Here is a 72,089-nt window from a genome sequence, read left to right on the forward strand (position 1 = left end):
TATTAATTTTTTTAATAGATTTGCAACTGCAGAAAATGTTCAAATGGTTGTAAAAATGGTTTAATTTTTTTTTTCTTTGAGATGGAGTCTCACTCTGTCACCCAGGCTGGAATGCAGTGGCGCGATCTCAGCTCACTGCAAACTCCACCTCCCTGTTTCAAGCAATTCCTCTGCCTCAGCCTCCCAAGTACTGAGATTACAGGTGCACACCACCACGCCCAACTAATTTTGTTTTTGTTTCTGTTTTTGAGACAAAGTCTCGCTCTGTCACCCAGGCTGGAGTGCAAGGGCAGGATCTCGGCTCACTGCAACCTCCACCTCCCAGATTCAAGCGATTCCTCTGCCTCAGCCTCCCAAGTAGCTGAGACTATAGGCATGTGCCACTACACCTAGCTAATTTTTGTATTTTTAGTAGAGACAGGATTTCACCATGTTGGCCAGGCTGGTCTCAAACTCCTGACCTTGTGATCCCCCTGCCTTGGCCTCCCAAGATGCTGAGATTACAGATGTGAGCCACCACACCTGGCCGGTTTAATTATTTTTATCACCTATTTTAAGAATAAAGTTCTCCTCTGGTGACTATAAAGAATTTGAAGAAATCATCATTCAAAGAAAAGTCTTGATCAAGAGTTCAGTGTAGCTATTTCAACATAAAACCTGAAATAGAAAAATATGTGTCTCTAGAAGCAAGCTCAAGTTTCTCGTGTTAAAACTTGAAAAGGTTTTATTTGGAAGTTTTATACAAATTCCATGTGTAATATCTTTCTTAGTACTTTGTATTTTACTTTTCTTGTAATTATGTATCATAAAGAAAAGATAGTAATTTTTACCAAGCCCCATATTGAAGCTCCCCAATGTACTTCAGAGTGCCATGCAAATATTGTACTAGAATTTCTTTTTTTTTTTTTTTTTTTTTTTTGAGATGCCCAGGCTGGAGTGCAATGGCGTGATCTCGGTTCACTGCAACCCCTGCCTCCTGGGTTCAAGCAATTCTCCTGCCTCAGCCTCCCAAGTAGTTGGGTTTACAGGTGTGCACTACCATGCCCAGCTAATTTTGTATTTTTAATGGAGACAGGGTTTCACCATATTTGTCAGTCTGGTCTTGAACTCCTGACCTCAAGTGACCCACCTGCCTTGGCCTCCCAAAGTGCTGAGATTACAGGTCTATCTGTTGAGCCACCGTGCCCAGACTGCACTGGAATTTTCTGTGTGTGCTGTGTTGTGGAAAGCTCTCTAAAGCCCTGCTTTAAAGAGGATAGCAGACTCTATTGATGGCCTAGACAGCAAGCATCCACCAACTTCCTCTTTGTTAATCGAACTCACACCTGATTCAGATATTGGGAGGGTCTGTGCTTCAGAGAAAGCCAAGTTTGTCTTCAGCCCCAAGCCACGCCAACTGTGCAGTTTCACTCTCTTTGCCAATGATAGAATTTAAAATAGACGGTGATATGTTTCTAGTCAATTAGCCATGTGAGGGAAAAATTTAGAGGGAAAATTCTAGTCATTTAGCCATGTGAAGGCAGACAGAGGGGCTTCTGGAAAGTTTTCTTCCTCTTAAATAGTGACACAAGAGAGGGACATTCTTCCAGCCCTTGGACACTGTCAAATGAGTCTGTGATGGCTCGTGCTGCTGCAGCCATACTATGACCATTATGAATTAACCATGAGGACAACCCCATATGTTGAGAGTGGCAGAGCAGAACGGCAGAAATGACACGGGACCCTGATGATCACAGAGGTATTCAGTTAAGAAGCTCTGGATTTCCCCTACCTCCAGAATTCTTGTTGGGTGAGATAATGAATTTCTTTTTTGGCTAAGTTGTTTTTGTCTAGGTTTTCTGTTTTTTTTTTTTTTTTGAGACGGAGTCTCGCTCTGTCGCCCAGGCTGGAGTGCAGTGGCCGGATCTCAGCTCACTGCAAGCTCCGCCTCCCAGGTTCATGCCATTCTCCTGCCTCAGCCTCCCGAGTAGCTGGGACTACAGGCGCCCGCCACCTCGCCTGGCTAGTTTTTTGTTTTTTTTAGTAGAGAAGGGGTTTCACCGTGTTAGCCAGGATGGTCTCGATCTCCTGACCTCGTGATCCACCCTTCTTGGCATCCCAAAGTGCTGGGATTACAGGCTTGAGCTACCGCGCCCAGCCTGGTTTTCTATTCTTTGCATTTAAAAGTATCCTCACTAATGATATACAGTTTAATGATCACACTTCGCATTGCCAAATTGCCCTCCAGATGACAGCCTCAAGTTATACTGCCCTGGTAGGATATGAGAATGCCTGTCTCCCCTTACCAGCGTTAGAGTTGTTGCAACTCTTTGCGAAATTTATAGACAACATTTAGTTTAAGATTTATAGCACCTGCCCAACTACTTGGGAGAAAGGACGTCAGCCTCCTGGATACACCCACGGGCCTCCGCCTTAATCACAGTTGGTCTGTCCGTTGAGCCAAGCAGTCCTGTCAAAACATCTGCTTTCTAATGCTTAATTCTGGCCATAGAGTGTGCTTTAAAGTATTATGTCTGCATTTAAAGGGAACACATTCTGTCATTTAAACCTCTCATTGACTGCCACTATATTTGTGGTTACAACCTCATGTACAATGAAAATCAGTAGAAAGTAATCAACTAATGTATACCCTCCATCACCACAAAACAGGATTCAGGACATGCTACCCCAAAATATGGCATGGGGTATATTGAATATCTTAAGCTGAAGGAATTTGAGAAATAGCATGTGCAAGACAGAGCTTCTGACCTTCCCCTGAAGTAGGTCATAAGCCCCTCATGGGAGAGGTGACCCCCAAGACCCAGAGAGAAGAAGCAGTGTTGCCTCTGAAGACGCAGGGATGCTGGTAGGAATGTGGACAAGCAGGCCTTACTAAGGTAACCAGGCCATAACATTTCATTCAGACCTCCTTTGTCTTGTTATATTCTCCACCACTCTTCGCTCTTCCTCAAACCTGCAGAGAAACACCTGGGTTTAACTGCTCCTTTCGCTCCTGATGAAGGCTCCTGTGTGACCGAATACTTAGATCACATAAATGTTTGTGCTCTTCTCTGTCTTTATTACCAGGGCCCCAGCCAATAAACTTAGGATGAGTACAAGGAAAAGATATTTTTCTTCTCCTGCACACAACGACTTGCTCAGATCAGAGAGGGTGTGGTGTGTGGGTGTTAATGTGTGGTTTGTGAATGTTGTGTGTGTGGTATAGGAGTGTGTGCTGTATGGCTGTGTGGTGTGTGGGCGTGTGGGGTGTGAGTGTGAGTCTGTGTGTGGGTGTTAATGTGTGGTTTGTGAATGTGTTGTGTGTGTAGTGTGGGAGTGTGTGCTGTGTGGGTGTGTGGTGTGTGAGCGTGTGATTGTATGAGTGTGTAGTGTGTGTGAGTGTGTGGTGGGTGAGCATGTAGTGTGTGAGTGGGTGATGTGTCTGAGTGTGTGGTTATGTGTGTGTGTGGTGTGTGAGCATGTGGTGTATGTGTGAGTGTGTGGTGTGAGCGGTGTGTGTGTCTGAATGTGTGGGTGTGTGAGCATGTGGTATGTGAGAGTGTGCGGCATGTGTGAGAGTCTGAGTGTGTGGTGTGTGTGGTATGTGTTAATGTGCGGTTTGTGAATGTGTGGTGTGTGAGTGTATTAATGTGTGGTATGTGAATGTGTGGTGTAAGTGTGTATGGTGTGTGTGTGAGTCTGTGTGTGGTGTATGAGTGTGTGTGATGTGTAAGTGTGTAGTGTGTGAGTCTGTGAGTGTGCGGGTATGTGGATGTGTGGTGTGTGGGAAACAGAGAGAGGGCGAGCCAGGGAGAGACTCAGAGACAGAGAAGTCTACACACACAGACACACGGGGCCTTTCCTGGGAGAATAGTGGTCTGCCCCATCCCAGCCCTACATGAGACCCTATTTGGCAAGCAGGTGGGATCATAGTGGACTTGACATCACTTGCTCAGGGTGAAGGCAGAAGAGGCATAAAATAAGGCCTCTGTAGACTTGACTTTCAGTGCTGTCACTGAATCCAATGTATTCATTCAAATAGGCTTAACATCAACTCTGTTTAATAAAAATGAATTCTATTTGTTGAGCACTTACTGTGTGCCTGTGGCTGTGTTAAATACTCTAACTCATTTATTTCCCAGAACAACCTTATTAGGAAGAGGAAGATATTATTGTCTCCATCTTAAAGAAACAAAATTAAGGCACAAAAACCACAACCAACATGAGGCTATGTGGATGTGACCTCAGATCTAGTTGACCCAAAATCCTATTGTGTTACCCACTGCATTACATCCCCTTTAGGGGAGTGCAGGCAACTACAAGATTGGATTGTATAAAGGCTAAAAAGGTAATAGGATTAAATAGCTCATTTGTAACTTGACAAATAATTGTATTTGCAACTTCAGTTTTGCTAAATCATATGGAACAAAAATATTACAGGCTTATTCTAACCATCACTAGGTCTTTGAATTTGTTTGTTTTTATTGTTTAACTGTAAAACAGATAATAAAAGGCAATATGTGTTCAGGACATAAATTTTGAAAAGTACAAGGAATAAAAGGAAATAAAATAAAAATCACATAGTCCTATCACAGAAAAAAGAATTACTACTAACATTTGATGATAACCCCATAAAATATTGAAAAATTGCTCTCTATTAGTATTGTAATAATTTTTCTTAAAAGACAAGTTCCACCTAACATGGCTATGATGGTGAAAGAAGCTGTCAATAGCCATATTTGTCAAATAGCTTACCATCTCACCACTTCATACTCTGTTCTGGTCCTAAATGTTTTTAGAACTAACACTACATTATTACAGAAAACTGCCTGATGTATTCGATGTGCATTATTATTAGGAGAGGTAAGAATCTGGGGTACCTTATTAAAAATAATATAATTGGGCAAAAAAAAACCAGATAATAATTGGGCACAAATCAAATTGCCCAATAGAAAAACTGGCAGAAAGCCATGAACTTACGATTCATAAAGAAACATAAATACTTAGTAAATAGTAAACATACTCAATAAACATGAAAATATGCCCAATCTCACTACTGATCAAAGCAACAGAGTATTATAGATATGACAATTTTCGTGCCTATCAAATGGTCAAAGGTTTACAAATAACTCGATGTTGGAGAAGGTCTTGGAAGATAGGATCCCCCTATCCCTACCTGATGGAAGAGAAACTGATGCAATCATTTTGGAAGCATCACACATGGCAAGAGGCTTAACCCATGCATTTCTAGAACCCTTCTTTAAAAGAGGACTCTTCTCTAAGAGAGGACTAGTCAGAGGTGATCAGGGATATATGCGCATGGCCATTCATAGCATAATTTACAATACTGAAAAACTGAAAACGGCTTAAAAGTCCATGAGATAGGGAAACACACAAATTACGGAACATCTGCACAATATAGAATTAAGCTATCATGAAAATTTTTGAAAGCAATTTAATGCCATAAAGTGGTATTTACAGGAAGGGGAGGAAGCAGAATATATAACTAAAACTACACTAAGGTACAATTCTCATACACACACAGGCAAAAAAGAAAATGTGAGGGAAATACATTAAGAAACTAACAGTTGTTACCTTTGAATGATTAATCCACGTATAAAGTTCACTTAATTTTTTTTCTAAAATTTTCTACAAATAAAGAATACATTATCAGAAAACATTTTTAAAATTTCTAATGGTAACTAGGCTCAGGCAAACCCAACACAACTTAAACCCCCTAACCCTAAGATATCCTTGGAGGAGTCTCAGTCCTCAACCATCCCTTTCTCAGTTCATAATTATCATGGCAATTGCTAATATTTGTTGAGCAATAATATGAGCCAGGCATTATGCTAAGTACTTTAAATGCAATATTGCATTTAATTCTTCTAGAAGTCCAGTAAAGTAGGCACTAGAATTGCCCCTGCTTTACAGTAAATGAGACAATGACTTTGAGACGGAAGCGATTCACTGAAGGCCATTCAGAGATTAAAGCACAAACCAGGTTTGACTCTTGCAAATGAAGGCGGCTCCAGAACAAAAACTCACAATTTTATGTCTCTAGGCTCTCCTCCTTAAATTAAAACAATTATTAATATCCAAACTAGTTTTCCATGTTCTGGGCTCTTTGAAAGGAAATGACTGTTTAGAGCTAAGAAATAGCTATAGTAAATAGTGAGAGAAAATGTGCTGTCACTTTAAAGAGCACAGTCACCAAGTCTGGCTTTGTAGGTGTGAGACCTGCGCAGTTGCACAGGGCCTGTGCTTAAAAGGGCTCCATGCTTGATTTAATGCTTTGCTGTCACTGTCGTATAATTCTTAATAATTTTTGAACAAGGAGTTCACATTTTCATTTTGCACAGAGCCCTGCAAATTATGACACCAGTCCTGCTAGTCACACGTGAGTAACTAAGCCTCAAACCTCATTTAAAAAGACAGAGTGTTTGCGGTTTGGAGTTGTGTTCGTTGCTTTTTATGACCTACCTGGGCCTGAAGCCTAGGGAGAAGGTATTTTCCCTTGCTTAAATGAATCTTCCACTTGAAAACACGCGATGAGGCCGGGCGCGGTGGCTCAAGCCTGTAATCCCAGCACTTTGGGAGGCCGAGACGGGCGGATCACGAGGTCAGGAGATCCAGACCATCCTGGCTAACACTGTGAAACCCCGTCTCTACTAAAAAATACAAAAAACTAGCCAGGCGACGTGGCGGGCGCCTGTAGTCCCAGCTACTCGGGAGGCTGAGGCAGGGGAATGGCGTGAACCCGGGAGGCGGAGCTTGCAGTGAGCTGAGATCCGGCCACTGCACTCCAGCCCAGGCGACAGAGCGAGACTCCGTCTCAAAAAAAAAAAAAAAAAGAAAACACGCGATGGTATTAAAGGAAGCTGGGCACCTCCTCCTCCTCCTCAACATCTCCAGTGACCTCCATTTTAAGCAGTGCTCTCTGGTACACATCCCTATATTGTGGGATCTGGCCCATCAGGCCCTGGTGTGTTTGACTGGGTCTGGATTAACAGCCAGAGTGTGGCTTGTCTTCAGGGTAAGAGGCCGGTGGCTGATGCGATAAAGGCTTTGCATATTTAGAACACCAAGGATTCTCCAGACAAAAATTTAAAGTTCCTTAGTGCATACTCTTCTATAAGAAAACTACCTGATGTATTCGATGTGCATTATTATTCTATAATTGTCAGGGAGGATAGATAGAGTTGTGTAAGCTGTATGGCCCTACTCTTTTCAACAAGGTTGTGGTTCAGACAGCAGTTTGGTATGAGAAAAGCACATTCCTGATAAACTAACTTCAGCACATTGGGGAATATTTTGGACTGCCAAGCCTTGCTTCAGGGAAAACAATGAACTCTCACCCATTTTCCCTCTTAGAATTGCACAAGACTCTCTATGACTAACTCCTCTGTGTACTTTCACTTCAGAAATGGGGTCTGGCAGAGGATGAAGTTAGGGACCCCAGGAGCGAGTGCTTCTGGCAAACCCCTGGGTTTCCTGAGGGTGAGGCACAGCCATTGTACCTGTGAGAAGCCCAGGGTCTGGCAGAAGACCAAGCAGAAGCCATGTGGGAGAGCACAGATGCTGCTGGGGAAACAAAATAAGAAGGTGCGTAAGAGACTGCAAAACAACCAGGATTTAGCTGTTTCATCAGCCCCTCTGGCCAAACCAAAAAGGTTTCTTTGGCTACCTTGTTCCATAACAAACACGTGGATTTCCTCAAACGTGTGGCCTACTGAAATCATACAGAGTAACTGTAGAGGACTCTGTTGATTGTCTACCCATCGCCCATTCTCACCTCCTTCCTACAAGGACCCTGCTTTTGTTCAGATAGGTTCCCTCTTCAGAATAACCCGCACTCAGAATTGGCTTTGATTAGACTAAGCTCATCAAAGTAATCCCATGGTCCATGCTAGTCATTGATTGAGGATGTCACGCACTCCAATTCTGGAGAAAGAAAAACCTTGCTGGAAGTTTCCAGGAAAGTCCTACCTTGCTTTTAAGAGATAACAATGGAGAAATCAGACTCTGTCAACCTGGTAGGGATGAATTAGGAGGCATACTCCCTCAATTGCTACCAACCACCAGCCAGAAGCCAAAGTCAGCTCCCAGAAGGGCACAGAAAGAACTGCAGAAAAACAGAGCCAAAACCTAGATGGAACCAAGCCTGAAGCCCACCCCGTTTGGGTTTCTCATTATACAAGCCAATGCAACTCTTTATGATTTAAGCTTGCTTGAGTTGGCCTTTCTATTACATGCCAGTGGAACCACAAAACGATTCTTCACAGCAGAGTCAACCTGGGATTCTTAAGAATCGGGCTCTAGGCACCAGCCTATTTGCTGTATAAATTGCTTTGTGCAAGTCCCAATTTACCCAAACCTCAGTCTTCTCATCCAGTAAGACTGGCCATTGTAATACCTCTATTGTTTACTTTGGGGGAATATCACAAGCAGTGAAAAAATAAAAGATATGAAAGGCTTTTGAAACAAGTAACTGTTATACACATGTGAGATACTGTTACTATTAAATTTAAAATTGTCCAAGAAATCTACTTGTTTTCCTGGATACATACATAAATAACACTGCCTTACTTTGAGTTTCCATATTTTCATTCTCCTTTCCCGTCCCCAGCCACACTTAGCACCTCACAGATGTGTAGAAGGCTGTGACAGAGCTTTCTAAAATCATTTTTCTCTCTATTCAGCTGATTCCCAAAATACCAAGCAAAAAGATTCAGTAAATTTTGTAAAGCATCTCCTTGAAGCCCCTCCCATTATGTGCTCGACACAGGAATCTGAGATGTGGTACTGAAAAGGCTTTTTGAGGCCAGAAAGAAATTTGTCTTATCCCGGAACAGACAGAACATGGGGGTACATTTATCCTCCTAACAGGTAAATGAAATTGTCAAAGGCCTGTAATGGATTGGCAAAATTTTAAATGGAAACTGTGTGTGTTTTCAGAAATGCACTAACTTGTGATCATTCATTGCAGAGGGAAATTAAACTCAAGTGAGAAAAAGGAAAATCTAGCCTATGAAAAACACATAAATGCAAAGCAAGGAGCATTGAGAATCTGGGAGACCAACTGGTCAATTAAGTACCATGTAAAGATTTCCAATTTTTTTGTAGTAAATTATTTATTTAGCTCTTCCATACCATCAATATATTTTACAAGTTTAATACCCAAATTATAGCCAGCCCACCCATTTATGGCCCCATAAATGAGTCCTGACTTACCAATGTGAATTCTTGTTCCTAGCAGTGTCAGATTTAGATTGGATTTGGATCTATTGCTTTTATCCTTATCAGACATTTCGAGGCTGATATTTTATTGCTATATTTAAAATGGAAAGTGCTTTAAAATAGACTTGGGAGGGAGCACAACTGATTCCTGCCCCGATATGTCATTTCCCGACTTAACATCCTACTATAACCTAGGTTAAAGGGTTGGAAGTCCACACAGAGTCCTTCTCCATCGAAAATTTCCCCCCACACAGAGAATTTTCTTGGAGGAAAGTGAGTGATTATAAAAAGAAAGACTTTAATCTTAAGTAAGAGTAGCTGGGGCTTTCAGTAGTAAAACTGACAGGCAATTTCCATGCCTACATACTTTGTAAGTCAAATGAATAATAAAGAATATAAATGAAACACATCTCACCATTTCTTAAGTTTTGAAGTGTATATGGAGCTAAATTGTCAAGCCTTGTTTCTCAAGGTTTGGATTTTGTAAAATACGTAGAACAAACCAATAAATTAACGGCAGAAGAGAAGACTAACAAATCAAACCCGGGAAACAGCTTCCACTTATGTTATAAAAAGTATTATAGCCCTAAGATTGGTAAATCCCACAGAGTCAAATGTAAGATATGATCTATGACACCCAAAATTATAACAATATCTGATTGTGGCTTTTAGGCCTTGAAAAAAAAGTCACCAAATAATTTTTTTAACCTTTTTACATTAACTTTTTGTTTATATTTACATTATAACTTTTTTAAATTTTTATAAAAGATTGTTTAATAGACTATAAAATAACAAACCTTAACTTGCAGTTCATAGGAACCAGCCAAGCTCCATGGAAGACGGAACGGAAGAGCTCAGCCTCCACACTCGCCCTGGGAACAGAAGCCAAGGGCAGGCCACTCCTTGGAGCTCACTGTTCTCATATGAAAAACGGGCTTATCTCCCGGAAATATACCAGGGGCGGAGTGCTTCGGAGAAGCATGGTATTTGGTTTATCAGTCTGTTTTCACACTACTGATAAAGACATACCCAAGACTGGGCAATTTACAAAAGAAAGAGGTTTAATTGGACTTACAGCTCTGTGTAGCTGGGGAAGCCTCACAATCATGGCGGAACACAGGGACTACAGCAAGCAAAGAAACAGAACTTGCGCAGGGGAGCTTTTCTTTTTAAAATTGTCAGATCTCGTGAGACTTATTCACTATCACGAGAATAGCGCAGGAAAGACTTGCCTCAGTGATTCAATTACCTCCCACTGGGTCCCACCCACAATATGTGGGAATTCAAGGTGAGATTTGGGTGGAGACACAGCCAAACTGTATTACTTGGTTTTAAGAGAAATTATTAAGAAAAAAGAAATATCTTATCAAGGTACTCAGAGTTGTTAATGTAACCAGTTCAGCTTTACAGTTCCAGCCCCCCACCTTCCGCCTGGCTCCAGCACCACACCTGTATCACACCTGCACACCTCCCCCTAGGCCAGCTATAGAATTTGTGGGGCCTGGGGCCCCTTGTTCAAAAAGCAGGGGGAAATACCGTTACAGATACTAAATTATAAAGATTTTTCCTTTCTTCCCTAGTTGTAATGGTGTGTTCTTATTTGCTATGTGATGTGATGTTGTACTAAAGAAAAATTTTAAATTAAAATTATTAGCATGAATTTTGCCTTTTTTTTTTTTTAAGATGAAGTCTTACTCTTGTTGCCCAGGCTGGAATGCAGGGCCGATCTCAGCTCACTGCAACCTCCGCCTCCTGGGTTGAAGCAATTCTCCTGCCTCAGCCTCCCGAGTAGCTGGGAATACAGGGCTCCCACCACCAAGCTCAGCTAATTTTTGTACTTTTAGTAGAAATGAGGTTTCGCCATGTTTGCCAGGCAGGTCTCGAACTCCTGACCTCAGGTGATCTGCCCACCTTGGCCTCCCAAAGTGCAGGGATTACAGGTGTAAGCCACCGCTCCCGGCCGCCATTCATTTTTATATTGTGCAATATCAGTTATAAATGCAAATATAGGAACATTTTCTATATTGGTATGCAGAATCACCAAAATTGCACAATTCACATTTTGTACCTCATACATGCATATGTATTTTGTTCTCACCAGAACAGTAAAAATTCTGCACAAAACAAGCTCGGCTAGTCTTCTTTCACTGCTTGATAAGTGCATATTCTATCAACCCTCTACCTTCAGCTTACTGATAAGTAAGGGGAGTCTGAAAGGAAAGGAATCTATGATTTGCCCTATCTTTCCCTTTTCTTTTATGTCATCTTTTTCAGTATAAGTGGTGACTATTACAGGGAAGCTACATGAATAAGAAAGGATGTGATAAGATTCCTTGGTCATTTGTGTTTCTTTTTTCTTTTTTTTTTTTGAGACAGAGTGTCACTCTATTGCCCAGGCTGGAGTGCAATAGCCCAATCTTGGCTCACTGCAACCTCTGCCTCCCAGGTTCAAGTGATTCTCCTGCCTCAGCCTCCCGAGTAGCTGGGATTACAGGCACGCACCACTACATCTAGCTAATTTTTGTATGTTTAGTAGAGACGGGGTTTCGTCATGTCGGCCTGGTCTCAAACTCCTGACCTCAGGTGATCTGCCCGCCTTGGCCTCCCAAAGTGCTGGGATTACAGGCGTGAGCCACTACGCTCAGCTCATCTGTGTTTCTTAGAATTCACTACTTCTTCTGCATTTGAAGTAAATTCTGGAAAGCACGTCTTCTGATGGAAAGCATGGCCTCTTGGGGCTTTCTGCTGCCCCACTTACTCAGTTGCAGGCATCACACACTTCCCGTTTTTTACACTTAGTCTTTTTGAGTTTTATTGAATTCTCATGCATTGTGGGACTGCTGAAATTTTGTGCTCATTAAGCATCATGGGTTCTTTATGCAAATGAGGTGATAAGGAACAGCAAACATGAATATTGCATAGGTCTCCTCTGCTCGTGTATGTGCTCCGTGTCCCATCAGACTTTATGTACAGAACACAAGTTCAAAAATAAGATTAGTAAGAATTTCAAGATGGTGACAGCAGAGCCCTAAACCGAATGTGGGCCCTCTGAGCACCAGACTCTGTGCCACTGCCCAAGTTGCACACCCATGAAAGTCTGCCTTCCACCAAAGCTACCTGGAGGGATGCCCAGTGAGGGAGTTGGTCGCAAACCCCCAATAAGCTCCTCTGTATTCAGATACTTATTACCTGCCTGCCCTGGCCTTGCTTAGGGAAGTCCCCGTAGAGAGCCATTTCTCTCTTCCTCCCTTTTTCTTTCTTCCATTTCCTCCTCTTCATTTCCTCTCCCTCCTCCTCTTCCTCACCCTCTTGCCCAACACATAGCCATCCCAACCTGCCCTAGTTACTTCTAGATTTTGAGGAAATGCAAAATAGCTCCTCCAAGTCAAGAGCAGAAAAACAGACTACATCCCCATTTGCTTAGAACTTCCCCTTTTTCTCTTAAAACAGTATTTATGCTCTATGCAGTGGAGCAAATTTCAGTAAACGCTCACTCTTGCCCAATTTTAAAAGCTAGATGGCAAAGAATAGAGTTTTTATTTATTGTATTATCTGGATATAACTTTAGTGGGGGAGGCAAGTTACTTTTTAAAAAAATTATGGGTTGGAAATTTTTAAATTTTTATGCATAATGCTACTTTATGTGAATAAAGAAAGAGCTCACCTAAAATAAGTCACAAGTTTTGGATAAAACTCATGCATCTCTATATGCATTGCAACTTAACTCTAGAAGGGAAAAAATGAGTAGGCTCTAGAATAATAAGGAAATGGAGGTGAGATGATTAAGACTGCTTAAATGGATTCTGAAACAGACAGATATTTGGAACCTTTTTTCACTCACTGAAAAACGATGCCTGTGGGGGAAAAGATTTTTCCATTTTTTGTTATTTTCCACATTTTCTCTTTCTCTTCCCAGCTAGCATTTCTAAAGTTCCCAGGTTTGTAGAATACTTAATGAAGAAACAAGCCTCTCAGATCTCAGTTTCCTAAAAAAAAAAAAAAGAGAGAGAGAGAAAGAAAGAAGCCTGCAGAGCTGCTCAATCCACGATTTTTTTTCTCATTTTGCATGTGTCTAGAAATATTAATATTTTCACTTCAAATGTAAGATTGGTGACTGTCCAAATTAGGAAAGGGAACAGATAGATGATCTCCTCCATCACTTTTTGAAGCCTCAGAATGGCATCTTAACAGTGAGCACTAACCAAACCATTTCCCTGTGAGATTTAAGATCAAGCGTCACATGTCCAGGTTCCCGCAGATTTAAGCACCAATCATCCAGTGAGTGAATAAAAGACTCCACATCCTTTTCCAAGAGTCCAGCTTTCTTTAGCACTTAACAAGTTCAATATGTTGGATAGAGCACAAGGGCGTCCTTCTACAGAGGTTAGGAAACTCACAGGCCATACTTTACTACATTGATAACTCAGTGGCAGCCAAGAGCACATTCCTCACTTTGTTCATAATCCCCATTAATTAGCCCTTAAATGTGGCCAAATTCCAACTAAAATCATTTTATTCAGCCCTACTTATGTCTTTCCTGGAACTCTAAATGGACATCATTCTTCCCTCCTGTGCTGGGCTGCCAGGCAGCCTTTCTAGAGCTGGTGGACAGCCTGTTGTGGTCTGAAGGTGGTTGTACCTCAGGGGGAAGGAAGCAGGAGGTCCCCACAGGTAGATATTTGATAATCACGGGGCTGCAGGTGCATGCTCTCTTCCTTCACATCCTTTAGGAGTTGAGTTCCTTGGAGTAAAAGTAGCTTCTCAAAATATAACACATGTCCAGAATAGACAAGTCCACAGAGACAGAAAGTAAATTCGTGGTTGCCAGGAAATGGGGGAAGGGGCAAATGGGGGTAACTACTCAATGTGTTATGGGGTGTTCTTTTGGGGTGATAACAATGTTTTGAAATTAAAGGGAGGTGGTCACTGTACTACATTGTGAATACACTGAATTCCACTGAATTACAAACGTTAGAATGGTTGTTATGTTATGTGAACTTCACCTCAATTTTTTACAAAAACACTATTCTCACAGATTTCATTCACCCTTAAGTCAATTCTTTGATGAGACAGAGTTTCAAGGATACATTCTGAGAGAAAATTCATACCACCAAATTAGTCTATAAGAAGAGAGTTTAACAATTAACCAATGAGTCTGTTTAATATTCAAGGTGAAAGAGTGGCCTTTCTTAATTACCTGAATAAACTTCTTCTCATCTTCCCTAAGTAAAGACTGCCAGTCTCTCTCTCTTTAGATGAGGTTATATTCTCACACAGTGAGAGCCACGCACATTAGGATGGAGAGCTCAGAAGTAGTAGCATCATGGTGTGCAGTGAGCCTCTTTGCTCACCACTGCTGTGTGAATGGCTTTTGCTGTTGAGGGGATACCTCCGTTGGCTGGAATGACAGGGTCCAGCATGATGCACACTGCTCCATCCCCCCAGTGGCTGATCCATTTGCTTTGTCCAACTTGAAAGGATCATGCAACAGACATGAGTGATCCCCTCCATCCCTTCAGTGTGAGGTAGGCTCACTAGACCCACAGTGTTCCACTTTTAATGCCAGGTGCTGCATGAAGTAGTAATTAAAGAAACATAGAAGTCACATATGCCAGACCATTACACAATCCAGCCTTGACAGGGGCTTAAATATGCCTATTTAGGAATGTTCCACCCTGTCAAATGCATGCAACACAGAACTGCTAAGGTATGAGCTAATTGATTTGGTCAATGTTTCTAGTATTTTCCAAAATCCTATTTTTAAAAAAACCAAAGCATGTCTATGTTTTAAAAGTGTATATTTAGTTTGAATATTTCATCACACCGATTGTGACAGATGAACAACCCCACCTGACCTGACTCAGTGCCCCAATTGCATGAGATTCTGAGTCTCCATAAACTTACCTTATTTACTAACTCATGACTGCCTAGCTGCTAAGTTCATTCTAAGTTTTAGCTTTGCCCAGTATATAATTAGTGCTGAATTTTTTTTGTTTGTTTTCCAGACAAATATACAGCATACAATAAAATTTAGAAAACCTGCCAGCACTCTTTGTAATATCATAGAGGCAAAGAACCAAAGAGACTATAGAGAGTTTATATACCAAATACCTCATTTTAGAAGTGAAGTCCAGAAAGGTTGAGTTTCCAAAGTTTCACAGTGGGTTAGTTATGGTGTCAGAGTAGAATCCAGCTCTCTGATGCCACTGGATCAAAGCCACTGGATTATTGGTTGGGATCCACCACTTTGACCCTTTTCACTTAAGAAGCTCCAAAGCCAAAGAAGGATGCAATTTCCATGACATATAAATGACGTATACCATGATATCACTTTTTAAACTTATTTTTTCATACAGGGTATAATGAAAAAACAAAACAAAACAGTACGTTAGAAATCTGCATCACGTCTCACACATGCCTCTGCCCTGGAAATAGGCAAACCCAGCAGGCCAGCCCTCGCTGAAACCTTAAAACAAACCAGGCCAATTCTGAGGTCTAGACAGACCCCGGACAGGGTTTCCCGAAGCTTTGAAATGTGACTTTAGAACTGGGTCATTTGGAGGCAATTGAACTCAGAAACCAAACTGACATTCAAAACATTTATTTTGAAAACATTTTTAAAACATCTACTCACCCCTTTAAAACATGATTTTGTGTTTTACCTGAGGCAGATCAACTGGAATTGCAATGATTATGGTTCCGATTCACTAACGCTTCTTAAGTTCTACACCCAGAAATTCACAGCCACCTTCCTAGGTGTTCCTACTCGGCATTCAGGAGAAACTTGCTTTGTTAAAAAAAATTCCAAAAAGTATGTTTAATTTTTACATTGCTTTTGCAGCAATAGAGTGTTATACTTTTAGGCAACGTTTACATGTTCCAGAGGCCTGGAAACAAACAAACAAAAAAAACCTGACTGTATCTTTTATTCAAGATAGCCGAATTATTCGTCCATCCCAAAGCATCATTGGTGCAGAACCTGTCTTGCAACAAGTAGGTACTTAAAATGTTTCTTTTTAGTGAAAAAATGAGTGCTCCCCAGATACCTCTGTTCACAGGTACATAGACTGGGACATCATCTTTTCTATAAAGCAACCAGGAGCCACAATTAAAAAGATGCCAGAAATCTTATCACATTCTAAGTGCTGCATAGTAAGTGGAATTCCCAGTGTGTAAAGCAACTGTCTTATTTCAGACTCATTTTCCTTTGTGGATCCTGCTCTATATCAGGACAATTTTTCCTTTCTAATGAATGAGTGTTGGATTTGAACATTTGGCAAAAGGTATCTGAGACTCAGAACATGCTCCTTATGTCACAGTGAAGGCAAATCTATGGTTCTTAAAGTTTAGATCTCAAGAAAGCACAATTACTATCTCAGCAACGTGTGATTACGAGACCTATAGTTAACTACCTTAAAATATAACTGTAGGAAATAGCATCAGGCTTCAACAGGCTCTGCAACCTCTGAGTTCCTTCTTTTAATCCTTATTAGTCATTTTAATTTCGGCTTTTTAAAAGTCTTCGTCGAGTTGCCCTTCGGGAACAATAAAGTGGCAATTAGGTATGACAAAGGCATGGAATAGACACAATTACTTATTGCCAGAGTAAAAGAAAAAAGATGAGTCTATGAACCTATCAAGTCAATCTGCAAAATGGAATGGGTTGCTGGACTGTATGAAAATGTATCCAAATATTTGCAGAATATATTTTTGGCTACCTCCCTATAGAGATTTTAAACCGTTTTCTTTTATCAGAGAATTTACTACTATTACATTTTGTATTAATTTAATGACTTTGATCAGGCAATCATCATTTATTTGCCTAAATTACCAGTCCCTTAGTACTTCATCAGCAAATGGAAATATTTCATAGAACATGAGGCAAAGCCTCTAATTACTATTAGAGTATAATTTAAAGTAACTTCAACAGGTATTGTAATTTTGACCAATTGAGTTACTAATTTGGAGAATCAATTATCTCTTGGACTCTTTTAATTTCCTGTCTTGTTTAATTGGCAGTGACTGTCCAATTACACATCTGGCATAGTGGTAATATTTGCATCTGCAAATCTTCAGCCAATCATCCAACTAAACCTTGTTGTCAGGTAATAGTTACATGGGTTTGAAGACTTTGATACATTTATGTATCAAATTATTTTTACGATTTGTACCAAATTAGTCATAGATTTTTCTCTTCATGTATCCTTCATCATTCATCTTAAAATTAGAATTTTTAAAGCAATCTTATTCACAGAATTTATCTAGTTTTCCTCCTTTCCCCTAGCTCTAATCAAAAGATTCTCAATCTCAAAAAAAAAAAAAAAAAAAAAAAAAAAATCAAAGAGATGGCAAAAACTGAAAAATTAAATAATATCATCTAATGCTGCAAGATGTAACTGGTACAATTATGTACTATTAGTTGCAATGTAAATTATGTAAACCTTTGGAAAGCAACAGAGTTATATGAGTAATAAAATGTCCATGCACTTTGATTTAGTAATGCCACTTCTAGAGTTTTGTCCAGAGGAAATAATTACATAGAAGAAATAATCCTCTATTCCAAAAATGTTCTCTCCAATGCTGACTTTAACAGTAGCAAACAACAACACAAACAAAAACTGAAACCAGAAAAGTCTAACTGCAGAGAAATATTTAAATCAGCTGTCAGTAAAGTAAAATTTCACGTAACTATTCAATGTGGAAATTATTGACTATGCAGAAGTATGGAAAAAGTCAGTCTATGACAGTAAATGGAATAAGCAAACTACATGTACAATGAGACAACTGCAACAATGTAAAGATGAGTGCCCATATTACCTGTCTGAAGAAAGGGGAGGCTGGCAAATGGAAACAACATAGAATCAAGAATCACCATGGAGGAAGAATCCACAGGGCTGGGCCAGGGTGGACCCCGGTTTGCTGAGGTATGAGGCTTATATAGTTAGGGGGCCCTCTTTAAAGAAAAATAATTTTTTTTCTCTGTCGCCCAGGCTGGAGTGCCCTGGTATGATCACAGCTCACTGCAACCTCCGCCTCTTGGCCTTAAACGATCCTCCCACCTCAGTCTCCTGAGTAGCTGGGACTACAGATGCACACCACCACCCTTGGCTAATTTTTAAAAGTTTTTTAGTAGAGACAAGGTCTCACTATGTTGCCCATACTGGTCCCCAACTCTTGGCCTCAAGCAATCCTTTTGTCTCAGCCTCCCAAAGTGCTGGAATTACAGGCATGATCCACCACATGAGCCTAGGATTGTTTTCAAATTGAAGAACTCTTCTATTAAGTTCTTTTCTGTGCAACTTGTTGTAGACGTGCTCACTAATTACAGTCCTTCTACAGGTTTGTGCCCTGCAAACACAGGATGATAAATTCTATTTTGTATTATTTTCCTTTGAAAAAGTATAGTACATTCACAATTGTATAAATTGTATTTTAGGGTGTATTTCTGATAGGATAGAACTGGTACGTTGACCAGGTGTCAATGAAAAGTGAATCCTCTGCCTCCAATTTCACATACCTGAAAACAGGAAAACTTTCCACAGACTGCCCCACACATACACGTCTCGTTCCCCCTTCATGCCTGCACAGCACGATACACTTCTAGCCTTGTTTCTTTGTGGCATGATGCCACATAAGTCAGCACAGTGGGTGGTAGGAGTATACTGGAAGTCATCCCTTACACTGGGACAACAAACATTAATCAAATATAAACAGAAAGGTCTTCAAATCATATAAATGTGGCCCATTAAACCCAAATAAACACATCCTCAAACTCAATTCAACATCTCCTTAGCCCAATCTCCAAACTGGCATTTGACAAGAAGGGAAGTGTGGCAGAGGAAAAGCTGGAGTCGAAAGAGACATCAGCTAAAATATTTTTTCCAAATTTTACAAAACCTATGGACTTGTGAACACACCCACAGCCTCCCCTGCCCAACCCCCCCACCCCACCCTACTGCCAGAACCCCAGAAAAGGCCGGTGCACTAGAAGGACTCCACAGCTTCAGCGTCATCTGCTTCTTGGTAATTCGTCTCTTAGCAATGATTGGCTGTGATACGTGCACAGAGAAACAGGAAGTCAGTTTTGAACCCCAGTAAGGGGAGAAATTATGGTGCCATTAAGGCAAACAAGAAGATCAAGATGAAAAGGAACAGAGTTAGTTTAGGCTTGTTATAGAATGTTAGGGAAGACTATAAGAGTAAGTCCTATCTTAAATATGTTGAGTTGAAGATACCTGTAGGACCTCCAACAGAGATGTCAAACAGGCAAAATCACTTAAAGGGGTCTGTCTGTGATTCTCTGATTAATCGAAACTATTCCTCTAAGTTCTCAATCTTCATCTGTAGTGTCTGTTTCTTGACCGTTTCTCTAATTCCTGACTTCACCATTCTGTTTTACTGACATAAAATGTGCTTGTACTGATTGTTTTTGAACAATAACCCAAAAACCCTGTAGTCTGAGATTACTGTGGTCGGAGTGCAGGTAAGAACGTGACATAAAGCTTCAGTAAAATTGCAAAGTCCTGCTTTCTATTCCCCGTCTTAAATAATTCACAGTGCCTTCAGTGTTTTAAAAGGGTCCTATGACACAGAACCAGCAGGAATCTCCATTTACTGTTCTCTTTCTACCAATTCTCCTAGCTTGGGATAAAAATAAAAGAGATGATAGATAGTTCACTTATTATCTTGGTATTCATTTAGACTATTTTGTCTGTGGTGCAAACAGAGTAATCAGAGGATGAATCAACAATGAGAATCATTGTGGCTACTGTACGAGACTGTAAATTCATGCTCATTGAGGCTGACGTTGCTTGACAGACTATTTTTCATGTATATTACCTTTGCTATCTATTTGTGTCCTCCTCAATTGATAGTTAATGCATCTTCTGTTATTGTTCCATGTAGCAATTGTGGTTATCTGGTAACAATACAATGATGTAAGAAATTAAATATTAATAGGCAATTTATAAAAGGGCTGAAATTTTACATTCCAATAGATAAAATTGAAAAATGGAACATGTAAAAGGCTATAAGAATTGGAAGGCTGTTTCTCACTGAATGTATAAATCAGAAGCTCTCTGGATCATTTTAGTGTTGTTCAAGCATTAAGAGAAGTTAAAACCAAAATGTCTCCAACTAAAACTGGATAACATCCAGTCATGAAAAGAAGAACATAAGACAATCTTTGTTTTGCCCTTTTGGGAAAAAGACTCAAATGACTGAACTGATTTCAACTAACAAGACAGAATAAATTTGAGTGAAAAAAAAGAAAAAGATCTGCACCAACTCTAAACCAATCACTTATAGCACTTGATAATGCTTATTTTTAAATCTTTTCTCTTCCCTTTTATGTTTTATTTCTGAGGGAGGCATGCATCTCATGCAAGTTCTCAAATTCATCTGGGTCGCTGTAGCAGTTTTACAACAGCAGGGAGAAATCTATTGCCACAAAATTCCAACCCAACTAGATTTAAGGTCCTAATCTCTTCTGCGAAGCCTACTGTCATCGAGTTTACTTTCATTCAGCCAGAACACTGATTGGGCCTCCTGTGTGCCAGCCACAGGCTGGGCAAGGTGATGAGGGCCCAACCTAAGGTGACAGGGAGAAGGGGATAGATGCCAAACGTTCCAGTTACTTTTGCTATGTTATGTTTGCCCCAGAACTTAGTAGCTTAAAAGAATTAACCATCATTTTATCTTATCTCATTATTTCTGTGGTCAGGAATTTGGGGACTGTTCAGCTAGGTGGTCTTTCTAGGCAGGGTCTATCATAGTAGTAGTCAAATGATGGTTGGAGCCAGGTAGTCAGCAGAGGGGCAGAGCAGCTGGGAGCTAGCCAAGCATCTCTCTCTCTCTTCGTGTAGTCCTGCGGCTTCTCTATGTGGTTCCACCACATGTGCTAGTTTGAGCTTCTCTACAACATGGAAGCCTCATGGCTCTGAGGCACAAGTGTTCCAAGGAGCAAGGTGGAGGCTAAGTCGCGTCTTGGAAGTTACATGGTTTCACTTTCACTAAATTCTATTAGTCAAAACAGTCCTAGAAGTCTAGTTTCCAGGGGAAGAAATACAGACCCATCTGTCAATAGGAAAAGTGTCAAAGAATTTGTGGATATATTTTAAAACCAGCGCAGTAAGGAATTCGAATTGACAGGGCTTAGTGATTGATTGGATTTGAGAAGCAAAGGACACAGAGTGGAAGATGACTCAAAAATTGGTGACGTGGGCCAGTGGAAATGTAATTAACCAAGGTATGGAACTCAGGAGGAGGAACAGGTTTGATGAGAACAAGGTAGGTTTAGGACATGTCTGAGCAAAGACGACCAGCAAGGCATTTAGAAAGTTATGTCTGGACCCAGGGAGAAATTTGGGGGACTGAAAGGCTGTGTAGGGAAGCTTAGCCTTGACTCTCCCAGGGAGAGTGTGTAGATCAAGAATAGAAGTCTGTGGACCAAGGGAATTAAATGTTGAGATCATTTGAGTATCCACAACCCCTCCATAGATTATATCTACCCCAAACAGGTGTAAATGTGACTGAGTCCACAGGGCATATCCTTGGTGGTGAGTGGATATTGAGTGGGGCTGGCAGCTGTGGGGCCATCGTGAGGGTGGTAGAAAAAGACTGGATCAGGGTTGTGGGATCCCAAGGTCATGGTCATGTTCTTTCCCAACCGCACCTCCTCCCTGCTGCATGCTTCCTTGTCATAGACACACTCCATTCAGTTCCCACTTACCAGCTGCCCGGCTCTCCAACCCTTGGTTCCCTTTAATTTTGTGAGTTTTCTCCAGCTCAGGCACAAGCCACTGTCCTTCCCCCACCCCCATTTCTCTCCCTTTCTCTTCCCTTCTAAATTCCCAGGCCTCCCCCACCCATGATTATCTCCCTTCTCCTGTGCTAAGGTCTGGACTGAGACTGATTCTCGGCTCTGCCCATCTGACAGATGGAGACAGACTACTTGTCCATACAGCAGTATGGCATTTCCTAAGCCATTCCTACTGGCTTGCACTATCTTTTTAAATTCAAATATCCACTTCTCCTCACTAAAAAAGCAAAAAATAAATAAAAAATAAAAAAATTTTTTAAAAAGCTCTACTAGATTCCTTTTGACTTTTATTATTCTCTTCTCAAATATTTGAGACCTAATCACTTAGACTCCAATTTAATTTGACTTTTCCAGATTTTCATCAAATCACTTGATATTTTCTATCTAATAGTGAACACTGCATTTTTAAAAGCCACATTACCTGGCTCCTTGATCTTAGTGACATTCTAAAGATTCACTTGAAAACACAGAGTTTTCTCAGCACAAATGTGAACTCATTTGATTCTGTTAGTCACCCTACAAAGGAGAGAGGTAAAATGGGTATTATCATTGGTCCCACTTCTACTGATGAAGAAATGGAGGCTATGACAATTCAAGTCACCTGTCCCAAAACATGCTACTGGTAAAGGAAGTAGCCCAAATTTATGTAACACCATGACACACCACACTTCTTCTCAAAGACCTATTACAGATGACATCCATTATAGTGAAACATTTGGAATAACTTTTAGGTAACACTTATTTGTAACGGAAATAGATATTCTGAAGAATCAATACTAAATCAGGATATCAAATAGATGGCATCATAATCTTGGTCCTACTGAAGGTATTCACCTATAGATTTTATTATTATTATTATTTTAAATTTAGGAATATGGACACCTTTATTATAGTAACTTTTTTAGGATGACTGTGTTTTGGGGCATTTCTTTGAAATAGCACCTTATTAATCATAAATGGATTCTTGATTTTTATTTTAATCATGTGCCCAGACATGGAGGGAAAAATGGAGAAACTTCAGATTCCTGTGGCCAACTTTTTATCCGGTTATTAAAAGAACTCCTTTCTTGGCCGGGCGCGGTGGCTCAAGCCTGTAATCCCAGCACTTCGGGAGGCCGAGACGGGCGGATCACGAGGTCAGGAGATCGAGACCATCCTGGCTAACAGGGTGAAACCCCGTCTCTACTAAAAATACAAAAAACTAGCTGGGCGAGGTGGCGGGCGCCTGTAGTCTCAGCTACTCCGGAGGCTGAGGCAGGAGAATGGCGTGAACCCGGGAGGCGGAGCTTGCAGTGAGCTGAGATCCGGCCCCTGCACTCCAGCCCGGGCGACAGAGTAAGACTCCGTCTCAAAAAAAAAAAAAAAAAAAAAAACAAAAAATCCCTTCTTCCTTCTTGTGAGGTATCATAAGTTAGAAAGAGGACTCTCCTGGCTGCGAAGTGAGACAGAAGGATTCAAGCCACTTCGCCTGAGGCCTTTCCTAGTCCTCCCTTCGTTTAAACACACACACTCACAACCTCTTTTGATTTACACTGCTGTAGCCCAACTGTTTGGGAAAGCTGATGTTGTGGAATCCCTAAGTCATCTGTGACCTAGGTCACTAAAGACAGGAGCAATTTAGTAAAAGTATTAATTGAAACTCTCCTGACAAGACCTGCTCCTTCAGATAAAGTTACACATCAAACCCACACAGGCCGCCAGGCTATTCTGAGCAGGCTGAGATTTTCAATATCTCATAAACAGGCCCTTCAATCACTACAATCTAATAAGGCTATAATCATCATTGACACTATAATGATTAAAATGAATAAAACCCATTAAGAAAAGTCATGTTGAGTTATTAAAAGTTTCGCTCTGTGTGATATGTAATCTTTTATCCATTTTTTATGATGAAATCTGTAACCATCTATCCACAAAAGACCATTAATTTACTGCTCTGTGGATGTTACCATGCTCTTTAGTTTAACAGCTTATCATTGATTTCTTGAGGGAGATATTATATTTGGAGAAATACACATGGAACAAAAGCCCGAATGTTGCTGTAAATTTCCCACTGACAGAATGATCAAAGTATTTGGGTCTGGTCTGCCGCATGCTAGGGGCTAGGGAACAAGTTTTCTAGAGCAGAGCAAGCCCTCTGGCTACCAGGCAGCAGATACATGTTTTCAGGCATCACAAATGCTTCTAAGGAAAGGTCATGTGCACCATGGGGGGAGGGGGGAACAATAAAATATCCATTAACCGGAGCCTAGTTAACTGGCTTATTGGCATCTATTAGAAACAAATTGCAAACAAAACTGATCCTATTATAAACTTCTCCTCCTCCCCTGGGTCAAGGGCAGTCTCTGATTGGCTCAGAAGAGGCCCCAACAAATACAGCGTTGTCAGATGGCTCCTTTATTTGCAAGGAGAAGACTGGGTTTCTGCCAGCAGCAGTCTCCAGCCTTGACTAGCAGAGAACTACAGAGTTGGGAGGGATATGTGGCCCCGTACCACAGAAAGAGCACTGGAAAGGTGACTAATGTACTCCGGCCAGCATTCTTTCAACAGAGACTTTTTCCCCTAAGCAAACAGCAATAAAAAAGTCTGAATAGAAGAATGTGGACACAGTGCTGAGCTAAGTGGTGGGGGAGCCCGATTCTTAATGTGTACTTTTTCTTATAACAAACTCTGCTTCAGTATCTTTACTGCTCATCTCCTATTTAATCTTATTAACAGTAAAACCTAAAAAGATTCTGTGAAGCCAAGAAGAGGGTGTTGTCTTTGAAGGCATTCTTCATTTTTCCTGAAATGATTAATAAATCCATTTGCTAGCCTTCTCTGGCTGCCTGTCACGGAACAGAATTGCCAGTGTTTTCCAGCAGGTAAGGACAAGACCCACACCGCAAAACAAAAAATGGTGGGCTTATGTTTTATCAGATTTCCTTATTTTCCAGACTTGCTTCCATCACTGAGGTCCTGCTGGGTTTGGGGGGCTTTTTTTTCCACCTTATCTAAATAACATCAGGTTATAAACGTCATTCATAACATACTGTCTCTTTTACTAAGGGAAGCCTGTTTTTACCAAAATAATCAAATATTCTTTATAATGCTCCCCTTTAAAAGAAAATAGCAAATTCCATTTGTAAGGTTGAAGTATAGTTCAAAGAGCAGCTAACAGACATCGATTTTTATCAATCTTTGGAGAGTTAATTTAAGCCTGCACCATTCCATCATGTAAGACAAAATGGTTGCTAAATGAAATTAAAAGGCAAATTCACCAAGAATAAAAAGGAAATCGTTCTTTATATAACACATCATTAACCTGTGGAAATAACTGCTTCGAGGCATGATTGAGGCTAACAGCTTAGTAAAAATTTGTAAATGATGTAATACTTCTACAGATAAGAATGGCATTAGCGATTCTGATCTCTAACAAGGCTCACATTTCTGTGCACACACTCGTACCGCAATTGGAGTCAGGAGGACACTTCACAGGCCGTTACCATGCTTTTGCGAAGTTGGTGACACATAAACAGGGCGGTATCCCTTGTACATACAATTAACGTTTTCTGCTGTTCTCATACCTTCCTCTCACTTTTAACTATATTGATATCAACTGTGGTTCAATTGGGTGACTTATTTGTCCATTTCCATGAGGCAAGCTTTTATTTCCCCTCACTTTTTGGGAGGAGGGGATCAAGATGAAATGCAGTGTAAATGGTCATTTGACTACGTCTAAAGGCCCTTAAGAGAATCACAAATTTACTTAAGCATTCTGATCAAAAAGGACTGATATCACGAAGAAAATTGTGCATGTGTGTGTATCTGTATATAACATAAAGTAAAAGAAGTAAGCCAGAGTGGGGGATAAGGAAATACGGAAGAAATCACTTCAGTACATCAAAGAAGGCTCCTTTTAGTCTATCTTCAGAGAAGGTGAAATTGACTGTTAAAATACCTATAAAGAATGTAAAGACATTCATGAATTTTAATTTATCATCATGGTATTAAAAATATAGCTCTTTCTAACCACGGAGGCACTGAAGATTTTGTGACATGAAAGTTTTCCTGGTGTTAATTTGAGCCTTTAATTAATTATAACCTTTTAGAAGGGGGCTGTATAACTGCCACCAAAAAAATAAAGGTTATGTAAAGATGATGAAAAAAATAAGACTCATTGCAGATTTTTAGTGAAGCTGCACGTTGGTGAACTGTGGTTCTCAAGTGATGAGTCAGCACTTCTGTGATTCCAGGTGGAAAGAGCAATAAAATCTTGCTGAGTTTAGTTATTGAAATTATATGGTTTCATAAACAGTATAATGTTGTTCTCAGCAGGTAAATGTTATATTTTAGTGACATCTATATTATAACACATACAAATTCTCAAGCTCAAGGTCAACAGAGCCTTCTTCAATATGAGCACCTGGAGCCCAGCACTGAGGCTGGAAATGAATAATTCAAGCTCTGAAGTGCTGAGGGCATGGGAAGAGAAACTGAGATTACAGTAACTTATTAATTAGGAAAAAAGATATTTTCCTGGTAGGCCATTTGGAGGTATAGGAAATGTGCAGGTGTGAGTGAGTGAGAACGTTGTATAGGTGACTAAGCTTTCTAATGAGGTAACAGAACTGAGTGAAGATTTTGCAATAATGAAGAGGCAAGCCTGCTGTAGAAATGAAGTGCTTTGGATTTCAGCTTTAACTGTGTTAAAATACAAGTCAAGTGCTCCTTAATTAGAACCAATATACTCCTGTTCATCTGATCACCTTTAAGCCCAGGTAACCACATTTGTACATCTAAACTCCCTCCTGAACTTATTAACTTAAAAAAAAAAAAAAAGCCTGAAGAGACTAACTTTGTTTGGGTTGTTACTAAATCAGCTTTGTTTCCTTGAAAACCCTGCTCATTAGCTGTAATCCTTCCAGCTGTTTTCCCTTAGAGCCTCTGCAGGTCTACTGCCAAGACTGGTGTGGAGATTTTCGCTTAGATAAATGGCACGTTACTGCTCCTCTTTCAAAATGTCTCTATACCACAGGGTGACTATAGTTAATAACAATGTACTATACACTTGAAAATTAGAAAGAGAATAGATTTTAAGTGTTCTCATCACAAAAAAATAAGTATGTGAGGCCATGGATATGTTCATCGACTTGATTTAGCCATTCCATAATGTATACATATTTTGAATGTCATGTTGCACACCATAAATGCATACAACTTTTGTTTACCAATTAAAATTCATCAATTTAGTTAAATCTCCCTCATGTGTGAACAACTTAGTAATTTACAAAGCACTTTGCTTTGCATCAAATTGTATCGAACCCTCACAGCAAATTCTGTGGTAGACAATCTCTATTTTACAGATGATAAAACTAAGATTCAGAAAAGCTGGTTCATTACTTAAGGTCAAACAGGTAATTGTTGAAGTCCAGGAACACATTTAGGTCTTCTCTCTCCAAATCTGCTTCTCTCCTTACCACACCAAACTTCACACTAGGAATCTCGAGCACTGCGTGATGCTCAGTAAGTAGCCATTGTAAAGTCATAATATAATAGTTTATCATTGCTAAATCTTTTATGGGTTGTGTTTCTTTAGACGTTACAGAAGAAAGTGTTTTAAGAGCCGCTGCTTGTTTGCTCTGGTTATCCCAAGACAAACAGTGTGGGCGATGGGAGCTAACCTGACTGGTGGTCTGCCCAGTAGTTATTCCCTCTGCCTTTCTTTCTTGAGAGAACCCTGATTTTGTTTGGAGACCTCCCTTTCTCTATGTAATTCACAGTAAAAGCCTCAATAGATCAAGCCAAGCAAGGTAATGCTGTCTTCTATCAGTGACTGGTTTAGGAAGGAGCATGCGACACAATTCTGGCCAGTGAAACTCAAGAGAAACTACCAGAGGCCTTCTCAGGAAAGTTTCCTTAGTTTTAAAGAGAAGCACATTAAGAAACACTCCCTCTTCTTTTTTTTTTTTTTTTTTTGAGACAGAGTCTTGCTCTGTTGCCCAGGCTGGAGTGCAGTGGCATGATCTCGGCTCACTGCAACCTCTGCCGGTAGGGTTCAAGTGATTCTCCTGCCTCAGCCTCCCGAGTAGCTGGGATTACGGGCACGCACCACCACACCTGACTAATTTTTGTATTTTTAGTAGAGATGGGGTTTCACCACATTGGCCAGGCTGGTCTTGAACTCCTGACCTTAAGTGATCCGCCCACCTTAGCCTCCCAAAGTGCTGGGATTATAGGCGTGAGCCACCGTGCCCAGCTGACCCTCCCTTTTCTTTTAATGGGTAGCATCATCTCATGACCATGAGAAGAGCTAGCCTCAGGAAGAAGCTGATCCACTGAGAACGACAGAGATTGTGGGAAGCCAGGTCCTTGATGAAAAGCTGATGGATTCATCAACCCTGGAGCCACCATGCCCTGGGACTTCTTGTTACAGAAGAAAGTAAAATTCCCTTATTGTTTAAAAAGGTTGAGTCGGAGTTTCCTGCTACTTACAGCCAAGCATCTAACAGAAAATTTGTCCAGGTGAATAAGTTGGACATGTATCTCAATTTAAGGCCATTTAAAGTTACGCTACAATCAGCTGAAAAGATCTTAAATTGCCTAACAACTGTAGGATACTATTATATCCATTAGGTGCTCCAGCTTTCCTAAAAATATACTTATTTTTATTTTCACAAATAAAAAGCACCCAAAAGACCATATATAAAATCATCTTATATATTAATTATAATACATGATTATAAATCTGGAGATCAGCATAATAAAATGGTTAGAAACCTATTAGTTGAAAGCTTGGATAATATATATAGTCTTGAAAAACCCTTATAATTCCAAATCTTATGATGGAGAAATTCTTATACTGATATATCAAGCTGTATCATCTGTTAACATCACAAAGATGTTTGTGGTCACTCATGGAGTCCCCACAATGACACCTAAGATGAGCCAGGCTCAAAAACATAATTAGGATTTACAGTCACGCTGAGAAAAATGTTCTACTATGTCTTCCTTGTGAAATATAGTAATATAAAAGGATGCAATGTAAACCATATTTTGGGAGAGAATAACAAAGAGGTAAAACAAAAATGGAGTGGTTATACGTCTGAGATCCACATATCCTTATATGTGTGGGAATGCTATCAATGAAGAATACCTTGAATCAGGAATGCGTGTGCTCTCCATTTTATCGTCAACAAGTCTCAGGAAATTTAACTAGTTTGAGATAAAGGTAATTTTCCCTAGCTCCTGTGTATACTAGGTCAATATTTCTCAGGGCCTGTTAGATGTTAAAAGATGTGCTCACCTCCCCCCACTCCCCCCCACCACCCACAATAAAGGGAGGGTCTTGGTGTGGGTTTCCCTAGAAATAGGACCTGACTCAAAGATTGAAGTGCAAATAGTTTACTTAGGAGGTGATCCCGGGAAACCCCAATAAAAGAGTGGGGAAGTGAGGCCAGGAGGGGAAGGGAGCCAGTATGGGGAGTTTTATCAAGTCAGTTTCCACTCTCGGCTGCAGGAACTCAGCCCTGATTTTTGTGATACAGGCACTTTTCAGTCAGTTGGGTCAGAATCAGAGTGAGATGGAGTTAGAAGTGCCAAAGTTCCACTGGAGAGTAAGACCTGTGAAAGAGGAGAAGGGGGAAGCAGGCCTGGACAGGAAGAGCTGTCAGACCATCAGACAGAGCGGGCAAAGTCTCTGCCAGCTCATTGACAGCTCCACAGTGAAGACAGCTTGTAGGAGGAATTCTGCCCTACTGGGAAACTCTGGAAAGCATCAGGGAACATGCTTTAGTTTCATAACGGAGAGGCAACTGGGAAACATATCTGCCACCTGCCTGTCCATCTTTGGTTGAACACTGCTTTTGAGGTGAGGGACGTTAACTATCTTGTTCTTTCAGCTTACCTGTTAACAGGTTGAGTGGACTCCCATCAGACCCCCCACCACCATCAAAAAGCAAAAAAAAGAAGACTTCAGGCAAAGAATTGCAGGTGTTCATAGAAAGCAGCCTTCAAAGTGTACAGGTATGTGCTGAGAGGACATGGATGTGGTGCAGACAGCATCTGCTACATAGAGCGAAACACACTGCATTCCTTATCCTCTGCTTGCTAATTTAGAATACACTTTACCATATTAAAGGCTCCGAGAAGACCTGCCTCAGAAACTTGTACAGGTTGGATTAACCTCAATCAGCACTTCCAACATGCATCTAGCAGAACTAGTGAGCGGCAGGTTTCACACTGGGATAAAGCTGCTCCAAATGGGTCAATAGTGGTCATACAAAGGAGGTCAATGATGATGCCAAGACCTATCTAGTTGGAGTCAATTCCTCCCCTGCTGATGGCCCAACTCATATTTTCATTCCAGGCTATGACATAAGTTGCTGGTTAGCCAATAAATGGTCTACTCCGAGTCAGCGTCCAACCTTGATCTGTGCGTACTTGGGAGTTTGGGGGCAATTGACATTGTTTGCATGAAGGATAACATTGTTTGCGTGAAGGATAATCTGGGACAATTCTTTGGGAATTTTATTTTGGAAACATGTAGAAATATAGGAAATTAACAGGAGGAGTAGAAACTTAAAGGATGCATAAAGAGAAGCCTTGAGGCAGTGTTGGAGTTATGAGGGGAAGGAGAGAAGGGGCTGTGAGGGATCTTGGCAAACTGAAATTATGATTCAGCAAAAGGTATTAATTTTTTTTTTTTTTTTTGAGATGGAATTTCACTCTTGTTGCCCAGGCTGGAGTGCAGTGGTGCAATCTCAGCTCACTGCAACATCAGCCTCCTGGGTTCAAGTGATTCTCCTGCCTCAGCCTCCCAAGTAGCTGGGATTACAGGCATGCGCCACGACGCCCAGTTAATTTTGTATTTTCAGTAGAGACAAGATTTCTCCATGTTGGTCAGGCTGGTCTCAAACTCTTGACTTCAGGTGATCTGCCTACCTCAGCCTCCCGAAGCGCTGGGATTACAGGGGTGAAGCACTGCACCCGGCCAAAAAAGTATGAATTTTTAAAGGATAAAGTAGATTTTAAAAAGCATAAGTGCATTGCCAAGTGCAGTGGCTCATGTCTGTAATCCCAGCACTTTGGAAGGCTGAGGCAGGTGGATCATGAGGTCAGGAGTTCAAGACTAGCCTGGCCAAGATGATGAAATCCCATCTCTCCTAAAAAATAAAAAAATTAGCTGGATGCGGTAGTACCTGCTTGTAGTCCCAGCTACTTAGGAGGCTGAGGCAGGAGAATCGCTTGAGCCCGGGGGGTGGAGGTTGCAGTGAGCCAAGATTGCACCACAGCACTCCAGCCTGGGCGACAGAGTGAGACTCCGTCTAAAAAAAAAAAATTAGAATAAGTGCATTGTAGCTAGTTTCAATCAGAGACAAAGAAGAACAGATACCCAGGTTGCTGAGTCATACCACTGGTGGAACTCCAGAGTAAAGATCCATACACTCCCAGTCCTTGGGCCATTGGGACCACCTTAGATCCAGAAACACCCTCCCGTTCTGGACCGATTTCTGGCCCTGTTTCCACTATGCTCTTGGGATTCTGTGAACATTCCTGTTAATCCTCACATAAACTGTCTTTCCTGAGCTTTCTTGAGTAGATCAGTGTTGCTTGCAACTAAACAAGTTTTGTAAATCAGAGGTCAACGAGGGCCTGCTAACAGGTTCATCTGTCAAGCAATACCTGTGACCAGGAAAGGGGCTTTGACAGACCAGGGAGAAAAGGTAGAAGAGAGAAAGGCATGCTGGGTGATATTTCTGTTGAAAACTCATGAAACAGGATGGGATTTCTATTTCTAGTCTCAGTAGTGGGAAGCTTCCACGCTGGTTTCAGACAAAAGCAAAAGCAGTCAGGTTGACAAAGTGGTTTCTGAAGAAAACTTTATCAACTCTACTAGTTCTTGCCCTAGTTCCCTGTTTTTTCACTCAGCAACCTGAGCTGAGGCTCCTAAAGCAGAGAATGGTATAATTTGGAGAACTAAGACTGGGGAGTAGGGCAGGAAATAAAATGAGTTGGGGGTTGGTGGTGGATGCGGAAGATGACCTTTGCCTAAGTGGAAGTCATCTTCACAGTGTATTTTCCTACACAGTCAGGATTCTCTCTAACAGAAATTTACTTTCAAATGGCATAGTGGGAAGAAGTCAGATATTGGCCTCACATAGACTCAGATTCAAATCCCACCACCACTTTTAATGGGTGACAGGATGGCAAATTACTTAACTTCTGTGAGCCCCAGTCTTGTTATCTGTAAATGAGAAGAGTCATATCTATCTACAGTATTATTTTAATAGCCAAATAAAATGCATGAAACAATCAATTATAAATATGTATTTTCCTAATAGGAAAGGAGGTCACTGGGAAGTCTGCATTGCCTATGCCTCTCGAAATCAGCTTTATTAACCTGTAACCTAGTTTTGATTAGAATGGGATAGAACTGGCCAGGCGCGGTGGCTCAAGCCTGTAATCCCAGCACTTTGGGAGGCCAAGACGGGCGGATCACGAAGTCAGGAGATTGAGACCATCCTGGCTAACACGGTGAAACCCCGTCTCTACTAAAAATACAAAAAACTAGCCGGGTGAGGTGGCGGGCGCCTGTAGTCCCAGCTACTCCGGAGGCTGAGGCAGGAGAATGGTGTAAACCCGGGAGGCGGAGCTTGCAGTGAGCTGAGATCCGGCCACTGCACTCCAGCCCGGGTGACAGAGCAAGACTCCGTCTCAAAAAAAAAAAAAAAAAAGAATGGGATAGAACTTAGGAATTTTATTCAATACATATTCTGTGTGGTAGACATAGTGCATAAAGCTACCTTGAATCTTAGGATTTGCAGATGCCAGAGTCTGAGGGACTTTGGGTATAACTCCCTATCCCTTCTTTTATGGGTGAAGAATCCAGGGTCAAGAGGGGTGACGTGACTTGCCCAGGTCATGCAGCCAGTTACCTGCAGAGCCAAGAGGAAGCTGGTGCTGGAGGAAGCTGGCTTTCCAGACTTCCCATTCAGTGTTCTTCCCATCAGAACTTCAGAACTTTCTGGTTTTCTTAACCTTAGATCAAGTTCTCTATTCACACAAAATATATCAACCCAGAATTTCTTTTGGTTTTCTCCATGGTAAATCTAAAAACACTTTTTCTTATAGACTCAGAGGTGTGACTCTTGGGCATGGCATGCTCTTCCCACTCTTTGAAGTGCTCTTCCCCACTCCCGGCTTCACCATCCCCTTCTCAAGTTTGGGTTAGGGGTCCCTTTTTAACTTACCTCAATTATCACATTCTCACTACAGCACTGTTACTGTCATCTCCTCCTCTTGACTGGCCTCCCTGAAGTCCTAAATCTGGTTCCTCCAAGACACGTTGGTTAAATGAAATTTTTTATTCTTTATTTATTTATTTATTTTTTAGATGGAGTCTCACTCTCTCACCAGGCTGGAGTGCAGTGTTGCAATCTTGGCTCAATGCAACCTCCACATCCCGGGTTCAAGTGATTCTCCTGTCTCAGCCTCCTGAGTAGCTGGGACTACAGGCGCATGCCACCACACCCAGCTAATTTTTGTATTTTTAGTAGAAACGGGGTTTCACCGTGTTAGTCAGGATGGTCTCGATCTCTTGACCTCGTGATCCGCCCACCTCAGCCTCCCAAAGTGTTGGGATTATAGGCGTGAGCCAGCACACCTAGCCAGTTGGATGAATTTTTAAATGTATGTTATGAACGTTGAAATAGAAGTTCATTGGAAAAGGTTAGAATAACCCTAAATGTTGAGGTAAATAAAACTACTCTTTGATATCAGTGATTTCTCTACCAAGAACATGTAGAGTAATACAAGTAGGTCAATACACTGACAACCTCTGGAGAACAATGGTCCAGTCTAGCCAGAGTCCTTAATGTGGGGATGGAGTGAAAGCCCCAGAGCAGGGGAACAGAATAAGTCATTTCTAAGTTCTGTATTTCAACCCTGTCTGTAAAGGTGTAGCAAGGAAGGTAGCTTAGATAATGATGATGGTGATGATGATGATGATTTCAGATGGAGTTTTGCTCTTATTGCCCAGGCTGGAGTGCAATGGCATGGTCTCAGCTCCCTGCAACCTCCGCCTCCCAGGTTCAAGCAATTCTCTTGCCTCAGCCTCCCAAGTAGCTGGGCTTACAGGCATCCGCCACCACACCCAGCTAATTTTTGTTACTTTTAATAATCGGCCTCCCAAAGTGCTGGGATTACAGATATGAGCCAGCACACCCGGCAGATTATTTTTAAAGTTACTTTTAGTTCTAAAATAGTGAAATGCTATATTCTAAGTACATTTAATTAAACTACAACTCTGCTAAAGGCTATGAAACTTCATTGTTGTTCTCAGATCAGATTGCAAAGAAATTACCCATTAATAATATGCTTCATAGCAGACTCTACTCTTACGTGTCAGTCATAAAATCAGAAACCTTTGGAAATCTTAGAGCAAAATACACATCATTTACCCCTCTCTTTTTTAGAATCACTATTAGATTTAAAAACACATAAACATAAAAGGCTCTTATATCAATGTATTCATTTATTCTTTTCAAGTTTACTAAGCTCTTACTCAATGAATAGTGCACCATCTGATTCCCAAGAAGGCCAATAAGAAGTTTATATCTGGTCAATGATACTGACAGGTCCCTGCATCGAGTAAAAAAAATTACTTTTGAGAGTGCAAAAAGCCTGGTGTCATTTACCTTTCTACCATAATTATTTGTGAGTGCTTTCAAAGCTAGAAGGAGAAAGCTAACTATACTGAACCAATATTTTGTTTTCGAGTGTGAAACAAAATCAAATGCAAAAGCATAGCAATCTGAGGTAAGCTGATCCCCTCTCTAGGGATAAAGGGAGAGTTCTCTTTTGAAAATGGTTTGCAAAAAATCATACTAGCAGTACAGCTATTAAGAGAAAAGACCTTGAAAGATGCCCTCTTACCAGAGGACTGTTTATAAGATTCATAAGTGCATGTGCTCAAGTATGAGAAACGCCTTTAAGTTTCCCTTTATTATTTTCAAGAATATTCCTAAATTGGGTAGGAAAGCAAGAATCAAAGCCAGGAAATTCTCTTTTAATTTTTAGACACAGAGTGCAGTGGCATGATCATAGCTCACTGCAGCCTCCAACTCCTGGGCTTAAGTGATCCACCAGCCTCAGCCTCCTGAGTAGGTGGAACAACAGATGCGCAGCACCATGCCCAACTAATTTTTTTTTAAAATATTTTTTGAGACAGGAGTTTCACTATATTGCCCAGGCTAGTCTCAAATTCTTGGCCTCAAGGGATCCTTAGCTTCAGCCTCAATTACAGGAATGAGCCACTGTGCCTGGCTAAAGCAGGGAAACTCTAAAAACATATGCTTAATGGGTGAAATCTTAGACTATCAAGCAGCCTGAGAAACAGGAGATTTTCTAGATACTATTGAACCATGAGGCAGTTAATAAGTGAAGAAATGTCTTTGGAGTTGAGAAAACGAAGATTGTGCAGCAACATCCTCATTTCTCTAGGGCAGAGCTGGGGAATTGACTAAATTAAAACTCAGGAAAGATCTACTTAATATAGATGTAGCTATCGATGATTCATCAGTAATTGGTTGAAACCAGTCACTGTCCTCCATAATAATATTAAAAGATGACCTACCCCTGATAACTCAGATGTAGTGGAAGTTAAACCAGGGAAACTTGGTAAGCATGAGACAAATGGAAGCACTGACAATTCCAACTAATTTAGCATATTGAACATCCTATGCGATTTTTACTATTTTTACATGTGCATTGTACATCAGATTGAAAATCAAACTGAAAAATATTCATTATGTTTGCACTGTGTGTGCGTGTGTGTGTGTGTGTGTATGTGTGTGTGAAAGAAAGAGAGTTCTGGAGTGGAAAGATGAAAAAGTGGAAGCACTTACTTAAAGACTTACACCACAGATTTAAAGGAATTTAAAAGAATGCACAATATTGAGCTAAGGCAATCAAACACAAAAGATATGCTAAAATTTCATTTATATGATTTACAACAGGACAAAGTAAACCATGATGTTAAGAGTTGGGACAGTGGTTAGCCTTGGGAAGGGGTTGTTGACTGTAAGGAAGGCAGCACATGGAGCTTTTAGGTGCTGTTGATAATCATCTTCTTAATGTGCTGCTTTCATAAATGTGCTCAGTTTATAAAAATTCATCAAGCTGTACCCTTGTGATATGGGCACTTTTCAGAAAGTTGGGTCAGAAGCAGATTGAGATGGAGTTAGAAGTGCAAAAGTCTCTCTGGAGAGTAACACCTGTGAAAAAGGAGAAGGGGGAAACAGGCCTGGGCAGGAGGAGTTGTCAGACCTTTGTAAAGAGTGGGCAAAGTCTCTGCCAGATCATTAACAGCTCCACAGTCAAGACAGCTCATAGGAGGAATTCTGCGGTAGGTGGAGATGACCTGGCCCTTGTAATAAAGTCTTGCTCAGTTATTGGCTGGGGCTGCCTTGACAAGGTGTGTCCTCAGCTCAAAAGCTGAAGTGGACCCAAAGTAGTCAACAGTGAGAGGCTCTCAAGTACCCTTACTCCTTGTAGCTGGGCAATTAGTTCTTTCTTAAAAGGGATTTGGGCACCATATAGTGCAAGAGACTGAATTGTGGATATCTCAAAGTACAAAGATTAGCTGGGAGTGGTGGCATGCACCTGTAGTCCCATCTACTCGGGAGGCTGAAGCAGGGGAATCGCTTGAACCCGAGAGGTGGAGGTTGCAGTGAGCTGAGATCGCACCACTGCACTCCAGCCTGGTGACAGAGGGAGACTCCATCTCAAATAAATAAATAAATATTAATAACGTAATATGTAAGTAGATGATATTATGCTTTAAAAGTTTACTTTTAAGAAAACAGAATGCACCATCCACTCCAGGTGTTCTCAAAATCTGCTTGCACAGAACCCCAGGGTTATACACATTAAATCAAAGCATTCCACTAATGAAAAATGGAAAGATGATGATTTTTTTTCCCACTTTCACAGAACAAAGAGCTAAGATAATGATAAGCTTTTCTTACTAAGCTTTTATCTCATAAATTCTTCTTAAATCTTTGACACACACTACTGAATGTCTGTATAAAAATAAGATGAGGCCAGGTGCGGTGGCTCATGCCTGTAATCACAGCACTTTGGGAGGCCAAGGTGGGCGGATCATGAGGTCAAGAGATGGAGATCATCTTGGCCAACATGGTGAAACCTCATCTCTACTAAAAATACCAAAATTAGCTCGGCATGGTGGTGCTCACCTGCAGTCCCAGCTACTCAGGAGGCCAAGGCAGGAGAATCACTTGAACCCAGGAGGCGGAGGTTGCAGTGAGCCGAGATCGCACCACTGCACTCCAGCCTGGTGACAAAGCGAGACTCCATCTCAAAAAAAGAAAAGAATAAGATGATATCTAACCTAGGACAAAATTACATATTTTGTCATATCAGCATTTCATGAGATTCCACAAAGGACACCATGACATCCAGGTGTCCCACCACAGGAACAAGATTGAGGATCAACAAAGCTAGTTGGAAATAATGGATGCCAGAACTCTAAGGAACCCACAGAAGATCAGTTTTCAAATCATGAGCCACTGGGGAGCAAATGAGCCAACCTCAAAATTGACAAGCAGTTATGGTGCTATGTGTCTCCCGTGTTTACTGGACACTGTGTTGCATGGGGCTCCTCATCTTGGTAAGTCCTCTGCTTGTTCCCTTAAATTCAGTTTGAATGTACCTGTATGCTTAGTCTGTTTCTGCCGACATGTGTTTCACTAGTCTGCCAATCTTAGTATCAGAGACATCCAGGCCTAGATCTTAATCATGCCCTCTGGATTCCAACACACACACACACACACACACACACACACACACACACACACTCCTTTCCAACTATCCTCTCTGAACTTTGCCACTCATAACCTCTTATCCCTCACATCATACTCTCTGTTTGACCCACCAACCTGGCCTGTTTCCCAGACCAAGGGCCTCTAGGCTTGCCCTGTCTTGCAGCCACTCTGGTGGTAAAATATGTTAGGTATGAGAGCATTTTTTAGAAGTTCATAATAGAGCCAAGGATGTGTAGCAGAATATATATATATAAATTCTCCTGAGAATAGGAAGAAATAGCAATCATTTGAGGGTCATATAATCAGAAATGCAAATATATGAAAGTGTATGAAATATATGAAAAAATACATGAAACAATGGTCTTTAAGACATTGGAGATAAGTCAATGGAGAACAGTGAACCCTGAAAGATGGGCAATGTACAAGACGAGCCTTTCAATTACCTTAGTCTACTACCTGCAGAGAGTTTCCAGGCTGTGGCATAGGGAGGGGAAACCCAGGAAACGCCCAAAAATCTCCCCGGGCTGGGGAGAGCCTGGAATACAGGGAGATCAAGGTGGCTAAAGAACACAGGGCAGAGTGCCAGAGAAGAAAAAAACTGCACAGAGAACTTCACAGATTTGCGGAGGAACTGCCCCCAAGTTTTCAGCAAAGTACTGATTAGTGCATGTAGGTGAGGAAATCACCTGAGGCCAGGAAAAGAAGCACCTGAGAGGATACGAGGAAACAATCTCCAGAAATCATTTGGGGCCAGGAATCGTTTCTGTTCCACCAGCCAGAGTGAAGAACCTCATAATTCAAAGGACATTTGGTAGAGTTCTCAAAAGAAGTTTTCCTCAGTAGTGGGACAAGGTCAGTGGTGAGGCAAAAGCTCTGGTCTTGCCTTAAAAAAAATTAAAAACAAGACCTGAAAGAATCAGACTGTTCCAAGTGACTTAACTCCCTCCCAGAACAAAGCTGAAGAACATGTATAGGAATACAAAAATATCTAGCACCCAATAAGATAAAATTCATAATGCCTGGCATCCAAATAAAAATTACTAGACACACAAAGAAGCAGGAAAATATGACCCATAATGAAGAGAAAGATCAACCAATTGAAACTGACCCAGAAATGACACAGTTGATAGAATTAGTAAACAAGGAGTTAAAAAGTTATCATAATTGAATTACATATGTTCAAGAAACTAGAAGAAAGACTGTGCATGAAAGACTAATATGTTTGAAAGATTTTTTTTTAAGCTGCAAACCAGGATGTCTGAATAAAGTCTGTACTTAATAGTACTATACCAATGCTAATTTCTTAATTTTGATAAATACATCATGATAATATAAGAAGTTAACTTTTAAGTAAATTGGGTACAGAGTGGGAACTGGGAACACTCATTACTATCTTTTCAGCTCTTTGTATTTTTGTAAATTTAAAATCATTTCAAGATAAATTTTGTAAAGTGACAAAACAAAGCATCATGTGCCAAGAAAAGAATATCTAAATCAAATTTCTAGAAATAAAAACTGCAGTATCTGACATGAAAAATATGCTGAATGGGATTAACAGTAATTGCTGAAGAAAGAGTTAATGAACTTAAAGACACAGCAGTCTTTAAAATAAAATACCAAGATTTGAGCTGGGAGCAGTGGTTCACGCCAGTAACCTCAGCACTTTGAGAGGCTGAGGTGGGTGGATCACCTGAGATCAGGAGTTCGAGACCAGCCTGACATGGTGAAAACCTGTCTCTACTAAAAATACAAAAATTAACTCGGCATGGTGGTAGGCACCCAGGTACTCGGGAGGCTGAGGCAGGAGAATCGCTTGAACCCAGGAGGCAGAGGTTGCAGTGAGCCGAGATCGTGCCATTGCATTCTAGCCTGGGTGATAAGAGCAAGACTTCATCTCAAATTAAAAAAAAAAAAAAAAAAAAAAAAAATTAGAAATAAAATACCAAGATTTTAAAAACTAAAAGAAAAGAGCATCAGTGAATTTTATGACATCTTCAAGAGCCTAATATACATGTAACTGGAGTTTCTGAAGAAAGGAGGGCTGAAAAAATATTTGAAGAAGTGATCAAATTTTTTTTCAAATTTCATTACCCACAGATCCAAGAAGTTCAATGAACCCAAAGCACAAGAAACGTGAAAAACACTACACTAAGTCATATCACAATCAAATTGCATAAAATCAGTGATAAAGTAAAATACTAAAATAAAGAGAAAAATGTTAAACTTATTCAGAAAATATGGGTAAATATACAGGACATTTACTAAGAACCTACTATGAGCCAGGTGCAGTGGCTCATGCCTGGAATCCCAGCACTTTGTGAGGCCGAGACAGGCAGATCCTGAGGTCAGGACTTCAAGACCAGCCTGACCAACATGGTGAAACCCCGTCTTTACTAAAAATACCAAAATTAGCAGGGCGTGGTGGCATGTGCCTGTAATCCCAGCTACTCGGGAGGCTGAGGCAGGAGAATCACTTGAACCTGGGAGGTGGAGGTTGCAGTGAGCCAAGATCAAGCCACTGCATTCTGGCCTGGGCAACAGAGAGAGGACTCCGTCTCAAAAAAAAAAAAAAAAACCTACTATGGTCCAGTGCTCAAAATATTTTTCTTTTCCTTTCCTTTCCTTTCCTTTCTTTTTCTTTTTCTTTCTTTCCTTCAGACTAGGAGGTCTAGGAGATGTTACATATGTTTTTACCTTGGACCCTTGGTTCTTTGCACTCCAAAGATGTATGCTAGTCAAATAACTTTTTCATAAATCAAATGCCCTCCTTGCCTTGAAGAAAGTTGTAGTCTAGAAATTAGTAAAACTACTTAGTATGTAAGCTTTTAGACTTACATTTTATTTTTCTTGAAGATGCCTATTACTAAGCACACCTAAATATAGCATGTTTAAAGTTGCTTACAGATAAAGTTTCACAAGTGAAAAATAATATTTTATTCATTATGAACCTGTTTTGAAGGCAAAGGAGTTCTGAAGCTGATTGTAGTTGGTAATTGTATTCAAAGAGGGAAGGAGAAGGGACATCTGAAACTGAAGGGAAGGAAGATTTCCAAACACAAGGCTTTTGATATTTTTAAAAGTACAAGTGTGAAGAGACGGAAAGTCATCACTGTGTGTGTGTGTGTGTGTGTGTGTGTGTGTGTGTGTGAACAGATTTTAGTTTCAAATTTTCTATTATCCACTTCTACAAATGTATCCAAGGATTTGCTTATACCAAATATACTTCTGTGTTTGTGAACAACACTGTGATGATGTTAGAAATGTTCCATTTGGATGTTCAGCATGGGAGCGTGCTGCCTGCTGAGAGGGATTTTTCAGCATGCCACTTAGTATATATTTGGATTACATAATCACAAAAGCCTAGCCTCTGTCTTTCCCTCTGCCTCTCAGCCTCCCTTTCTTTTCATATATTCCTCCCTCTTACTGTTGATCAGTGCATCACTTCAAAAGGAAAAAAACAAAAAGCTTGAACCAGGAGGATTTCTGTTCACTTTGGCAGTTCCAGAACTCGTTATCCCTCAATTGACCACTGGAGACTCTGCTGCTATATATTTAAATCACCCTAGGCATTAGCTGGGGATGGATTTATCATGAAACTTTTATAATACAGAGGGCCACAGGGAATCGAGTGCTTTTAAATGTCTCCTCTTCTGCAGGCAAGTGATAACTTCACTCTTTGGTGAGTCCCTGTTGCTTTACTATTACACTCAGATGTTTTCATTCCAAGAGGAAAATATTATGACTGAATTTAAAGTTTCAGTATTTGAGATGGTTGGATTGCACACCAGGTAGTTGAATCTTTTTTCTATATTTAATATATTCTACAATCAGTTATATTTACTGCTTCTGATTCCAACTAGTCCCCATGCTAAATGAAAAAAGACTTGGAAACCTACATAATTTGAGTTTTAAAAAACTATTTTGTGCAAACTTCCATCCAGGACATAAATCCCTTCTACTGCATTCTTAACAGCACCAACCTTCTCAAATGAATGAGAATAGTATTGGGGATTTATGTGAAATGCGAAATCAGGACTTGAACAAAAGATTGAGAACCAAGGGCTCCCCTAAGTTAACAGAGGAGCCGAGGAAGCATGGCTAAAGTCTCTTCCCACTGCTGTCCTGTCTAAGTCAGAGTCCTTTAAAGAGCTTGAACAGCTATGGAAGTTCTTCATGTGGGGGAAGAACTTTGGAACAACCAATGAGAGTGTGAGGAGCCATTCTGAGCAACTGGAAACACTCAGAGTCCGTGTGCTAATGAAAGACCCGAACACCAAGCACTCCAGGGGCTGTGGGTTGTCCCATATGCCACTGTGGAGGAGGTGGATGCAGCCATGAATGCAAGATCACGCAACGTGGATGGAAGAGCTGTGGAACCAAAGACAGCTGTCTCAAGAAAAAGTTCTCAAAGACCAGGTGCCCACTTAACTGTGAAAAAGATCTTTGTTGGTGGCATTAAAGAAGACACTGAAGAACGTCACCTAAGAGATTATGTTGAACAGTATGGGAAAATTGAAATATTGAAATCATGGCTGACCAAGGCAGTGGAAAGAAAAGGGGCTTTGTGTTTGTAACCTTTGACAACCATGACTCCACAGATAAGACTGTCGTTCAGAAATACTATCCTGGGAGTGGCCACACTGTGATGTTAGGAAAGCCCTGTTGGAGCAAGAAATGGCTGGTGCCTCATCCAGCCAAAGAGGTTGAAGTCATTCTGGAAACTTTGGTGGTGGTCATGGAGATGGTTTTGGTGGTCATGACAACTTTGGTCATGGAGGAAACATTAGTGGTTATGGTAGCTTTGGTAGCAGCCGTGCTGGTGGTGGATATGGTGGCAGTGGAGATGGCTATAAGGAATTTGGTAATGATAGGAGCAATTTTGGAGGTGATGGAAGCTACAATGATTTTGGCAATTACAATAATCAATCTCCAGATTTGGACCCATGAAGGGAAGAAACTTTGGAGGCAGAAGCTTTGGCCCCTATGGTGGTAGAGGCCAATACTTTGCCAAATCATGAAACCAAGGTGGGTATGGTGCTTCTAGTAGCAGCAGTCACTATGTCAATGGCAGAAGATTTTAATTACTGACACCAACAAAGCTTGGCAGGAGAGGAGAGCCAAAGAGGTGACAGGGAAGCTACCAGTTACAACAGATTTGTGGACTCAGCCAAGCACAGTGGTGGCAGTGCCCAGCTGCTACAAAGAAGACATGTTTTAGACAATGCTCACGTGTGCGCACAAAAAGCTCAAGGACTGTATTTGTGGCAGGTTATTTTAGTTTCTGTTCTGTTCTGTTCTGTGGAAAGTATAAAGCATTCTAACAAAAGTTTTTCATGCACCCATGCTATGGATTGCTAAATCTAACAGTCTGATCGTAACACTGAATACATGTCTTTTTTAAATAAATAAAATAAAACTCTAGCTAGACATAGAGTCTTCTTTCCTAAGAAGACTTAAAAGATATACACCAAAATATTGGCAATACTTCTTTCTGAGTGGTGGAATTAATTTTTAATAATTTTATATTAATTAATACTAATATTTATTGTGAAATTATTTTTCTCAATTATAAAAGTAATATAGTTATCATTATACAAAATTAAGGGGAAAAAGCTAAAAAGACTAAACATTTTGAAGTATATCTTTCTGAAATTTTGTAAAATTAAATATAACTTTTTCTTATTATAAAAATATATCTATTCAATGTTGAAAATTTTAAAATATAGATAAGCAAGTAGAAAAACATTTATTGAATGATTTTTATTTTCTTTCTTTTGCTTATTTTTAAACTACAAGTTTTCAACAATGAGTATACATTGCTTTGGAGTACAAAAGAAAAAATGTATTGATCGGCCGGGCACAGTGGCTCATGCCTGTAATCCCAGCACTTTGGGAGACCGACACAGGCGGATCACTTGAGGTTGGGAATTCAAGACCAGCCTGGCAAACATGGTGAAACCCTGTCTTTACTAAAAATACAAAAATTAGCTGGATGTAGTGGCGTACATCTGTAATCCCAGCTACTCAGGAAGCTGAGGCAGGAGAATTGCTTGAACCCGGGAGGCAGAGGTTGCAGTGAGCCGAGATCGTGCCACTGCACTCCAGTCTGGGCAAGAGAGTGAGACTCCATCTCAAAACAAAACAAAACAAAACAAAAAAACCAATGTCTTTGTGAGAGCTGAGGTACAGGCAATTGGAAGCCAGCTGTGTGGGCTAGATCTGCAGATATTGGCCAGCGTAGAAATGAGTTTGGGTCTCCTGGAATCTTTAGAGGCTTTCAGTGGTTGCAGGTAAAAATGAATTCTGAAATTCTCTGAGTAAATTTCATGAAGTATACCTGGTAAATTACCAATAAAACTTAACAGAGTTCATCTCATATCTGGAGACTTTTAAAGCTGCTATTATAAACTCTACTGATGAAGGACTTTCTTATTGATTCCAATCATTATTGACTCAGCCCACCCAACAAAAAAATAAATATGCATTTCAACCCTTGAGAAAACATATTTCAGAACCCCACCAATTTTATGAGACAGGCCTAAGAGATGGAAGTATTTATTCAAAGTCCCATTGTGATTTTTCAAGAGGCCTGCTTCAATCAGGAAGAGCTCTGCAATCCAGAAAACTCCAGAGCAGCAGTGATTCATGCAACCTAGCCATAGTCATGTAGTCTGATTAAAAAGATGCTCCCAGGCCAGGTGTGGTGGCTCATGCCTGTAATCCCAGCGCTTTGGGAGGCCGAGGTGGGTGGATCACCTGAGGTCAGGAGTTTGAGACCAGCCTGGCCAAAATGGCAAAACCCTGTCTCTACTAAAAATACAAAATTAGCCCAACGTGGTGGCACACATCCGTAATCCCAGCTACTTGGGGGGCTAAGGCAGGAAAATCGCTTGAACTGGGAGGCAGAGGTTGCAGTGAGCTGAAATCGTGCCATTGCACTCCATCCTGGGCGACAGAGTGAGACTCCATCTCAGAAAGAAAAAAAAAAAATGCTCTCAAACCCAAGCAGCCTAATTTGCTGTTTTATACTATATTAACATCGCACGTCTGTTAACTCGGCACTCCAACTATTGATCTGAAAATAAAATTAGTTCTTGCTCTCACATAACAAAGAAGAATTGCAGTTTATAATGAAAGAAATGCTCACACTTAATTGCATAATAGAAATCATTATGTTTCCTTACTACAAAGGCACCTAATTAGCAAAGATTTTCATTTTCCACTGATGTCATGGGGGGCCAGTCACTATTCTAAGCACATAGCTATCCCTTAGGTACGTGAAAGTTTGCATCATGCAAATTCCTTTTGAGACAATACCTTAGAATGAAGTAGAATGCAGATTTGGCATGAGATTTTGATGGAGACAGGATAGAGAGGTCTTTTAAGTAGTGATGGCTTTCTTCAGGAGCCAACCAGGGAATTTTTCAGTCTCCCTAGATCTACTCCACAATTTTTCACTCTGCCTAGATAAAAACCTTCTTAGAATTCTCAGCATAATAAATAGGATATTTTGTATTTTTTTCCTGCTGCTCTGGAGGTTCTCGTAGCACATCAAAATTTTAAGATAAACTAAATATAATCCCAGAAATTATTGTATAATTAAATTTATAAATACAATAAATTTTAATTAATTGGGAACATTCAATACTGGTAAAGATGTGGCAAAATATGTACTCTCATACATTGCTGGTTGCATGCTAAACTGGTACCACCCATTTGGAAAACAATACAGTAACTTTATAAATGTTCAATATTTTTGACCCAATGATCCTCCTTCTGGAAGTCTAGCCTATTATATCAGACCAAAACAGAAGGAAAAGGCTATGGGTGAAGATGATCTTTAAGATACCATTTCTGAAAGTAAAAACTGAAAATGACCTAAATGTTAAATAATTAGGGCATTCCTTTACTTACAAGCAAAAAGTTCAAATGCTTACTTGGCAACATGTAGCAGATGTCAGTGTCAGAAGGACCCTTTTACTTCATCTGTTATGATTGTCTAAAATATTACCAAATAGGGTTAGATGCATAGTATCCAGGCGTTTCCTATTCAAATGCAATTCTTTAAAAAGAAAAGAAAAGAAAAGAAAAACCCAAAACCCTAAAAGAGCAAGATGGGAAACCTAAATCCAGCTTTATCAATAATTACATTAAATGTTAATGAATGGATATATATACCAAAACATCAGGTTGTATACCTTAAATTTTATACAATATAAAAGGTTAATGAACTAAACACTCCATTTAAAAGATATTATCAGAATTGATTTTTTTTTTTTTTTGAGATGGAGTTTCACTCTTATTGCCCAGGCTGGAGTGCAATGGCACAATATCGGCTCACTGCAAACTCCACTTCCCCATTCAAGCAATTCTCCTGCCTCAGCCGCCTCAGTAGCTGGAATTACAGGTGTGCACCACCACTCTCAGCTAATTTTTATATTTTCAGTAGAGACGGGGTTTCACCATGTTGGCCAGGCTGGTCTCCAACTCCTGATCTCAGGTGATCTACCCGCCTTGGCCTCCCAAAGTACTGGGATTACAGGCCTGAGCCACCATGCCCAGCCTAGATTTGATTTTTAAACAAAAACAACTCAATGTCAACTGTATGTTGTTTTCAGAAAATACACTTTAAACATAAAGACTTAGAGATACTGAAAGTAAAAGGATGGAAAAAGATTGTTATGCAAATTCTAATAATAAGAAAGTTGGTGTGGCTTTATTATTAGACAAAATAGACTTCAAGACAAGAAATACTATCAGACATGAAGAGAAACATTTTATGATGATAACATAGTTCATCAGAAAGACCTTAAAATTCTAAATTTGTATATGCCTACTCACATAAATTTCAAAATATATAAAGCAAAATGAATAGAACTAAAGGAAAAATGAATAAAGCCACAATCATGGGTGGAAAATAATCTTTGAGTCATAACAGATCCCTGATAGTTTAGCTCTTAATCATCTCTGGGTTGGCTAACAACCTAGCCCTGAAAGAATGGGACACACACACAAAAATCTCCTTTAATTCTGGGAGAAGGTGAAGGACAGGCCTCAGATTGATACGGCACTGAGAAATTGGTGGAAGTTGGGCCAACAGGTTAGTTCTAGGGCCATATGGGAGAGAAAGTCCAAAAGGAGAACTGATGACAAGAAAGGGGTGATGGGAAGATTTGAATGGAATGAGAAAGAGTATGACCTCAGTTTGAATACCCATTTCAACACTTATTAAGTAATCCTGAACCAGTCACTAAAATTCTAACATTGTGACATTTAAAAAATTGGAGGAAATGTTTTCTGCCTTATGTGTTAATATGGAAGTTAAACACATAACACATGTGAAGAGTGCTGGCAATCCAATATCTCCCCTCTTTCACACTGTTTCCTGATAGGGACCCGCATACTCAAGGTTTCTGCAAAGAACCAGGAAGTGAATTGGACAGGGATTCCAAGATCTAAATCGCTGTAGAAAAAGGAAAAATAAGTTACCTAGTCCCAACAAGGTATGGAGAACCTCAAAACAGCCCAGTCTCTAGGAGGCCTGGCTACTCTTTCCTTTGGCAAAGTGAAAACAGCTCCATAACAGTTCTTAGTCTCCTTCAGTAGAACCTGTTCTAGTGTTCTTCCTACGCATCTACATGCATGTGCTGTCTCAAGGAATTAAAACTGTCTCAAGAAATTTACTAGAATTTTAATTATCCAGACCCTTTGGCGGCCATCAGTTCATTGACTGACCTCCAGACAAAGACCTCATATAAAATTTCCCTCAAAGATGGATCTCTTTCTTCAAAACTTGCAGAGAAAGCTAAATTCTCCCCTCCTTCCTTGGAAGTACATTTCAGTGTCTCCTTTTTACAGACAGAAAGTTCTTCCTGTCTTACCTAAATATCTATGGAACAAGGCAGAGTCCTATAAAACTGAAACAGAGTTACAATGCGCTGTAGGGGCTGAGGGGAGGAAGAGCCTTTACAGGCTTTGGGAAACCAGGACAAATTATAAAGTGGCATTTATTCCTGGCCTGAAAGAATGGGCAGGGCTTTGGCCCATGTGAGGAGGGGATGCAAATGGATCAAAAGCTGGATAGGGAATGCAGAGCCTGCTGGAGAAGGACGATGATGGTCAGGGCCATGGGGAACAGCAGGGAGAGAAGGAAAGGTGACGCCATATTGTGGAGGACCCCACACACCAGAAAGAAAACTGTTGGCTTTATTTGGTAGGTAATGTGGCACGATGTGGCGAGAAGGGCTTTACAGAAATATGTGGTGAGAGCTGAATTTCAGGGAGATTCATGTAGCAGAGATTCAAAAGGTGGAAGAAAGAAGTGGAGAGAGAGGTGAAAGGTCAGTTAGGAAGTCCTTTCAACCATTCAGAAAAGAGTTCCTGAGACTCAGGCTGAATGTCGGTGAAAACACTGGAAATGAAGGTGAGAACCAGCCTGAGGCCTTGAGCGCAGAAAGCCTCCTAATTCATCTGTACGGATAGGACCTAACTCTCAGTAACTACTTCTTGAATCAGAGTTGTTGTTCAGCTAAGAGATGTGACTACAAAGAGGTGAGGAAGAAAGAGGAACGAAAGGGGATAATGTAAAAAAGAAAGAGCAGGCCGGGCGCAGTGGCTCACGCCTGTAATTCCAGCACTTTGGGAGGCCAAGGCGGGCAGATCACGAGGTCAGGAGATCGAGACCATCCTGGTGAACACAGTGAAATCCCATCTCTACTAAAAAATACAAAAAATCAGCTGAGCGTGGTGGTGGGCGCCTGTAGTCCCAGCTGCTCGGGAGGCTGAGGCAGGAGAATGGTGTGAGCCTGGGAGGTGGAGGTTGCAGTGAGCCGAGATCGTGCCACTGCACTCCAGCCCGGGCGACAGAATGAGACTCTGTCTCAAAAAAAAAACAACAAAAAAAAAAAAAAAGAAAGAGTGAATGTACAGTTGTCCCTGGGTATCCTGGGTATCCACATGGTATTAGTTTCAAGACCCAACACCCCCACATACCAAAATCCATGAATGCTCAAGTCCCTGATCTAAAATGGCATAGTATTTGCCCTTAACCTATGCACATCCTCTCCTATACTTTAAATCATCTCTAATTACTTATAATACCTAATACAATGCAAATGCTGTGTAGTTATTATACTGTACTGGTTTTTTATTTGTATTATTTTTTGTTGTTGTATTGCTATTTTTTATTGGTTTTTTTTTTTTTTCAAATTTTTTTTCTCTGTGGTTGGTTTAATCTTTGGCTGTAGAACCCATGGATAGGGAGGACTACTGTAATAGATAGTAATTAAATAGAGAGAACTCTATCTCAAGACTCATTTCAACAGTTTCTGACTCAAGGCTCTTACAATCACTACTTGTTAAATAATTCTAAGTGCATGTCCAATTGATAGCGGGTCACATTTTATCTTTGCGCCTGAGGGACATCACATTTACTTGATCCTATTATCCCAAAGAGCTGCCATACGGACCAAATTAAAGGAAACCTAGAGAAGTGTATTTTAAGCATATTGTCACAATGAACTCATGTTGTTGAGGATCTGTATGCACCAAGCATTGTGTTAAACTCTTTACGTGAATTATCTTATTTCATTTTTAACTACCCTAATGGTAGATGCAATTATTCTCTTTTAACAGATAAAGAAACGGAGGTTTAGTTGAGTCACAAAGCCAGGATTTGAGCACAGGCAGTTTGATTCCAGAGCATGGACTATCTTCCCTAGCACTCCTTCTAAGCAAGAAAATGCAGCACAACTGGAGCACTCCTCTGCCATTTATTTACAAACAAATGTCATGTCTTCGGTGAAGTCTTTTCTATGACTGGTTGTTCCAGGTGAGAGCTTCCCCTCCAGACATTCCGTTCTAAGAAGGTGTAAAAGCAACCTTTCCTTCTGAAGGAGGGTTTGGTGGGAGAGCGCCAGCCTGCCATACCAGGAAGTATGTATCGGTGTGTCAATTTGCGTTTTTGTTGCAAGAAGTGAATTAACAAAGTTAAAGAGGATAAAATAATTTAACGGGGCGAAACTTAGAAAAGCTGAAGGATTAGGACTGGAGTAGCTCCAGGCTCTAAGGGCAGTCTCTTCAGGGAGCCTCTGTCTGGGGGAATCAATGATCACCATCTTGGTTTTACAGACTCCACTCGAGAGAATGCCTGATTGGCCAGGCTTGGGTCATGTGGCCATCACTTAACTAGGGGATGGCAGGGCAGTCTCACCAAAAGGGCCCACCCATACGGAAGACAGAATTCCCCCAAAGAGAAGCTGGCTCTGTTACCAGAACGGAGGGGAATGAATGCTGGACAGACTAAAACAGCAGGTGCCCATGACATTGTGGGAAGTTTCACACATTTGAGCTGCAGCTGTGCCCAGGTGTATGCAAAAGCGTCATCCTGATCCTTGTGGTACTACATGAAGAGTTGAAAAAGTGACTCTCCCTGCTGCACCAGCAGCTCTGGATTTAAAATTATCTGTTACAGTGTCATTAGGCCAGTAGCACGTGAAATCAACTAGGAACATTTCATTTTAAACTTTGCTGATTTTTCAAATTTGCTTTGCATTCTTGGTAATGATTTCTTGCTCCACTTTTATGCTTTCTCAGATAAAGTGCCATCATACATGATGTTGGCCCCGTTAGACATGAAGTAAGCATTATTTATGATATAATCAGAGTTACAAAGCATTAAAAATAGGAAAGAAAATTATTTCCATAGACCTTTTCTAAAACTTAGAAGCTGAGGCTTAATTTATTAGACTTTTGCTTTTCTCATGCCAGGAAGTAGTCAGGGCTGTTGGGGCAAAGCTGGTCAATAGCTAAGGAGTCTCTTGCTTGCATTATCACTTGGAAGTGCTTGGATATTTCCCAGATTCCACCTTAGAAGGATAGGGTCCTGGTCAAACTCAACCTTCTTTGACAAGTTGAATAGCAGTAAGACCTCTTATATCTGGGTTTTAACCTTATGGGGAGGTTAAATGGGTCAGCCATTATAAACTGGAATTCAAGGATAACTCAGGATACAGACCAGGTGGCAGACAACTAAGAAAGACTCAACTAGATTAGTGCAGTACTGTACTTTATCAGCATGTGGAACAGGTGCTAATGCTTATGTAAAACAAGTGTGTTTTCCTTTCTTCCTTTTTTCTTTCTTTTTGTCTAACCCTCCTTTATACTGACAAACATGGTACAAAGATGCTTAGGGAAAAGTTGCATTGAAACAGAGGTGGGAACACAAGAAAAAAGTAAAATAGAAAGAAAATAATAAAGCTAATTTTAGATTTCCAAACAATGAAGTCCTTTAAGAATCACAATAACAAGGAGATAAAACTTAAGTAAATAAAAAAATTTTAAGGTTCAAATAATAAAAGTAATTTACTTTGTTTTTATCTCATATTTTTCAACTCAATAATAGTTATCCTGAAATGATTATAGTATTCATTTAGCACTTTTTAAAAGTCTTCTGCCCTTAGGCAGATTGCACTGGTCATGATGAAGATTGATACCTTATATACTGCTACCACTGACCAACATGGTTCCTGTTGACTGAGAGGCCGGGGGAAGACAGTAAGGAATAATGACCACACAGCAGGAGAGACAGCCATATCTTAAGTGTTCCTACCTTTCACCCTTCACATTTTCCTGATGCTGACAACTGGAGGGCATTTCTCCAACTTTTACAGATATTTCCCTTGACCTGCTCCTTCAATAGGTCTTCCTGCTTGGGCTAGGGTACTTGGTACAAAGAAATTTTCCTTTGTCCTTGATCTGCAGCTAGAAATCATAACTAACAGTGATTAGTATCCATGAGCTAAGAAGTGAATATATTCCACTTTACAATGAGGAAACGTAGGCTCAGAAAAATTAGATAACTTTAATGAAGTCACATAGCTACTAACTGTTAAAGCTGGAACTTGAACTTAAGTCAATCTAACTCAAGAATCCATTATTAAATGTCATACTTTACTTTTCAAGCTAAATTCTTCTATTTCCTCTAGCAAAATTCTCTCTAATTAGAAAGAATAGATAAGTCATTCTCAAGAAACCAGACCTCCAAGACTTTCTAAGCATGGGCTCCAAATTGTATATTATCTTTGCCATTAAGAAACCCCAAACCAAAAAGTAAGACAAAAGTTGCACAAGCCAGGCATGGTGGCACATGCCTGTAGTTCTAGCTACTCAGGAGGCTGAGGCAGGGGGATTACTTGAGCTCAGGAATTCAAAGTCCAGCCTGGGCAACATTAAAAAATAGAACTGGTGAATACAGGGCCTGAGCAGAGAAAGCTATGAAACAACTCTAACGCACACATGTGACTCTCATGGAAAAAGAGATTCAAGGAACCTAGCCTACAATCCTAAGAAACAGGATAATTCACACCCAACAAACTACAGATCGTAGAGTAATTTTAATTTGAAAATTAATCTGAGGGGCCTTCAAAATAAATGTTTAAAATATTCAGAGAGATGAAGAAATATAATTCACAAAGTAGGAACAAAAGAACAGGGTAAGTTGGGAAAAAAACAAGTATGTGTATGTCCCAGACAATAACAAATATTCTCACTAAAATTAAAAAAAAAAAAAAAACTCAACAGACAAGTTAAACAATAGATTAAACACAGAAAATGTGAACAAGAAGTTAAGAGACATGGAAAATAGATCTAAAAGCTCCTGAAGGAAAAAACAGAATGGCAGAAAATCAATATTCAAAGATATCCTGACTCGGAATTTCCCAGATTGTTTTAAAAGTTTTCTCAAATTAAAAAAGCACATCAACTTCTCATCAGGATAAATAAAAACAAATCTACAAAGAGACCCATGAAAGCAAAATAGCAGACCATCAAGGACGAATGGAAGAATCTTAAATGATACCAGAGAGAAAACACAGATTATCAACAGAAAAACAACAATCAGACTGACCATGAATTTCTCATGAACAATAGATGCCAAAAGAAAATGAAATAAAATCTTCAAAGTGCTAAGAAAAAATAACTGCCAGCCGGGCGCGGTGGCTCAAGCCTGCAATCCCAGCACTTTGGGAGGCCGAGACAGGCGGATCACGAGGTCAGGAGATCGAGACCATCCTGGCTAACACGGTGAAATCCCGTCTCTACTAAAAATACAAAAACTAGCTGGGCGAGGTGGCGGGCGCCTGTAGTCTCAGCTACTCGGGAGGCTGAGGCAGGAGAATGGCGTAAACCCGGGAGGCGGAGCTTGCAGTGAGCTGAGATCCGGCCACTGCACTCCAGTCCGGGTGACAGAGCAAGACTCCGCCTCAAAAAAAAAAAAAAAGAAAGAAAAAGAAAAAATAACTGCCAACCAAGAATTCTATATCATAATGTGGCAGAGGTAATGCCGTGCGTTCATGAAACATTCCTCCTGGGCAAACAGGATAACTACATTTCTCAACTTCCTTTGGGGCTATGCAATTGGATTTCGGGCCAACTTGATGTAGTAGAAGTAATGTGCACCACCTCTAGGTTTCTCTGAAAAAAACACACACACATATACATATACACAAACATGCTAAATAGCCAATAGACTCCCTGGAAAGAACTCAGTGTGGCAGAATCATAAAATGAAAAGAGCAAGGATCTCTGAGGCACTGGTTGGAGGGAAGCTACTCAAGAGAGCCACCTGACACATTAGGCTAAGACATGAATGAGAATTTCATTTTAATTGTGTTAAGCCACAGAGATTTAACAATGAAGGTGATAGAGAAGAAAAGGCAGGAACTGAGCACAGTTGAATATTGTGAAGACTGATCTGAACATTAAGACAGCAGCCAGACAGTGCTATTGATCTTTTTATTTATTTATTTTTGAGACTGGGTCTCACTCTGTTCATCAGCATTGAGCACAGTCATTGCTCACTCTAATCTCAAGCTCCTATATTCAAGTCATCCTCCCACCTTAGCCTCCTGAGTAGCTGGGACTGCAGGTGTGCACCAACTTGCCTGGCTGATTTTTTAAATTTTTTGTAGATATAGAGTCTTGCTATGTTGCCGAGTCTGCTCTCAAATTAATGGCTTCAAGCAATTTTCCTGCCTGGGCATCCCAAATTGCTGGGATTACAGGTGTGAGCCATCATGCCTGGTCTATTGATCTTAATATACTAGACAAACAATTATTCAAGAATGAAAGTAATAGCCAGGTGTGGTGGCATGCACCTGTAATCCCAGCTACTTGGGAGGCTGAGGCACGAGAATTATTTGAACCTGAGAGGTAGAAGTTGCGGTGAACCAAGATCATGCCACTGCACTCCAGTCTGGATGACAGAAAGAGACTGTCTCAAAAAAATATAAATAAATAAATAAAGTAAAAAAAAATGAAGGTAAAATGTGACCAGATTCATTCTGAAAAAATTACTAATAGATACATCTCAGAAAACAGGAAATGAATCCAGAAGAAATGTAAGGGAAGCCAGTTGCAATTGTGAGCAAAGGTATTAGTTGTTAAGTGTTACTAATGCTAAATAAATATTGACTTACAAAACAAGGTAGAAATAAAACACTTGATTAAAATGTAGAAAATTGAAGAAGAGGATGCAGAAGGAAATTTAAGCATGCCTAGTTTCTGGTATTCTTTAGGAGATGAGTAAAAATATTGATTGTCCTTAGACTTTGTTAGAGTGATGTTTGAAATTTAAGTTTACCACCAAGAGAATACAGGGTAAGGCATAGGTCAACATGGCCCGGTGTGAGTTTCTATGTCCCAGGGAGCCCTCATAACTGTTTATCTTGTTTTCTTCTTACTGTAATCCTCCAATACTGGCAACCGGCTCAGTAAACATTGAACAAATGAAACAATTGGGAACGGAGATGGGAAGGATAAAATACAACTGTGAACCAGCTGAATCAAATATGTGCTCGATACTCAAATCCTGACAAACCCCTGGCTAAAATGCCATAGTTATCACTCTTAAAGAGCAGAGAACAGGCCAGGTGCAGGGGCTCACACCTGGAATCCCAACACTTTAGGAGGCCGAGGCAGGAGGATTAACTTGAGCCCACAAGTTCAAGACCAGCCTGGGTAACATAAAGAGATCCTGTCTCTACAAAAATAATAAAAAATATTAGTCAGGCGTGGTGGTACATGCCTGTGGTCCCAGCTACTTGGGAGGCTGAGGCAGGAGGATCGCTTGAGCCTGGGAGGTTGAGGCCGCAATGAGCCATGATCACACCATTGCACTCCAGCCTGGGTAACAGAGCAAGACCCCCGTCTCCAAAAAAATAAAAAAATTTTAAAAGGCAGAGAATGGTTTGGCAGCTTCTCAAAATGCTAAACCTACAGTTACCATATGAGACAGCGTTTCCACTCTTAGGTATATACCCAAATACATGAAAACAAATATCCACACTAAAACTTTGTACATAAACGTCCCTAGCAGCACTTTTCCCAATAGGCAAAAAGTATGAACGACCCAAATGTTCATCATAGGATGAATGGATAAACAAAGTGCAGTTATTCACACAGTAGAACATTAGACAACCATCAAATGGCATGAAGTACTGACACATACTACAATATAATGAACCTTGAAAACATGCTAAGTGGAAGAAGCCAGACACAAAATACCACATATTGTGTGACTCCATTTATCTGAAATATCTAGAATAGGCAAATCACAGAGTTAGAAACTACATTCATGGTTGCCAAGGATTGGGGGAGTAGGTGAAATGGGGAGTAATTACTAAATAGGAATGAAATTTCCTTTTGGGATGATGAACATGATCTAAAATTAGATTTTGATGATGATTGCACAACTCTGACAAATACTAAAAACCATTGAACTGTGCACTTTCAATGGGTGATCTATATAAGAATCATATCTCAAAAAGTTGTTTTTAAAAAAGTACCTAGCCTGGCACGGTGGCTCAAGCCTGTGATCTCAGCCACTGGGGAGGCTGAGGTGGGAGGATTGCTTGAGGCAGGAGTTTGAGACCAGCCTGGGCAACCCTGTCTCTACAAACAATTTTTTTTTTTTAATTAGCTGGGCGTGTAAAAAAAACAATTTTTAAAAAAAATTAGCTGGGTTTTTTAATTAGAGGGCTCCCTGGGACATAGAAACTCACACTGGGCCATGTTGACCTATGCCTTACCCTGTATTCTCTTGGTGGTAAACTTCTTTTTTAATACGAGTGCACCTGTATTCCCAACTACTTGGGAGTCTGAGGTAGGAAGGATTCCTTGAACCCTGGAGTTCAAGTCTGCAGTGAGCTATGATTGCACCCTAGCCTGAACAATAGAGTGAGACCCTGAGACCCTGTCTAAAAAAGGAAAAAGAAAACAACCTAGATTTCCCCCCACCCAAAATACACTACAGAATATCTGAGATCAAATTGCAAAAAAGAAATGGAGGCCAGGCACAGTGGCTCACACCTGTAATCCCAGCACTTTGGGGGGCCAAGGCAGGCGAATCATGAGGTCAGGAGTTTAAGACCACCCTGGCCAACATGGTGAAGCCCCATCTCTACTAAAAATACAAAACGTTAGCAGGGCATGGTGGCACGTGCCTGTAGTCCCAGCTACTCATGAGGCTGAGGCAAGAGAATTCCTTGAACCTGGGAAGCAGAGGTTGCAGTCAGCTGAGATCAAGCCACTGCACTCCAGCCTGGGTGACAGAGAGAGACGCTGTCTCAAAAAAAAAGAAAAAGAAAAAAGAAATAGAATGTTGTTTTTGACTTTGAAATAAACATTAGTAGTTTACTTCATGTATATGTTTTAATGTATCCTGAAATGGATTTAATGTATATTTTTCAATAAAAAAGCAAAGAAGACCTAAACTAATAGATATTTCTTTTCCCAGCAAACTACAGCTAACTCCAATGGATACAGAGTCTGCCACTTACCTTGTGAAATTGAATGAGGCCAGGCCAGACCTGGCAGCAAGTACTATTCTATATAGTACTTGCCATATATTTTAACTGTGAGAGCTCAAGTCAAGTCAAGTCATAAACCTACATTTCCATAGATCCCAGACAAAAATAAACACAGACTATTATTTCTAATCCTTCCTCTCTGCTTTTCTCAGAGTGCTGATTAGATTGCATATTCTATGAAAAGATGAGTTCAATCTTTTCTAAAGTATTTCCTCACGGGTTCATCTGTGATTAAGGGTACAAGTTTTTCCCATTTGAAAGATGCATGATCCAGCTGTTCTTTTTGTCTGCCGCAACTTCTTATTAGTCTTTCTGGAACTAAAGAGAGAAAAATAATGTTTGACTATAGTGACCCGAACACGTCCCTCCCAAATGAGAAGAGGGTCTTTTGTAGGTACACCCAAGATAATAGCTTTTTTTAACCAGTGGTGATCTGTCATTCTAATTCTCTGTTTACAATTTCGAAGGTTGTTGCATATTTTATCTTTTAGGTCTTTAAAAATTCCATCCGTTTTGGCTAATGTGAAATGTCAAACATGGAGGCCTGATAAGTTGAGAGCTAAATGTTTTAAGACCTCTCAAGTAATAATCACTAAGTACTTCATTTTCAAACATACACCATTCATTTTTGTCTACAGGATAAACTGCTCATCACAGTCACACCACTGGCCCCAGGCCAGATTTTTCGTCTTGGACCTTTTGTACATTTGGACTTCTCAAGCAACTAGCTATCTCCCTGGGCCTCCCAATTTTTGCCTTTCAAGGTAGGTGGACGACCACCGTATGTAAAAACGAGGTGGAAAAAGCCTTTCTCCCTCTGCACAGAAATCCAGAGGAACCATTTCTCAATGAATGTCTAGGTCACCTCCAGGGCAGTGGAGGCTGTGTGAGGAGCTGCTCCCGCCTGGGTCCACTCCTGCAGCTCCTGCTGGAAAGGCTGTCCAGAACACCCGGGGGAATTCTTATTGAAAGGGTCCAGGTCAACACTGTCTGCATCCCCAGGGACCCCCCTACACTCACAGGCTGGCTGATTTCCAAGAACTACCGATCCTCAGCCCTGTCCTAGAGGCAACCAATTAAATTCGTATCAAAAGGAAAATTTAAAAAGCTTGTCACAGAATCCAAAATAATCAAATGACATATGGACTTGAGTCAATGAATAGCTCTCATAGAGGAAACAAGACAGGCAGACCTGCTGACTGGAGGGTCTGGCTGAAATCTGAATTCAAGTTTAACGGGAAAATCAACTTTTCTCTTGGTGAAAGGACAGGAAAGTCAGGCTACTATTTACAAGGCTGTGCATCTCCAAGTTTCAGCCACAAGAAAAGTTCAAACAGGAAAGCGAAAATCTTTCCAGACAGATAAACTATTCTCATAATGCATATAAGCTTAAATGAAAAAAGGAAGGTGCTAAATGGTGTCTAAATGTGCCAACTTTTGGTTTAAAAAGTTAGGATTAGAAATATATGTTCCTACTTGCTTGATTTTGCATAAAGAAGCTCTGAAAGGATACACTAATAACTGATAAAAGCAGTTACTTGGTTTGGGAGTGAAGAACTAGGAGGACAGAGAACAGGAGTGAGAGCTGGACTTTTCATCTATACCTTCTGCGTATGTATTTTTATTATTTTTTAACCATGTGTGAGGAAATGCTCTAGGTGCTGTAGGAAATATAAGCAAAGAAAATTGATCCCTTAAGGAGCTTACATTGTAGTGAGAAACAAATATAAACACATACAAATAAGTACATTAGATAACCATAAAAATAAAAAAGTAGAGAAGGGTAAGGGGGCTCAGGGAGTTAGGAGAGGAACAGTTTCCAGTAATTAAAAAAGGTGGTAGAGGAGACTCATCAGGGTTAGGTCTGCAGTGATCTGTGGGAGGTGGCAGGGGTGGAAATATGAATCTTTAGGGGAAGAGTGTGCCAGGCAGAGGGAACAGCTTTGGCGGTGGCTCTCAACTGAGGACAATTTTGCCCTTTAAGGGGCAACCAGAGATGACTGAAAACATGTTTGATTGTCATGACTGCAGAGGATGCTACTGGCATCCAGTGGGTATAGAGAGTTCCAGTAGGCCGGAAAACAAGCTTTGTTTCAGTAAGAGTGACTGGTTTCATTTAACTGAAACATCACTCAGAATTGAGAGAGTAATGAACAATAAAATTGGTTGCTGGGGTGATATTAAAATATTTAATAACCACTATGGTTATAAAATGAATATATAAATTGACATATTTTGGACACTTAGAAATATATCCCCTTGTAATCATAAGCGAACTAAATTAGATGTGTATGTGGAGCCATATGGCAGTCGTTAAGAGCACAAGCTTTAGTGTCACATCAACCCAGGTTTCAATCCTGTCCCATACTAATTTTTACCAGCTTGAGACCTTAGGCCAATTATTGAAGTGCTTGAGCCCCAATATCTAAAGCTATAATATGGAGGTGATGACAACATATCACCTCAACAATATCACTCATAGAAATGCTGAGAGGATTAAAAATATAATGTAAGTAAAATACAAGGCCTAGCAATCGTAAGTGCTCAAGAAGGCCTGTGTTATTAACATTGAAGTAATTATTTTGCATTCTTTGTATGCCAAGACAATAAACTTCTCAGTTATTTCTTATAATTTTTGTCATTACCACTGTCATTACCAATCTTTGCTTTTACAAAAATTACCTGCGTAAGGACTTTCTGTCTGAATCATGTGGATAACTGCATGGCTTTGGCTAGAATGGTCTGGTCAGAAAGAGAGGTTAGGAGGCAGCTCCCTGTCGGCCATCTCAAGGTACGAGTAATAAAAGCCAGTGTCCAGATGAGGACCCTGGTTTCCATAATGCTGGAAAATGGAAGTGTTTTATCTCTGCACAGAGACATATGTAAGGGGAGAAGATATTTTTAATGAGCCATTTTAAAATGAAGTAAACATAAATAACAATGAATTGAAAAAAGGTTCCAAGATCTTGTGCTAAATAAAAAACAACAAGGTATAAAGCCATGTAGGTGTGTAAAAACACATACACATATGTTTGTAGATGCACAGAATATCTCTGAAGGGATACATAAAAAGTAGTTTCCTTCCCCGCTGGGAAGGAAAACTAAGGGATAGGGTCAGAAATCGGAAGTGGACTCAATTTTCAGTGAATATGCTTTTCTACTTTGAATGTTTTTTATCATGTACTCTTTAATCAAAAATAATTTTTAAAATTATAAACAAAAGATGGCATGTAAAATGCATGAACAAAAAACTCTACCTATACTAGTTAAAACATAAAATGCTAAGGTCTACGAATATCAGGTGTTGACAAGAATTGGGAGAAATACAAACTCTTACCCTCTTCTCCTGGGAGTCTAAACTGGCACTCATTTTAAAGAGCAATTAAACAATATCATAATAGTAAGGTTAATAATGTGCATGCCTTACAATTTCACTCTTAGACATATACCTAAAGAAATTCTCACATGGCCTGGCGCAGTGGCTCACTCCTATAATCCCAGAACTTTGGGAGGCCAAGGTGGGTGGATCCCTTGAGCTCAGGAGTTTGAGACAAGCTTGGGAAACATGACGAAACCCATCTCTACAAAAAATACAAAAACTAGTTGGGTATGGTGGGGCATGCCTGTAGTCCCAGCTATTCTGGAGGCTGAAGTGGGAAGATTGCTCAAACCTGGGAAACATTGTGCCACTGCACTCCAGACTGGGCTACAGAGCAAGATCCCTTCAAAAAGAAAAAAAGAAAAAAAAATTATTGGTTGGGTGTGATGGCTCACACCTGTAATCCCAGCACTTTGGGAGGCCAAGGTGGGCAGACTGCTTGAGGCCAGGAGTTCAAGACCAGCCTGGCCAACATGGTGAAACTCCATCTCTACTAAAAATACAAAAATTAGCCAAGCATGGTGGTGGGCACCGGTAATCCCAGCTACTCAGAAGGCTGAGGCAGGAGAATCACTTGAACCTGGAAGGCAAAGGTTGCAGTGAGCCAAGATCCAGCCACTGCACTCCAGCCTAGGGAACAGAGTGAGTCTCTGTCTCAAAAACAAAAAAAGAAAGAAATTCTTACATGTATATTGTATATGAGGACATGTTAAATGTTTGTAGCAGTATTGTTTATCAACAGGGGAAGTGACAAAAACAATCTATAGTATAATTATATATTGTAATACTGTACAGCAGTTAAAATGAATGAACTAGGTGTACATATATCAATGTGAATAAAATTCAAAAATATGTTTAATTTTTTAAGTTGTAAAACAACCCATTGAGTATAGTACCATTTATGTACTATATAACACATAAACACCCCCAAATAATTCTATATATTATATGCAGGCACAAGCATTTGTAGTTAAAATACAGAAACATTCAAGGGAAATATACATCCTAGTCCCCCCATGGCAGCAGCTACCTAAGGTGAGGGAGGCAGGAGGGAATAAATTGTGGAGAGGTGGGGATAGGGGCTAACTATGCCTGTAATTGTCTGTAATATGACATCAACCAGGATCTGTGAGGGTGGGTCAGGTTTGAACTCTGTTTTGAATGAACACCTGGTTGTTTTGCCCGGGAGCAGACACACAATTTGTGGATGAGACAATGTTGTACACTGCAGGGCATAGCTCTGGGAGTTGGAACCTGGCTTGAACACGTGGGAGGGCACCCTGTCTCTTTAGTAAGTATTTAACTTCTGGGCGCCTCAATTTCTCCATCTGCAAAATGAAACTACTAATAATACCTAACTCATGGGATTGCTATGAAGATTCAAGGAGAAAATAAATGTAAAATACTTAAAGCAAAGCCTGGCACATAATAGGTGCTCAGGAAGCATTGGCTATTCTTGTTAGACAGCCATGAGCCAAGCCAGGAGTTCCTTCCTGCCCACCCCCTTCCTGGAGGAGACAGCAAACAGCAGATTTCCTAAGAGAGGCCCAAAGAGGGCTGACATGTTGGACAGTGACCTTCCCTGAGAGAAAGTGCAGACATCCCCAGGGGCCTGATCGTGTGCCACCACCTTCAAGGAAGGCTGTCTCAGGAAAGGACATTCCAGGCAGTGAAGTCAGTAAATGAGAAGACAACATTTGCAGATAATGGCCCCAGGTTGTCCAAACATCTCCAATAGAAACAGAGCATCAAGACAGCATCTCTGTGATCTTAAGTATGCAGCTGGTTTATAAGGGAAACATTTTCAACTCTGTTTTAAAAATTTGGCTTTTAACTTATGTGATAATTGGAACCTAGGAGCAACCTGTTGGGATAATTTGTTCCTGAGGTTTCTGAACTTCTGGAAGATTTGAATATATGGAAAAATAAGATCATCACATCCCCCCAAAATACATCATACCCTCCCATTATAAGGCAGCTTCTGAGGCCCAGATTTGAGCATACTGTTGGTGACATAAGGACAGAGCCAGGTGCAATGAAGAGTGAAACAGCAACAAATGATCTGGGAAATAATAGTAATGTCAGTAAATCAGTGGCTAATATTCATTCTGCGCCAGGCACTGTGCTAATTATTTTTGGATGACTTATCTCATCCAATCCTTAGAATATCTGTGAGGAAACTGAGGCAATGAATCATTAGGTAACTTGCTTGAGACCTAGAGAGCCAAGCCCTGACTGTGAGCTCCTGGGCCGGTCACCTCACCTGGATCTCAGTGGCTTCCTCTGTAAAATGAAGGGTGACTGGATGATTTCAAAGGACCCTTCTAACACTTAGATTTCATGTTGCTATGAAATTGTCACCACCTTCCACTAATTTTTGATGGGAAAAAAAGCCTTTCATAACACAGTTTGCCTAGAAGAATAGGCTCCTTCCCTAATATTATTATTAAATAAAAGTTTGAGTGTTTTGGTCAGAAAACATAAGGGCTCTGTACAGCCACATATACAACAGTGCTTGTGTTTAGGGGTTTTTGGGGGGTGCTGTTAGGGAGAGGGAAGGAGACAGAGCAGGCAATGTGCAGGAGGAGTGAGGTACTGGTTTCTGGAAAATCATGAAAGTATCTCCTGCTTAAAGTCATCAGTTCCACTAAACCAGGATCCCTGAAAACCAACCTTGTGACCTTCTGCTGGGAATACTAAATGAGCCCCCAAGGTCTTTAGAAATATGGGACTTACAAATAAGGCCAAATATTTCACCTCTGATTCTGATGAAAGGTTTATGAGTCCCAGAATAGTTCAAGCACGACATGTCTGGATTGAATATTTGGTGCGCACTTAACACCAACAGGTTTCAGAGGCTTCGTGTTTCACAACCAAACTTTGGCAGAACTGTGTTAGTTACCTGATACCCATGGTAGGGGACATTTTCTCACTTCTTGGTGCCATAAATAGTGCAGGCTCCTGTCTGTGGCATATGTGAGTTAATTAGCCACATTAAGCTTCAGGATTTGCTGGCATTGCTGTCCCTTGACTTTGTGACCATAGAAAAGAAGGCTATGAAGATGATGACATGCAGCCGACTGAGGTTCTGACAGAGTAACCGTTGGGAGGAGGGTTCCAGAAAATTCAGTATAGGTGTTCTGGAGCTAGAGATGTGGCTGGTCAGGATCAGGTTTCAGAGATCAGACCCTCTTCACTTTGACATACTGCTGAATGGGCCTTGGTCATAGGCTAGAACACGAAAATGGAGGACAGAGCCAGTAATAAGATCCCCTGGATCTCAGAGAAGAGTCCATTCTCTTTGGAGATAAAAGAGCAGAGCTGGCACTGATTTGTTCTCAAATCACTACTTCATCTCATGAGATCTATGTCTTTAGGAAACATACAAGTAGGAATTAAAGGCAAGCAACATGAAGGCCACCAACACAACTCCTTCTAAAAGAGAATGGCCTTGAAGATGAGTGGCAGATGACAGTTTACAAAGCCCTTCTTCACACAGAAAGTACTTGTTTCATGTTCAACAGAAAGATGAGAGTCTGTCTTCTCACTCCAAGGTTGTTGATGTGAACTACTTCTGGCTGCTTTTATTCCCTATTCACTGGGTATGTAAGTACCTACTGTGTGTAAGGAGCCCGGAAGAAAACAGAGATGAATAAGACAATACAACCTCAGGGTTAAACTGAAGATGAACCTTAAGCATGGAGAGGAGAGAGTAGAGAAGGAAATTGTTCTTCTTCTTGTGGGGTGGGGGCCTGACAAGACTTCCCTTTGGAGCCCTTCTTCAGAGGCAATGGAAGAGTGGCCCAAATGAAGTTGGCAGGAGGGAAGTGTATGTGTCCAAGCAGGGGAGGTGAAAATAGAAGAACATTCCAAGAAGTGGAACTGGAAGCAAAGGCACACTCCAAAACCACATGATACAGTCAGGACCAAGAAACCCAGGATGACTGGACATGGGCAGACTGGGAACGTGGTGGGAGAGAAAGTTTAACCAAGTAGCCTGTGAATGCCACGCTAACAAGTTTCTACAACTCAAAAGAAGAACAGATTTAAAGAAGCCCTTTCTGGCTCCCTAAGACTTGTTTTGGGCTGTTCTTTTTTTTAAGTTTTTAAAATTTCCTTTCTTTTCTTTCTTTCTTTCTTTTTTTTTTTTCAGATGGCAGCCTCATTGTGTTACCCATGCCGGTCTTGAACTCTGGGCTCAAGCAGTCCTCCGACTTCAGCTTTACAAAGTGCTGGAATTATAGGTGTGAACCCCCATGCCTGGCCAAACATTTATTTTTAAACTGATAAATGATAATTTATATAATTATGAGGTGCACTGTGATATTATGCTCCATGACATTGTAGAATGATTGAATCAGGCTAATTAACATACTTATCATCTCACATACATACCCTTTCTTTGTAGTGAGAACATTTAAAATCTACTCTTTACCAATTCTGAAATACATGATATGTTCTTATTTTTATTTTGTTGGTTTGCTTTTCTGACAGGGTCTCACTCCGTTACCCAAGCTGGAGTGCAGTGGCACAATTACAACTCACTACAGCCTCAACCTCCAAAACTCAAGCAATCCTCCTCCCTCAGCCTCCCAAGTAGCTGGGACCACTGGCTCGTGCCCGGCTAATTTTAAAAATTTTTTGTAGAGACAGGATCTCACTATGTCACCCAGGCTGGTCTCAAACTCCTGAGCTCAGGCAATCGTCCCACCTCAACCTCTCAAGTAGCTGGGGCTACAGACGCATGACACCACAACCAGTTGATTTTTTAGTTTTATTTTATGTAGAGACAGGGTATTCCTATGTCGCCCAGGCTGCTCTTGATCTCCTAGGCTCAAGTGATCTCCTTGCCTCAGCCTCCAAAAGTGTTGGGCTTATAGGTGAGAGCCACTGTGTCCAGTCACAATACATTATTATTATCAACTGTAGTCACCATGCTGTGCAATAGATCACTAGAACCCATTTCTCCTGTCTAACTGGCACTTCGTACGCTTTGACTAACCTCTCCCCTTTCCACATCCTCCCCATGCTCAGCCTCTGGTAACCACCATCCACCTCTCTACTACTGAGTTTGACTTTTTTAGACTCCACATGTGAGATTACATAGTATTTGTCTTTCTGCTCCTGGCGTATGTTACTTAGCATAATGTCCTCTAAATACATCCACGTCATAAGTAAAACATGTTTTTAAGGGTTTCCTTCCTTTCTTTCTTCTCCATTTTTTCAAGAAGTTGGCTTTCTAAAATTCTCAGAGACAAAACATTTCTCAGAGGCCAGCAACTGCATAGATAATCTCACTTTAAGAAATAAATGGGCTGGGCACGGTGGCTCACGCCTGTAATCCCAGCACTTTGGGAGGCTGAGGTGGGTGGATCAAGAAGTCAGGAGATTGAGACCATCCTGGCTAACACAGTGAAAATCCGTCTCTACTAAAAATACAAAAAATTAACCAGACGAGGTGGTGGGCGCCTGTAGTCCCAGCTACATGGGAGGCTGAGGCAGGAGAATGGCGTGAACCCGGGAGGTGGAGCTTGCAGTGAGCCGAGATCGCGCCACTGCACTCCAGCCTGGGTGAGAGAGCCAGACTCCTTTTCAAAAAAAGAAAAGAAAACAAAAGAAATAAATAAGGCTGGGCACAATAGCTTATGCCTGTAATCCTAGCACTTTGGGAGGCCGAGGCAGGTGTATCACTTGAGATCAGGAGTTCAAGACCCTCCTGGCCAATATGGTAAAACCCCATCTCTACTAAAAATACAAAAATTAGCTGGGTGTGGTGGTGTGTGCCTATAATCCCAGCTACTCGGGAGGCTGAGGCAGGAGAATTTCTTGAACCCAGGAGGCGGAGGTTGCAGTGAGCCAAGATCGCACCACTGCACTCCAGCCTGGACAACAGAGTGAGACTCTGTCTCAAAAACAAAACAAAACAAAACAAAACAAAAAACAATACTTTCAGAGAGCAAAAGCAACAAGAATGAAAAGAAGGGCAGACATTTGTCTGGCTTCTCCTTTACGCCCTCAGCCTGGTTTCATGAGGCATGGGCAAGCAGCCAGAACCCTTGCTCATGATGACTTGTGTTCGGCAGAGATGCAGGCTGCCCTGTTTCTTCCTTACCAGGAGTATCACTCCCCATGGCGCCCTTCCTAGCTCAGATAAACAACTCCAGCACTGAAGACGCAGGCTCAAAGCCAAATAGAGCTCTCCACCAGGGAGTCACGGAGCCTGGAATCCACCCAAGGGCTGGCTCCACTCCAGATGTCACTGAAGGTTATAGCCTGATGGGCACGGAAGACCCCCAGTACAAGGAGGAGTTTCCTTCCCTGGAGCGACCCACATCAGTCTCAGCTGAGTCCAGGCTTTAAACTAAGTATGTTCTGCCTGGGGTAGGGCTTCCAGGAGCACTCTGAAGTACATCAAATTATACCCACATCAAATTGTATCTGCATAAGCACTTGCTCTTCTTCAGAGGTCCTCCACATCTAGTACCTTTCATGATCCCAACGACGACCCTGGTGGCTGGCACAGGTGTTACCATTCTAACTTAGAAAATGATGCCCAGATGATAGAATCTACCCAAAGTCACACAGCAGAATTCAAACCCAGCACATCTCATTTTAAAAGTATTGTCATTTTAACATTGCTTTAAAACAATAATCAGCAAACTATAACCTGGGCATGAGCCAAATCCAGCTCACTACCTGATTTTGCAAATAAAGCTTTATCTGAGTATGGCCATGCCCATTCACACTTGAATTGTCCATGGCTGCCTTCACAGTGCAGAACTGAGTAGTTCCAACAGAGACCATATGGTCCACAAAACCTGAACTATTTTCTTTTTGTTGTTGTTGTTGTTGCTGCTGTTTTTGAGAGACAGAGTTTTGCTCTTGTTGCCCAGGCTGGAGTGCAATGGCATAATCTTGGCTCACTGCAATCTCTGCCTCCTGAGTTCAAGTGATTCTCCAGCCTCAGCCCTCAAGTAGCTGGGATTATAGGAGTATGCCACCATGCCCTGCTAATTTTTGTATATTTAGTAGAAATGGGGTTTCACCATGTTGGCCAGGCTGGTCTCAAACTCCTGACCTCAGGTGATCCACCCACCTCAGCCTCCTAAAGTGCTGGGATTACAGGCATGAGCCACTGTGCCTGGCCAACCTGAACTATTTTCTAGCTAGTTCTTTTCGGAAAAAATTTACTAACCACGGTTCTGAAGTATTATTTTACTACTTTAAAAAATTGAAATAATCTGGTATACACGTATTAACAGGACTGACCACATATTGGCCACAAGGATATTATCTCTTGAAGAAAGGAAAAGTACCACTTACTAGCTATGTGGCCTTGAGAATACTTAAATTTTCTGAGCTTCATTTTCCTCATTTGCAAAAGGGACATAATAATAGTATCACTTGTCTTAGTCTGCTCGGGCTGCTATAACAAAATACCACAGACTGCGTGGCTAAAACAACAGAAATCAATTTATCACAGTTTTGGAGACTAGGAACTGCAAGATCAAGGTGCTGGCCAATTCAGGTTCTGGAGAGGAACCTCTTCCTGGCTTGTACATGGCCAACTCATATGGTAGAGGCTGGAGAAGGTGTTCTCTGGTGTCTCTTCTTATAAGGACACTAATTCTTTTAAATTAGGGTCCCACCCTTATGATGTCATTTAACCTTAGTCACCTCTTAAAGGCCCTTTCTCCAAATACAGTCACATTGGGGGTTAGGGCTTCAACATATGAATCTTGGGGCAACAGAATTCAGTTCAGAGCACTACTTCACAGGGTTTTTGTAAAGGTTAAATAAAGTAATGCATATAAAAAATTAGCATAGACTCTGGCATTTAGTGACAACACAATAATAGTAAAAAGTATCGACTCTGACTTATTAACAAAATACATAGAAAAAGCACAGTGCTTAAAGTCAGAAGACTTGTTTGATCTTGAGCAAGTCACTCAGCCACTCTCACTTCAGTTTCCTAATCCACAAAGTGGGATTGCACAAAACCTGAAGAATAGTGCCTTAACATATGAAATTTATTTTTTAAATTTATTTGGTGTGTTGGCTTCTATTTGATTGCTTGTTGTTTCATGATTACAAGATAGCTGCAGCACCTAAAGCTGTTTCATCCACATTCCGCACAAGAAGATAGAAGTAAAGGCAAGGCACAGGCCAGCTGGATTTGTCTCTTTTTACCAGAAAAACAAAAGTTTTCCCAGAAACTGTGTCCAACAGACTTCCACTTATGTTATGGTCATAACAGTGTCACATGGCTACTGTAACTGGAAAATAACTATGGAGAAGGGGTTTCTGTAGTGTTTGCCATAAAATAGGTTTTCTAAAGAAAAATCAGTGTTCACATACCCATATTATTGTGGTTGCACTAGAGATGACAAGGAAGCCTTATTGTGGGGTCACCAAGGATGGTCACCTTCATCATATGTGGTCACTGGTAATCTCTACCAAGAGCAATCTGATCTACAAAAAATATCAAGAACTCACTTGAGAAAGAGAGAAAAGGGGACATTTACACTCAGACAAATTTGAAAAGAAAAAAAAAAAAACACACAGCACGTGCAATAGTAGACAGAGAGACTGGCTTCCTCTGTTTAGGTAATGAGGATGTCTCCATTCTGTCCGCCTTCCTCCTAGCAGACCCTATTTTCACAGAGACAATTAGGGAAGTCTCAAGGGAAACATGACTCACCCCCAGGTTCATATCACTCCTAGCCAAGCCCCCAGTGAGAAGTTCCAAGCCCTGATCTGGTGTCTGGTCCTCCTCCAAAGGCTAAAAGGCTTTTTAATGAGACGGGCAGGTGACTAGATCTCAGTCAGAAAATCTCATTCCCACAAAGGAAGGATCAAGGTCACAAAAGGCAGAATAAGCATTATGTAAAGCACAGAATCTAGGCAGAATGGGGAATCTTCATGCCATGGGGAGAGAAAATGTCTAAATAATGTTGCAGACATTCCAAAAATCTTCAACTCCTGAGGGGAAGAGAAGAGGTGGCCAACTCAACGTTTTTCATGAGTCTTGTCGTTAAGGATCAGTGGCTTCTCCTTTATCTACAAGCAAAAGCAAACCAATGACTGAGCCACGTTTATTCCGGGAGGTTTCATGCAAATATTTTAAAATTCAGCTTTTGTCAAGCTGGTTTAACTAGGAAAGCTTAGTTGGAAGAATATGCTAATAAGTCATTAAAGTGCACTCATATCATGCCATATGGTACACTTGAAACATAAAACACTGGGTTCTATTCTTTGGTCAGAGCCACTGATAAAAGAGAGCCCTGGGGAAAAGATTGTTGCCCTGTCCACCCGCTCTTTATATGCTAACTCTGATTCTAGGGGCTTGTTTGTTTTGATGAGGCTTGGCAGATATCTGTAAATGGCACTCCATTTGAGAAAAGGATTGCAGATAATGTGTTCATCTAAAATCCAAGCTGGCAGAAATATGCTTGCATGAACTCAGTTTCCGGGGTGGCTTTTGTTTTGCTACTTATTAGTAAGTTTTTTGATAATTATACTCTAAGCTCCATACCTATTATTTCTGGTCTTTAAAATACAATCATTTAAAAATGAAATATACTTGAGAGGGGTACATATGACAGGTAAACAGATTATACATTGATATTATGTGTTAGTGGATGTCTTTAATATGCAAGTCAGGCCTAGGGAGATGTACTGGATTCAGAAACTCGACTTGGCAGTTTGGGTGTTTAATTGCACTGTGGCCTGTGGACTGCATTTGAGGAAATGTGCAGATGTGTGCAGAAACCCAATGCTCAATCCCTGGCTGCAGCCTCACTTCTGAACTCATCTCACAACCTGACAATTCAGAGAGGGGAGACGAACTCAGTCCCCAGAAGTACCACCAAAGTTAAGACAGCTACTGCTCAGCACTGGGTTATTCAGGAAAATATATATTTAGAAACTTCAGGACAGGGACTCTGCTTTTTACTTTTGCTTGAACCACAGTGTTTACTTCTGGCCCTGAGCACTTGGCACATGATTAATAAGACAAATAGGTTTGTCACACAATGTCTCACCTTGACATCCTATGGGGGAGTTTTTTAAAAAGTTATTTGGAAAGAAAATTCTGTCTTGTAGTCTACGGGAGCAAAAGATGAAAAGAAGAAAGAGAACCACTGCCAAGCACTTTGCCCATGATGTAAAGAGGTTTCCTGAGAAAGTCCACTGGCCACAGGGCTTCCTGGACTGCATACCGGCCAAATCCAGGCAGAGGCTGGAGGGAGGACAAATTTAAAACAGGATTAAGACTTAGATCTTCTGGATTCCCAGAATGAAGCAGTATAACAATTATTTGTACTAATAAATTACATAAGCCTACCATTGATCAATTAATAAGTATGACTTCAATTTTTTTACCTCCACGATTACAATTTCTGAGTAATGCCTACATAGTAACTATAGTTATAAGAACCACTATAGGCCAGGCACAGTGGCTCACATCTGCAATCCCAGCACTTTGGGAGGCCAAAGCGGGCGGATCATCAGGTCAGAAGTTTGAGACCAGCCTGGCTAACATGGTGAAACCCCATCTCTACTAACAGTACAAAAAAATTAGCCAGGTGTTGGCCAGGTGCAGTGGCTCACCCCTGTAATCCCAGCACTTTGAGAGGCCGAGGTGGGCAGATCACGAGGTCAGGAGATTGAGACCATCCTGGCTAACATGGTGAAACCCCAAACCCCATCTCTACTAAAAAAAAAAAAAATTAGCCGGGCATGGTGGCACGCGCCTGTAGTCCTAGCTACTCAGGAGGCTGAGGCAGGGGAATCGCTTGAACCCAGGAGGCAGAGGTTGCAGTGAACCAAGATCGCACCACCGTACTCCAGCCTGGATAACAGAGACTCCGTCTAAAAAAAAAAAAAAAAAAAAAATTAGCTGGGCGTGGTGTAAAACTAGCTACTTGGGAGACTAAGGCAAGGAGAACCGCTTGAACCTGGGAGGCAGAGGTTGCAGTGAGCTGAGATCTCGCCACTGCACTCCAGCCTGAGCGACAGTACCAGATTCCATCTCAAAAAAAAAAAAAAAAAAAAAGAACTACTATAACTGCCTATATAATAATGACTCCACCTCCCTAGATATAGTGTTAAATTAAAAAGCAATTTGTAAAACCGTGTCTAATATGGTGTCATTTTATTATGATTACTTTTCATCACATCCAAATTGGTTGGGTTTTGGGTGGGGGGTTCCCAGTGGCAAATAGAATACTTGCTCAAACAATTTCAAACACAAGAGTTAGCACTAAATGTCAGCTCCTGTGATCCCCTCCCCACACAACTAGCAGAGATAACTAGAGGTAACAGTTTAGCAGATTTTCTTCCACACTTTCTCTGTTAGGTAGGATTTTTATGGTAAGCATTTCTGAGATGGAGGGTGTGTGTGTGTGTGTGTGTATGTGCGTCTTAATAAGCATGTGATGCTATTATCTGAAAAAACAGTAAGCCTATACAATTTAAGAAGAAAAATTTTTCCATCTTTCTAAAATTTTCCAAAAATCCAAAAGGCACAGTACAAAGAAATAAAGATTTTTAAAGTCACCAAAATTCTCCGTAACAGTTCTGGGTAATTCTGATTCCTCTGTTATCCCCTAGAGTTCAGGTGAGCATTCATAAATCACCAAAACCTAGAGGTTTCTGCATAACCAGGTACCTGGGACTCCTTTGAATATAATTACAGGAACCAAAATATGACCTGCTGCTTCCTTCTCAGAGAGACGACAGTCTCTGTGGTCACCCTTGTCCCTGTCTTTCTGGATCACTGCAATAGCTGCCTGCTGGAGCCCAGTGGAGTATCCAGCACATCAATGTGGAGATGGATTCATCTCCCCCTGCTCCCAGCCTCCATCCCCATGGATCCTTTCCATCCTTCCTGGTCAGATTAATCTCAGAGGGCGATGGGAGGAGACAGCTGGAGCACAGGTTTGGAACTAGAGACCTCAGTGTCAACTTCTCAGTGCTCC

General features: G+C 40.8%; 1 pseudogene; it reads left to right on the forward strand.

Annotated features, from left to right (window-relative positions):
* Window positions 1–6,844: 6,844 nt before the first annotated feature.
* LOC111551876 lies at window positions 6,845–42,944 on the forward strand (annotated as a pseudogene).
* Window positions 42,945–72,089: the final 29,145 nt, after the last annotated feature.

Source organism: Piliocolobus tephrosceles, chromosome 8, assembly GCF_002776525.5.
Source record: "Piliocolobus tephrosceles isolate RC106 chromosome 8, ASM277652v3, whole genome shotgun sequence".
In the NCBI taxonomy this organism is placed as follows: domain Eukaryota; kingdom Metazoa; phylum Chordata; class Mammalia; order Primates; family Cercopithecidae; genus Piliocolobus; species Piliocolobus tephrosceles.